Raw genomic sequence first — 72,089 nt, 5'->3', positions numbered from 1 at the left:
TACACTGTATATCACTCCCAGTGATGGTGGCTCCTCAGAACAGTGTTTTGGATGTGGATTGCAAACAACAGAACCACTGTAAGTGAAGACATTACATAAACTTGGAAGCAGTCCCTTCGGGAATTGCAAATATATCTTCTATCTCTTGACATTCCCAGTGGATTTATAATTCTTTTTAAAAAGTACCAACTTCTGTTTATATAATTTGGCAACAGCTGGTCTTTTAGGTCCAATCCTACTCTCACAAAAGCCTGTATGAACTACTCCATTGTCTTCCCTGAGAGCAAAATCAGCCCTTTGATTATAAATCGACATTTTGTTTAATCCTGCCTGCTTTTCATATGTGATTTAACAAACTTAAGTTCTCTTTGTTCTGTCTAAATCTGTTGCTGTACAAGTGATTTTGGTCCAAACTGTGTATTTCGTTCCTGTTGATTACGACTCTCCCTTCTTTTGTGTAGTCTGATCCTGAAATGTGCTGAGACCTAGCCTTCCCTGACTGATGGGAGTTAGCACCTTGTAGAATAAAGCTGATAATATCTAACAACTTTGCTTCATAATTGAAATGTTGAAAATGAAAAGGATATGGTTTAAGGTTTAAAATACATGTTTTTTGACACTAGATGGCACTATAGGACTGGGAAATAGCTTAACTAAGACGGAGGAAACATTGCTTCATTTTTCTTATGCTTCAAGTTAGCTTCTGCTTTATAGCAGAAAAGAGCCAAACTGCATAGAACTGTTGCTTTAAATGGTTTCACTTGGTAACTCTATCTTAGTAAGTTAGGTAGGAAAATGTTTCCCAAACACCAGTACCAAGGCCTTAGTTGACTTCTCAGACTGGTGTTTAAAATGTACCACAAAAATTATATCATAGTTTTATGTGTTGGGAGCTTAACAGAGTCATGTAAAAAAAAACTTTTATAAAATATCAAGGAAATGACTCACAAGTTCACATTTGTAAAAAGGATCTTTTGAAATGTTCTTTGTAAGCCTTAGTTTTAAAAAAAAAATAGGACTTGTTCAGCTTTAAAATGTAACATGTAAATTTTGTAATTTTTACTTCAAACTGTTCACACAACACACAATTCAGGGAATTAATACAGGACTTGATCACTGCCCTTCTTTAGAATAACATCAAACAAAAATGTGGGAATCTTTGTCCTTGGTCTTATTTTGCTTCATTATGTTTCAACCTTTGTATTTCATTTCTTGTGTTTTATTCTGTCTCTTTCACCTATACCTTAGAACATATCTTCCCATAATTATTTTTTATATTATGAAAGCTCTTTTTCCTATTTTATGTCCATTCTAGTATTTTCCGCCATTTAATCAGTCTTTTCAATGCTCCTGTTCTAACTCTCTATGCTTTTAGTTATTTTTTGTCTCTAATTCAATGCAGCATGACCTTACTTTTTTTCACCCTGATTTTCTTTTTATCTCTCATTTTCCATTCCTTCCTTGTGTGGAACCTCTTTACTATCTACACCTTTCTCTGGGTATACAGAACTCTACCATACTCTACCAACTCTACCATACCACCTCCTCCCCCTTGAATATTATCACTCCTACACTTTTTCTTACCTGTGCCTCACACTGCTGCTTTTCTTCTCTCTTTACTTGTTTTCCTGCCCCTATAATCTTACATTTTCCACTTTTCCCTTTTCCCATCCTTTGTCATTTAAATTTTCTACCTGTTGTTGAATTTTCCTTCATTATTTTCCTTCTCTTCCCTATTTAAATAGTATGTGGGTATAATGGATGCTTTCACCTTTCTTTCAGTAATGTAGGGACCTGGGAGAAAAGGGCCTGCACAAAGACCCCAGAGCTGATCAGAGAAGGTATAGCCAGGTCTCAGAAGCAGACTAGGATCTGGTACCTGAAGATTTACTCCCATTACAAGCAAAGGTATATTTTACTCTCAATAGCTCCATATGCCACATTTGGGTGTTCCTTAGCTTATGGTTGCCCATAGAGCTCTTAGACTTATTTTTCATACTGAAAATTAATTTTGAGTTTAGTCCCTTCTTTCAAGGGCTTGTTTTAAAATTATTTCTCTGTGTGTGTTTTTTCCCCTCCGTCTTTGTTAATTTAAACGTTTCATTTAATAGTTTCAATGGATTCTTTTCAGACTACAGGTTAAGTATTTACTGCTGGTATTTATTAGTTTTAATTATAGTGGTTGATTGGTCCTCGAAGTCATGCATGTGGCATTGTGTCTGCTTACTGATTGGATGGAACATCTAAAATAAGAAAGTAATCAATAAAAATAATGAATAGTTCAATAGCATATTCATCTTTTACAAATACTCATTCATGCTGTAATTTTGGGGATTCAGTCTCATTTACATCATTCATGGAGATTGTATACATGGGGAAAAGCTCTGATTTATAACAAGCTGTAACTTGCACTGTTATTCATAGAAATATTTATAAGTTGATAAAGGTCTGTTGCATTTGTGGGTTTGGGGGTGTGTGTGCACATGCACATGTCTGTTTAAACAAGACAGAAATGTTAGCATAGTGGATCATACTGGTGCTTTTTCTTGTCCAGTAATCTGTCTCTGACAGCAGCTCCTGCTTCAGAGGAAGAAACATGCAATTCCCCCCCTCACCCCTCCATGGGATAACTTCTCCACCCAAGCTCAAATAAAGTTTTTTGGGGGTTTTCGGGGGGGGGGGGGGAGTTGTGCATTAAAGCTTGAGGATTTCACTGAGATTGGTGTTCAGTTGATATTTTGAATCTCTACCACACTCTTGAGCTCCTCCATTCATCCACCTCTAGTCCTAGACTTTCTATGAAGTCTAGTAACCCCATTACTGTGCATCATTTTCTGGAATCAAGTGTGTTCTGGACCACTATAGCAACACCCCCTTTTAACAGACTGTGAACAGTATGTAACTGAGCTGAAAGTAAAGTGAAATTAATATTGCTTTTAAATGCTTCTGATTTGTTGAGTGCTGTAGGCAGGAAGCCCCAAAGGCAAAGCCACCACTGAAATAAAAATTACCATAGTTTATTCTAAATATACAAAGTGTATATTTGGATATTATCAAAAACATAGTTTTCCATATTTTGGATACAGAAAACACAAACAGGAGGGTGGCAGGTTGATCACAGTGCGCTCTCTCTCTTTTTTGCTCAGCAGACAGCTAATCACCAGTAATTAAAGGTGTATTTGGGGGAGCGGAATCTATTTCATCTTCATTTGTTTCTTATTGGTGAAATAATATGGTCTGGTTCAATCAGATAAATGAGAGAAAAACAAGATTGAGTAATTCAGTTGCTTACCCATGATGTAGCACATTGGTTTTATGGCAGCTTAGAACGTTCTTGCAATAAAAGTATCAGGTAACATCTGAAAGCAATTTATGAGAACATGCAGTGAGACCTATTCTTTAACTGAGTAGTATTCCTTTGTATCTTCAATTTACGAAACTGCTTTTTATTTCCTTCAGTCTTTCTCTCTCCCCTCCCCTCCCCTCCCCCCTTCCTTTTCCCCCCTGCAGCTGGTAATAGTTTATGGAGCATGTTGCTGTGTTAATACCTTGTTAAGGCTGTTTCAGCTGCTGGGTCTTCAAGAGGTCAGTGTCAGGACTGTTTTACTGTGAACCCTTGATGTGCAGGGTAAAGCTGCGGACAGGTAGAACTTCCACCCTCTCACACTGCAGGGAGCCTTACTGCTCCAGGCACCCCCTCCCATAATGCAGTGCTGCTGGCAGTATAAGCAATAAAAAATAATATGTTTCTGGTCAAAAGTAATTAGGGCAACTTAAAGAAGCATTTGTATTAATGGACTAGACATAACATCACTGGCATTACTTGGTATGTCTTAATTCAGTTGGGTAAGGCTGCAGGTGTTAAAGAGCTGTTGAATGTTGTTGTCTGTACATTTCTGACAGGTAGCAAAATCATTCTTCAGCTTATAAAGTAGAAATGAAAATAGAAGCATAAGTTTAAAAATATGAAATGTTAATATTGTCATATTTGTGGGATTACATCATGGGTGTCTGAGTTGGCCAGGTTTCTAGAACTCAGTCGATGGCATTTGGGATAAGCCAAAGATTGGATTTGAAAAAGGAGTATTAAGGTTTAATTTCTCAGTTCAAGGTAATATTTTATACTTTCTAATAGAAGAATGTCCAAAAAATATACATTACTCAGCTTCCCAAGTGTAAGATAGGAAAACATATTTTATGTAAATAGAATCCAGTTTTCATTCCTGTCATTTCCAACACAAAATTAAAAAAGGTAACTAAATTAAAAAAAAAGAGAGACAAGTAGAAATATAGTATTTTTCCTTCTTTCTTTTTCTGGTTAATTTCAACATAAGGGAGAGTGGTCAATTTTTGCACTCAGTTGGTTGTGAGGTTAATCAGAGGCCAGGAGTGTTTATGTTTCTGTAATACCAGCTTAACTCACTAGCTTCTGCTACATTTTTTAAAAGGTCTGTTTCTTTTATACTACATAAGTCAAGAAAAAATATCAAGACTAATTATTTGTTAATAAGAAAGTCATATAATGAGAACCAAATGCAACGTTTGTCATGTACCATGTATCTCTGCATATCTGAAAATGTAGGAATGCAACTATTATTCAAAATTAAGAAGCAAAATATTTTTGAAATAATTGCTGCCAGATGTGTTATGGATTGTGATGGAAGTCAAGATTCCACTGTTAGAAAAATGTGTTGAAAATAGCAAAATGTCTATTTTTTTTAGATTTGTTTTATAATCAATTTTGTAAGGGTTGGCTTGTTTTTAAGGGTTGCTTATCTTGTTTGATCTTTTAAAACAGTAAGAGTAAATATGAATGGGTTGCATTTCTTTTACCACCTTCCTTCCAAAGAACTCAAAATGCTTTGGGAACATTAATGAATTAAGTTTCCCAGTACACATATGGTAGGTATTATCTCTATATTTTACAGATTGGGAAATGGGAAATCACAGAGGTTAAACAACTCAACCAATGTCAGAAGCAGACCTGGGAATAGAACCCAAATATCTTTATATTTTATAAGATCATGCTTCCCTTCCATTTCTCCCACCTGCATTTATTTATTTATTGAACGTATTTTATTTAACAAAGTAATATGCCCAATGCCACACATGGCATCTAGTCATGAGACAAAAAACAACTATTAGTGCCCACAATGAGAAGCAATAGTAACTGCTCTTCAGTAATCACTTTAATCAACATACAAGGAAAAATAAATGAAATCAGAAAAATACAACAATAGCTTAGACCCTCCAAAAAAAGGTGTGACTTAAAGGCAAGCATGGCTGTATCCTCTAAGTGCTAGCAGACTGGGGCACACATGCCATGTAATCAAAATTTATTTGGGTTCTAGGGATGGGGAAATAAAATACTGAAATAAATTTGCAGAACAGCACAAATACCAACCATGATAGGGAATATCAGTCAGAAAGCATTTCACTGCTGGATATTTGAACATGCACGGGCCAAAGCAGGACTAAAGGAGGATTTTCAGATCTTGTGTACCTTTAGAGGCTAAGAGAAGAAAATTCTTATTACTGATATTCCAGACAAATAAGGCCTCCCTATAAATTAACCACTCCCTTTATAAAATGCTAAATTGATATCTTGTATTTTGACATAAAAAAGGAGTATGAGGGTAGAGAGCATGCTAGATTCTTTGTTTCTGTTGCTAGTTTCACTGCTAGGGACTGAAGAAAGGGAAATGAGAACAATGGATAATATGTGCATCTCAGTAGTACATGTACAGTAGCCTTTGAGTCTATGGGCTATGGTAAATGTAAATACTTTACTTTTCTGAAGGCCAACTCAATGTGATATTACAGAGTTAGCTGATAAGCTTAGTTTTCACTAATTTTGACATGCGGTACCATTCTTTCTTGTTTTAAGAGTAAGAGCATTATGCAGTGCTGTAGGTGAACTATCTGGTATTTATATTTGCATTAGTGATTACTAGGGATCCTAGTTTTCCGAGCGAAACCCCCCAACATTCTCTGATAAAAAAAACCATAAAAATGCACATTTTTCTTTGACAAGCACTCCACAACTTTGATTTGCCAAGGCAAATCTCTGATCACCACTGATTGGCTGAAGAGGGCTGCCATTCATGCAGCCCCACTCTTCACTGCTGATTGGCAGAGAGGAGCAGGGCCACACAATAGGCAGCCCTCTCAGCCAGAGATGGAGTGGGGAGGGGGCGGTTGCTATCTTGACTGCTTCCCTGTGTGCTGACTTCTCCCCCCCAGCAGACTGCCACAGTGACGATGAAAACTGCTGGCTCCCACTGGGGAGCCAGCATTTCATTTTCAGGAAGATTTTTTTTTCTGGTGACTAAAGGTTCTTTCAAAAATGCAAATTTTGTATTTTTCCATGGCAAACGGATTTCTAGGATCCCTGGTGATTACTGCTGCTGTAATAAGTAAACCAAGCATTTTATCTGATTCGTGTGTGCCTGCAATTAGAGAAGTATTTGTTTTTAATAATTGCCTTCTACCTCTTCTCTCTGCTTCTAAAGTGGCTTTTGAGTTTCTCAAAGGATTCTATGCAGACGCAAGAGTGCATTATTTGGCTCAGCTGTCAGCAATAGCACTTCCCATAATAGTAGCCTAATCATTATTGCTTCTAGTAATTCTTTGTCTTCTGTTATTCTATCATTATTACTTCTAATAATTCATTTGTCTTCTGTTATCCTCCTTCAGATGCCTCTACACTTTAGTTCTTCTATAGTTCAATAAGGATAAATGCAGAGTGCTTCATGTGGGGAAAAGTAACCAGCAACATGAATATAGGTTAGGAGATGTCCTGGGCCAGCACGATGGCTGAAAGGGACCTTGGGGTTATGAACATGAGCCACCAGTGTGACACTGTAGTCAACAGAGCTAATAGCATACTGGGATGCATTAGCTGATGTGTTGTGAGCAGGGCTAAGAAAGTGATACTTCCTCTCTACTTTGCATTGGTGAGACCTCACCTGGAGTATTGTGTCCAGTTCTGGGTGCTCCATGTCAAAAAAGACATGGAGAATCTTGAAAGGGTCCAGAGAAGGGCAACAAGAATGATTAAGGGCCTGGAGGACAAATCTTATGAGGAAAGACTAAAGGATCTAAAACTGCTCAGCCTGGGGAAGAGGAGACTGAGGGGGGACTTCGTGGCCATCTATAAGTATGTGAGGGGTGAATATCAGGAGCTGGGAGAAAAACTATTTACTAGGGCACCCTAGTAAAAAAACTTTACTAGGGGAGGACAAGGAACAATGGCCATAAACCTGTTAGAGGATGGTTTCAGGTTGGGTGTAAGGAAAGACTTCTTTATGGTAAGGGTGACCAGAATCTGGAATAGACTTCCCAAAGAGGTGGTGTAGTTTTCAATCTTGGAAGTCTTCAAGAGGAGACTGGATGGACACCTTGCTGGGATCATTTGATCTCAGCAGTATTCCTGCCCAGAACTGGGGTGTTGGACTTGATGATCTTTTGAGATCTCTTCTAGCTCTTATTTTCTATGATTCTATTGCTTCTACAATTGCTTGGACTTGCCTTCAATGGAGTTATGCCATTAAGACATTTGCCTTCTTGTCTATTATGCATATGGTATTGATTTTGGAACTGCTGAGTGGAACGACACTGGTGAGGGGATGGGGAAGAGTAAGAAGTGCACTTGTTAGATTCAAATGTATTTTCTCCAATGGAGACTCAAGAAGTTAAGTTAGGGAAGCAGCAACTAGAACCATTACATGGAAAGGGTGATGGAAAGAAGAAAATTAACCCAACAGGTAGTTTACCAAACATTAGACAAAATACGTGGTAATCATCCCTTGCTGCAACTCTTTTATTCAATTACTGATAAGAACAGGGCTATAAATAACAATTGGAAAGTTTATGAAATCAAAGCACACGGATTTGAAGCAGTTGCAGGTACACAAAGACAGAGTTTTAGTATTGATTTACCAACTCTTTAGGACACAGCGTACTTTTCAAGAGTTATTTGAAAGAGTTATTTTGTCTTACTGAATTAATTGTGCATGTCAGGTCCATTGGTTAAGATGGTAGACCTTGTGGTAAATGATTGCTTATAGAAACTTAGGTATGTATGTAAGAACAGAAATAGCCAACCCCAACTTGTAATTCTGTTTTTAACTGTAGTCTGGCAATGGGGGCTGGGGTGGCATGGGTACTATGGCACACAGGTGACAGCTCAGAAATCTCAAGTTTGAGGCCATAGCAGAAATGCTCACAGTGCAGACCTGTGATTTTAATGAAGCTGCAAACTCTGCTAAATACCTTGTCATAAGGATGTAAAAAAGGAAGGAGGTCTGGCAACTAAATAATTCCCCACCCAGGCAAAGTGTCTTTTTTCTAATTCACTTTCATGACTAATAAATAGGAGCTGCTTAATTTATTTTTCTGGCACTTAAGTTCATATCAGGCCTGGTAGTGAAACAAATAAGGTGATGCATCACCTAATCTCAACCAGAAGACAAAACCTTCTCACTACCCAGATTCTTTGATTATCAAGGGCTTATCCAGTAATAAGTTTTGCTTTGAAACTAGCAAGGGCATGTCGGGGTCAGGGCATGAGCATACACAAAAGGTACGGATCAGTGGTTAGAGCACAGGATTAGGGAATCAGACCCTTGCTTACTGTTGTGACTTTTGACAAGACAGTAACAAAAATCTCTCTGTGCCTTGGTTGTCCCATTTGTATGATAAGAAGAATAGAACATGTTGACTAAGTTGAGCCAGGACTTGGAAGGCCTGTTCTACAGGAAATTCCAAAAAAATAGAAAGAAAAAATAAATTTTGAAATACAACAAAAATGGTCATTTGAAATTTTCTGTAGAAGAGGAATTATGAATCTGTGTTTACAAAAGGTCAACAATGACATTTCATTATGATATGTTTGACAGGTTTCCAAGACTTCTTGGGCAGCCTGGAGCCTCAGCAGCTTGCCAGGTAGAGAGTTGGGCAGATTGGGGAAACAGGGAGCCCAAGGTTTCTAGGCTGGTGAGGAGCCAAAAGCCTGGAAACCTAGGCTCCCAGGAGGGCTACTGAGGAGGCAGATGGGCAAGGTGGCAGGCAACCAGGACTGGTTTGCCTCGAATTCAGCCAGAATTGATATGTTCCTATAGAACATTTTGATTTTGACATACAGACATTTTAGAACATGCCTAATCACCTCTATTATAGACATTTGTAAAATGCTTTGATATTATTGAATAAAAAGTGTTAGGAAAAGGTGAAGTATCCTTATGACTCGTGAGGTAAACTTTGCTGTCCAATTACACTGTTCTAAGGCAACTTCAATTCATTTTTAATTTCTTTGTAATCTTAAAATGATTTACACTTTCCCTGTCATTCCTTTTAAAGCGTGAACTGGCTGTGTTCACTAGTCCCAGGTTCTTATTTGGATGTTACGTTACTGCTATTTTCTTATTTTGCCAGTTGGTAGCAGACAGAATATTGGGTATTGCATCCAAGGATTTGAAAGCTTCTCTTTTGATCTGCTTTATTTAAACTACACAATCTGAATCAGTGTTGCCATCTGGATAGAAATGTGGTCTTGTGAAGGAGCTGGAATCATTTTTATAAATGAAAACAAAAATGGTCATTTCTTGAGAATGGAAGTTAAAAATATCCAGGATTCCCAATGTGCTTGCCAGTTAGTTCCCCCTGTTCAACCCTGACTTGAGCAATTCCAATGGCTTCCTGGCCAAGTTTGCCTGGTGATGCTTTATGCCCTTCTAGAGTGATGCATGCAGAAAAAATCAGTTAGACCTATGAAAATCTGGACTAGAGCAGATAAGGTAATACTGTATAATTCTAGATCTCTAAAAACCAAGAAATATTCAGCTGTAAGGGGTGCTCAAGTTTCATTCTGCCCTCTTTAAGTGATGCACATACACACCCAAAATACACATACTAGCAGTTACAAGTTCTGCAAAACACTTGGAGAACAGAGCACATAAGCCCTGTAGAAAAAGAGTCTTTTCCTTGAGACAGCAAAACTTGGTTTCAGGTCAGGAGCAGTGAGCTGAAACTATCAGAGGCAAGGATTTTTGGGGAGTGATATTTTTTATTGGACCAACTGAATGGCTAGGATAAAGTTAGACACACTTTTGAATGCAAGTTACTTCATGTTTGAGGAGGAAAGCAAGCACAATGATTGTTAGGTATACTGGGCAGAGCTGTGAAATTGGAGAGGGGAGAAATTCCTAGGAGTAGCAGAGAAAACCTTAGCAGAAGGAAAGAAACTTGATTACTGGGAGATTAAAACCTTTAAAAAAGGAGGAGAGTCATTATCAACTGTAGTGTGTAGGAAGAATTTCAGGAATTGGGTTAGATTGTAGTGTGTCATAAACTCATTATCAGTGTTCTGGCATTGGTTTTCTGATGTCCAGCTAGCTTATGAATTTTAGTTCCTAAGCTTGCCTTTTAACTGTGTTTGGTAGATTTCCTTTGAGCTGGAGGACAGTGAGGTCCGAAAGGGTTGCTTTGTGAACAATATGCTCCTACTGATATGTGGGTGTCCTTTATATTTTTCCTGTGAGAGTTCATTCTGGTATGTAGTTATGGTTTTGCACACCAAAAAAGCTGTAATCTGTAGCCAGGTCCTTAGATACCAACACATTTGCTCAGAGGAGAACATTCATGATGTCCTCCTGGCAGCCTAAAATCTGCCTTTATGCAACAAGGACACTCCAGCAGAGAAATAGATTGAATCTTTGGAAGTGCTGTCCAAATAACCTTCAGTAACCTGCTAAAATACAAAAAGAAACCCCCTGGTGACCGCACACCTGTGATGGTTCATCTACTACTCCACACTGGAACTAATTAGAAGAATCATCAAACAACTATAGCTGATACCTGACAAAAATCAGATCTTGAGAGAAGTATTCCAAGCATCTCCACTCCAAACAACGCCCTAGCCTTGCTCAGCTCATCATCAGAAGCAAACTCCTTCCTTCTAAGGCATCAAACGAGAGACAGTTTTCCTTAACAATATATTTTAAACCTGACCACGTATCTCCATTGTTACTAGAATCAATACCCGCCACAATGAACCCATTAAATGCATATATGGGATCCATAGCTTTTCTGAAGATGAAGAACTGGATGCCTTTAAGTCGGCAGGCCCGGATGGGCTCCATCCAAGGGTGCTGAAGGCACTGGCCGACATCATTGCAGAGCCACTGGCGGGAATATTCGAACGCTCGTGGCGCACGGGCCAAGTCCCGGAGGACTGGAAAAGGGCTAACGTGGTCCCCATTTTCAAAAAGGGGAGGAAGGAGGACCCAGGCAACTATAGGCCGGTCAGTCTCACCTCCATCCTTGGTAAAGTCTTTGAAAAAATCATCAAGGCTCACATTTGTGAGAGCCCGGCAGGGCAAATTATGCTGAGGGGAAACCAGCATGGGTTTGTGGCGGGCAGATCATGCCTGACCAACCTAGTCTCTTTCTATGACCAGGTTACGAAACGCCTGGACACAGGAGGAGGGGTGGATGTCGTATACTTAGACTTCAGGAAGGCCTTCGATACGGTATCCCACCCCATACTGGTGAACAAGTTAAGAGGCTGTGATGTGGATGACTGCACAGTCCGGTGGGTGGCGAATTGGCTAGAGGGTTGCACCCAAAGAGTCGTGGTAGATGGGTCGGTCTCGACCTGGAAGGGTGTGGGCAGTGGGGTCCCGCAGGGTTCGGTCCTTGGACCGATACTCTTTAATGTCTTCATCAGCGACTTGGACGAGGGAGTGAAATGTACTCTGTCCAAGTTTGCAGATGACACAAAGCTATGGGGAGAAGTGGACACGCCGGAGGGCAGGGAACAGCTGCAGGCAGACCTGGATAGGTTGCACAAGTGGGCAGAAAACAACAGGATGCAGTTCAACAAGGAGAAATGCAAAGTGCTGCACCTAGGGAGGAAAAATGTCCAGCACACCTACAGCCTAGGGAATGACCTGCTGGGTGGCACAGAGGTGGAAAGGGATCTTGGAGTCCTAGTGGACTCCAAGTTGAACATGAGCCGGCAGTGTGACGAAGCCATCAGAAAAGCCAATGGCACTTTATCGTGCATCAGCAGATGCATGACGAATAGGTCCAGGGAGGTGATACTTCCCCTCTATAGGGCGTTGGTCAGACCGCAGTTGGAGTACTGCGTGCAATTCTGGGCGCCACACTTCAAGAAGGATGCGGATAACCTGGAGAGGGTCCAGAGAAGGGAAACTCGTATGGTCAAAGGCCTGCAGACCAAGCCCTACGAGGAGAGACTAGAGAAACTGGACCTTTTCAGCCTCCGCAAGAGAAGGTTGAGAGGCGACCTTGTGGCTGCCTGTAAGTTCATCACGGGGGCACAGAAGGGAATTGGTGAGGATTTATTCACCAAGGCGCCCCCGGGGGTTACAAGAAACAATGGCCACAAGCTAGCAGAGAGCAGATTTAGACTGGACATTAGGAAGAACTTCTTTACAGTTCGAGTGGCCAAGGTCTGGAACGGGGTCCCAAGGGAGGTGGTACTCTCCCCTACCCTGTGGGTCTTCAAGAGGAGGTTAGACGAGTATCTAGCTGGGGTGATCTAGACCCAGCACTCTTTCCTGCTTATGCAGGGGGTCGGACTTGATGATCTATTGAGGTCCCTTCCGATCCTAACATCTATGAATCTATGTGATATATCTGATCCAATGCACCCAATGCCTTCCTGGTAACTGCACTGATGAAACTAAACAGCAACTATGCAACAAAAAGTACACATACAGAACAAATATAAAGGAAAGAGAGATACATACGTCAGCAGAAGCACATTTTTCACAAAGCCACCACTTCCCTTCTGACCATGCTATCCTTGGGAAAGGAAAGCTAACTGAATACCTTTAAAGATGAGCTTGGGAAGAAAAATGCATAACTTAGCTGGACATTAGGAACCAAGGCCAGAACACTGACAATGATTTTTATGATACTATAATCAATTTGATTACTGAAATTCTTTCTACACACTACAGTTTATAATGGCCCTCCTGCCTTTTGATAGGTCTTGATCTCCCAGTAATCAAACTTCTTTTCTTTTTTTTTGTAACCTTGGGAATTTCTCCCCCTCTAATTTCACAGCTCTACCACCTGTTATTAACAATTGCTGTGCTTGCTTTCCTCCTCAGACCTAAAGAAGAATGCCATGCATTCAAAAAGATCATCTAATCTTATCCCAACCATCTGGTTGGTCCAACAAAAAATATTTTCCCCCAAATCCTTGTTTTGATATGAGCATATTTATTTCCCCAAGGTACTTGAACCCTGTGTTCATATCACAGCAACAATTCTTCCAACCTGCTTCAATTAATCTGTTAACCAATGAATTCACATAATGAATGCATATGGAATTTATACATATAAACATTGCAATTCAAATTTGTGGGATTTCTGGGATACAAGACAAATAATGGCACATTTTCTTTGATGGTCTTCATGTCTGGCTTATTACATCACTATCATTTTCTCATTCGTTCCCACTGGCTAGCGTCAGCTTTAGGTGGCAGAGTTAAGGTTGGGATGAGCAATCCTGCAGATTTCCTGGTTTTTACAAGTTTGCTTACAGTTTAGATCAGTTTTTTGAAAGAACACAAGGCACCACTGGGCAACCTTATCTAGCTGTTGACAGAACACCCTAATAGAAAAAGCTTACTCCATTCTGTGGATGAGACCCTGTTTTTCTGAATGGGTAAGACTAATGCATCAAGACATCTCAACAACAGGAGGGTTTCTACTTTTCAGTTTATCTACTGCTTGCGTTTTGCTACTAAATGTTTAAGCAGTTCAAAATCAACAGGTGTTTGATCCCCCAGAATGTTGTGATTCATGTACTGTTGGAGGTGCTGATTCAGATAAATGCAGTGTCCTAAGCTGTTTTTGTATATGCCATAGAACTTTTCAGAAGATTTGGATTGCTAGCTTCATTGTTCTGGTTAAATACCTGCAAAGATGCAATGACCTGCTTACCTAAATTCCCTCTTCAGCTTTAAATGAATCTGCACTCCATACTTTCTAATCTACATTGTTTTGTAGAATTGTTATATGCTATATTTCTACATGTACATGTAATTCTTATCTATTTGAAACAAATGTCCAGACGGCTTAAAATGCAAGGTCCTAAAACCTTTGAATAGATGAAGTTTTGATTAGGAACCAAAATTATCAGACTGTTCTGCTTGGACAGGAAAGGCAATGAAGTAAAATGGATATATATACTTGATCTAAGAATCCATGTAAGCACAGGTGTATATATATGTATATGTGGCTTATATTACAAGCTAAGCAAAGAGTATGTTAAATAAAAGATTCAATATCTTATCTGTTATATGTGTTGCAGATATTATAGGGAGAGGTATTAAACCAAACCAATCAGTTTATTTATTTAAAAGAGTTTAATGGCCAGAAGTCAGTCTGATCCTTACTACAAGTAATGAAGAAGGGTTACAAGGGTAGATTGTTGTTGTTTTTATTTATTTTATTTTATTTATTTTTAATTAATTAATTAATGTATTTATTTTATTTGTTTATTTATATTTATGATTTTATTTTATTTTTGTTTTTTTTTGTTTTTATGTTTTATTTATGGTTTTATTTATTTATTTATTTATTTTTGTTTTGCATTCTGTAAAATGCTCCAGAGTTGCTCCCAGGTGCAATGTCTACATGTGTGCCCAGGACCACAGCACCTTGAGTCAGGACAGAGCATCCCTTGGCTGGCAAGAGGCCTGGGAGGGGTCAGCCCTGGGCTCCAGGTAGTGGCATTGGGTGGCAGAGGGGCTGGCTGGCTGGGGCAAGAGGGTGCTAAAGTGTGTGGGTAGGTGGCAGGCAGCTCCCACGCTTTAGCACCCTCATGCCCTAGCCAGCCCCTGTCAGTGTCTATATAGCATTTCAGCGCATGTAATTACTCCACTGTAGGATAGTACTATCCCTGACAGTATGGTCTTATGACAGAGTTAGTTAATTGATTGCTCCCTAATACCAGCACAAATGTAGACAGTGATACTTTACTGCAGAACTAACTAATCAACTGTGCAGTAAAGTGCATTGTCGCAGGGCACCTTAGTGCCTGCTCCTAAGAGAGGAGAAACTGCCAGGGAGAGAGAGCCCTGGCCTGACATAACAACCCCAGCCGAGGCTTGCTCAGGTAATGAGCGCAGCTGCGGGTTGCCAGAGCAACCAAGCGGAGCCAGCTGCCTGTAGGGGGCAGGGCCTGGCCCTTATAAAGCTCGGGGCTGAGGCTAGGCTGGCAGTTCTCTGCCAGCAGCCGGAGAGGCAGGAGCTCTCTCGGCCGAAATATGGGAAGGGGCCTAAGTTGCAAGTAGAGCTCATGATAGCCCTGGAGGCTTGAGCTATGATAATGAGTTATGGCCATGCGGCTTGTGGTTATGTTACAGCCTAGGGGCTTGTGGTTTTGCTTTGTGTTTGTGTTATTACACCCGGAGGCTTGGGTGAGGCTGTAGGGGTTGGAGGAGGCCTCAACTATAGGGACCCCAGAGAGTGTGGGGTGCCCTAGCGCCAAGAGGGCGCATTATCTACATAGCGCCAGGGAAGGCGCAGCTCGCACGCCAGTGTATGAGCAACTGGCGGCGAGGAGCGCGGCCAGTAGGTCGCGGGCGCAACCCGTAGGTTGCAGACGGGGACCTAGACCCTGGATTGCGTGTGGGGGAACATAGACCCCGAAGGCGCAGCTCGCACGCCACTGCGCGAGCAGCTGGCGGCGAGGAGCACGGCCAGTGGGTCACGGGCGCAACCCGTAGGTTGTGGACGGGGACCGAGACCCCAGATTGCGTGTGGGGGGAACATAGCCCCCGGCCCCAGGAAAGGGGCGATATTACTGAGTAGCCCAGTGTGGGCACAGCGAGCCCCAGAGAAGGGGGGAGCGCCATACTGAGTAGCCCTAGAGAGCGGGGCCATACTGAGTAGCCCAGTGTGGGCGCAGCGAGCCCCCAGAGAGGGGGAACGGCCTTGTACGTTATTGAGTAGCCCAGTGTGGGTGCGGTGAGCCCCGGAGAGGGGGAACGCCATTGTGTTTTATTGAGTAGCCCAGTGGAGGCACGGCGAGCCCCCAGAGAGGGGGAATGCCCTTGTACGTTATTGAGTAGCCCAGTGTGGGCGCGGCGAGCCCCAGAAAGGGGGAATGCCATTGTGCTTTGTTGAGTAGCCCAGTGTGGGCGCACGGGCATAGCGAGCCCGGCCGCAGGCTAGTGCGGTAATACCCCTCAGACCAAGGCAGGGCGCTGTGGTTGCCCCTGAGAAGACAGGGAGTAGCAGCGCAGGGAGCCAGAGTCAGGGAGGGTGTCCGTGCGGTTGGCCCATAGGACCGGAGGCCCGCTGGAGAGCCCCAGAGCGGAACCACACCGGCAGGGGAGGCCCAGAGTGGGCTAGACGGGAGTCCCAGCAAGAGGCTGGGCACGAGAGAGGGAGCCCAGAGTGGGCCACATGAGAGAGGAGGCCCGGGAAGTGGGCGTATAGACCAAACAACGTCCATTACATCTGCGAGGCTTGGGGCGTGGTATCAGGGGAGGTAGGAGCCACGCATAGCCCATAAGGCTAGGGCGCTTGGGTAGCTCCCATTATACGGGGAGACCCACGAGGGGTCCAGGAGCTGACAGGCCCGAGGAAACACAAGGCAGCCTCCCTATTACATATATTCCATCAAGACGTGGCGGGCGAGAATGGAGGGTGCCCTCGGGCCGGAGTAGCGCGGTGAGAGGGCCTCAAGGAGATCACGGCCCTCCGCGAGGACCCCGCCGTTACATGCATGTGTAGATGTACCCAGTGGCTGTGTCCAGACAAATGTGGCCATGTGGTATCTGGTACCACAAACACATCTGTGGCACCACAAACCTCACGTTTAGATATTTACAAAAAGAAACCCGTAAAGAAAGCAGAGCCACTCAGGCTAAGTACAGAAGGTCAAAGAGCCAGAGACTAAATCAATTCAGTCTTTGCAGGTTAGTCTAAACTGCAGATATTAAATTGAGAAACAACTGGCCACACATTCACTTTGGATTCAGGAAATGCAGCCACATGCCTACAGTGACACAGGCCAGAAGCTGAGGGGCTCTAGAGCACAGCTCTCTGACAGCCATCATGGCTGTGTATTCATTTCCGCTTTCTGCTGCCCCTGAGGTCTCTGGGATTTGCAGTCCAGAGTCACAGAAGTAGGACTCTGCAGAGTTGCTCGCATCACTTCCTCTTTCTGCTTCCAGGTGTCTCTTGGATTTGTAGTCCACAGCACAGCCAGCGGTAACTTTAGCAGGGCAGGACAGCTCTGTAGTCAGGGGAAGTGGGGTTTAACCTGCATCCCTGGCCCCAGACCCTTGCTGGGGTTTGCTCGGGGGGGGGGGGGGGGGACAGTGCCTGCCTCCCCTCCTCCCCCTCCGCCTCTTTACTCCAGCCTTTCTCTGCTGGAGCAGACAGCATAGTCAGCCCAGGGTAGAAAGCATGCTGGGGGACTCTGATTTAACTTAAATCAGGAAGGGGTCTGGGACAGAAGTTTCATAAACTGGTTTGACCCAAATCAGTAAAGTCTGATACTACATTCACCCAGGTTTATCTTAAACCAGTGTCAGCCATTTTGAAACTGGTTTGTGTGCACTGAGCTTCTGTTCTGTTACAGGTTTAAACCAGTTTCTGATTACTTAAACCGGTATATGTGTAACTTCTGTCCCTAGCCTCAATGCCTGCCTGACTTTAGGTTTCAAAACAAACAAATAAAAGAATCTAACCCAAGGTAACAAGGGAAAAAAACAACCTGGGATCAGACACCTAATGATCTTAATACAAACAAAGACGGGGAAGGGATGCAGATCGTGAAAGGTAAAGAGCACATCAGAGAACTTTGAAAAAGGTAGCAAAAGAGGACCTGGGGAATTAAAGACCTGTCAGCCTCATTTGAATACTTGGGAAATTACTAGAGAAAATTGTAGAGCATTGTATTTGTAAATATGTGAATGGTAATGGGATAATCATTAGCAGAAAATGTAGATTTGTTGAGAACAAATCCTTGCCAAAATAACTTGAGTTCCTTTTTCAGACAGGGGAACTGTGTTGGTTTGGTGGCAAAGGGGAATGCAGCGGACATAATATTTCTGGCTTTTTACATAATCTCACATGGCATTCTAACAAGTAAAAATGAGAAAAGTGGGATGGATGGAGTCATAGCTAAGTGGTTCTAATGGTCCAAGCTGGTTAAATAACTTCAAGCAAAGAGTGACTGCAGTGGATAGCATGCAACTGGAAGCAGGTCTCAGGTAAAGTTTTATAGGTATCTGTTCTATGTCTGATGCTGTTTGATATTTTTATTAGTGACTTATACCTCAATTTTCTTTTGCTTTTGGAGGATATGGTGAGTACTTTCTTTTGGGAACCCTCAAACTGCCATCTATGTAAAGTCATTTTGATGATACTTTAGCAAAGTCATCTCATAGAGCACTCATATTTGGAACTGATGCTTAAGCTATTTTTATCTATAAAGAAATTTGGATGCATTCGCTAACCAGTTATTTTTCAAAGAACACTTCTTTTCCTCCTTTCTAGCTATCCATGATTTTTTTGGACCAGGACACTAAAGTAACACTCCATGTTTGATCCAGTCTGTGTTTTATGTAATACTAGGGACTTTGATTTTGCAGTATTCTTTGGGTTTGATCAGCTTTCTAGGCATTCTTGCTGGTAGCCTTATGGTTATTTTAATCCTATTCAAGGCAGCTGGAACCCTGACTTAGCTGGCATCAAGGGTCTTTGGAACCGACTTACCCAGAAATGCCCCCAAATTAGATAAAGGTACAAGGTATATAGTTTTTCTGGTATTGACTTACATGCTGTAGTTAATTTTTACGAACCTTTCTTTAGTCAAGTAAAATTGTTATCCTCCAGAGCATTTAAATAAGAATTAAAATGTCCAAACAGCTTGGCCATTTGCATTAAACTCAATTACTCTCCTGTAGAGGTGGAAGCAACTGTTACTATTTGAAATTCTCATAGTTTAAAGGCAGTACAGAATTAATTCATCAATACATCATTCGAAAATATAAACAATAAAACTTGCAGGCTGGAGCACAAGGCTTGAACATGTGATACAGTATAATGTGTTCAAACATGTACTCTGCAATGTTGTAGTATAACTGTAGAAGAACTCATGATCTTGGAACGCAGAATGGCAATGCACAAAGAAGTAAAATGGCAGAGGGTTTCATCTGCATCCGATCCTCTACTTTGATTATCTTTACTGTTCCTTGTGTTTATTTCTCATATGGCACTCTGGTAACTGCATTTTACATTTGTGTAAAAAAAACAGCAAAGGCACACAAATGTGTTCTCTTTTTTCCATATGGTTACAGATAATGTTGTTTGGAAATAATTCTTGGGGAGAATTTTTATGGAACATACTTTGGTTTTGGCTTAGCCTGATCTTTCTGATAAAGACTTTCATCATTTAAGTTTTGCTGCAGAAAATGCTTGGCTGAAGAACTGGCCAGTATTATCCTGAATCTCTTTATGTTGGAACTTGCAATGGAACACAGCAACTTTAGTGGATGGTGGTTACTACATGTAGGCTACATCTACATGTGCAATTAATGTGACTGAATATACTCTGGCTTAATTTGAGCCATAGTAAACTAAATCCAACGTCACTGTCTACATGTGTATTTAAGCACAGTAATTTATTATGCTGCTGGATACAACTTGTATCTGATGGGACTCTCTGGCAGTGCAGTAAATTAATCTACCACACCCTAGTTGCCACACACCTGTAGATGGTGACACTTTACTTCACAGTAAATTAGTCTGCTGTGCAGTAGTGTCTTGTGTAAATGTGCCCATACAGTAACAGTCACAAAACCTTCTTTTCTGGCATACAAACCACAAAGGAATTATCCTCATGGTATAGAAGGTACTAAACATCCAAAATGTTGGAGTGACTAACGTATCAATGGTCTGGCAAAACTAACCATGAATGTATTCAGTGTTGGGTGTCACTGGATATCCAGAGGCTACAGGATCCTACCATTTTACATGTTAACACACCATGGGGTTCACTGACTAGGAAGTGAATCACAAAATATGAAAAAAACATTAATTGTAAAATACCTACCATTCACTTACTTTAAAAATGACCTAAACAGGGCCAAGGGTGCCTAATAAAGAGAGCTTCCTTCTTCAGAGAAACTGATTTTTGCCACAGAAGAGATTACGTGATTCCTTCAAGGTTTGAATTATGATAACTCAGTGTCAGACAAAATGCCTTAAGTTATTTTTAATGCTAGGAAGAATTCCATAGGAAAAGCATAAAATTTAAAAATGGAAGAGATGTCCTTCTGTTATCAAGATAAGAATGTTCCTGAAAAGCTTATATTATGTGCTTATTAGCATAGGGTTCACAGATAGCTTTCCTAGCAGTTCCCTTTGTATACATTCATAGCTAACTTCCATAAGTTTATGGAAAGAAAACCCTTTTTCTGCATACTTAACTTATAGTGGTCAGATTTATTAGAGAACGATGCACATAAACCCCGGATGTAAACCAGCTGGGATATTTTCTGTAAGCGTAGCTACTTCACAGGGTTGGTTTTTTTTTGTTTTTTCTTAATTGAGGCCTAGTGCCTTCAGCTTATAAGCATGTTGCTTTCTAGATCTTACCATTAATTCACTCAAAAATTATAAAATCTAATGCAGCGATGTGTGGGTTTTTTCAGATTCTTAGATGAGTGGGTCAGTCAGGATATATCCATACCAGCTGAAGTTGTGATCTAGGTATAATTGCCATATTTACTCAAATCCAAGGCAAGTTTAAAAAAACAAAAAAAACCAAAAACGCTTCTTGTCTTGGATTTGAGTACAAGGTAGTGTGAGTGCAGGCAGCCGCTCTGGTTTTGACTGTTGGGGCTGGTGTTGCAGCTGCTGTCAGGCTCCCTCCTCCTCCCCCACAGCCTCTGCTTTACCACCTGCCACCCCTGAAACCTTGGGCCTCCTTCCATCTCCACTGCCTCTTTTCCCCATCTCCTTCTACCCCGCAGCCTCTGTCTTCACCTGCCCCAAGCCCTCAGTGCTGACCTGCGCTCCAGCTCTAGGCCTGTTCCAGTCTGGGGCATGAAACTTATATTGGATCAAACCCCTACCCAGTCTGATAGCAATGGTGGTGGCACCTTGGGTTTGGCCCCGGAGCTGCGGCCACTTCTAGGGGGATCGTATTGCAAGTGATTCGCTACCTTCCCTTTTGTCAGCACTGCCTTATTCAGATCTACAGTTGGTGTAAATCGCCATTGACTTCAGATAACTCCAAAAAAAAAAAGTGATTCCCTGCCTGAGTGCTTATAATCCCATATGACAAGGACAGTTTAGGGACATTGAAGGAACATAGCATTTAAGGATGGAGGCAGCATTGTAGAAATGGAATGAGGAAAAAAGCTATGTCAATACTGGAAATTGCTATAAGATTATGAGGTGGCATTGGAGGCTATCAGCTATCAAACCTGGCTACAAAAACATTTATTTTGAATACTGGTAACGGTTTTGATTTAATTAGACTTTAGTTCATAGGCACAGGACTTACAGGAAAGGGAAAAAGCATGATGGATGAGGTCAAGTAGGGGTCACAATGAAAGAAGGCGTAAAGGCAGGCAGAAGAGGAATTGTAGATGATTGTAAGAGACAAAAGGCAGTGACCAGAGAGGTCATGGGGGCTTTAAAGGGGTAGAAGGTATTATGAAAGTGGTAAGGGATACTGTGCTCTGAAAGGTGCTGCCTTTTAGAGGAAACAAGAATGACATTCTGATCACAAGCAGCAATATCATTCAGTCCTCTGTGGCAATTTCTGCCAGAACCAAAGTGGCTTCCTTGGTCTGATGGCCTAACTGTTAACTGGGTAATTGCATTCTGCCTAGCTATATTCCCTTTTGATTTCAATTAAATATAACATTTAATCTTATAGTTTCATAGAGGTTAAGGCCAAAAAGGACCATTAGATCATCTACTCTGACCTCCTATATATCACAGGCCATTAAATTTCACCCAGTTATTCCTAGACTGAGCTCAGTAACTTAACTTAGACTAAAGCATTTCAGTTCAGAAGGACTACTAGAGCATGAGAGAAGCTGAGATGCCACCAGTGCTTAAGGCCTCTTAAGACAGGGACATTTTAGGTTGGTTATGCACCTGCTCTAACCGATTCCTATAAAACAACCCATTTTCTATGCGGCAGCAGCAGATGGAAAACTTGTGAGGTCCTTGTCAGTCTTACCTGAGAAAATTATTTTTGATGTAATACCTGGCAATAATAACGTATTCCCATGTGAGTAAGACACACCAGCCAAACATTTATATAGCATTTCAAGCATTAGCATCTAGAGCTGTGGTCATTTTTTTCATGCTTCAGAGGAAAGCGAACAAGCAAAAGACCCAAGCATTTTATGAGCAAGTTGAGGAAATGAACAAGGGGTTTTCAATTCCAGCAGACCCCTAGATAAGAAAAGTGGTCATAACCCTTCTAGATTGATCACCTGCACACATGGACTATAACTTTTTTTCAGAAGTTGGTTTAAAATAATATCTTTTAGAAATAAATCTAATCTTCACTTGGATTCCAAGTAATGACAAGTCTCACGGTAAGCTGTTCCAATGTTTTATTAGGATGCTGCTAGGAAATTGCATGTTATATCAAGGTGAAATTTGGCTAACTACTACTTTCAGCTCTTGGATCTTATTATCCCTTTTTCATCAAGTCTGAATACCTCCCCCCACACACACCTTTGAATATCTTTTCCATTTGTAAGTACCTATCAACAAAATCACCGTTAACCTTCTTGTCAAACAACTGAATAGATTGAGCGCATTAAGTCTTATATCATAAGACTTGTTTTCTAGGCCCTGGATCATTTTTGTAGTTCTTTGAACTCTCTGCAGTAGTCCCACATCCTTCTTGAAGTGTGAACACCAGAAGTGGATGATAACAGCAGTGTTGTAGTGGTAGTCTCACCAGTGGTACTTAAGAGGTGATACCACTTTTTTACACTTGCTTGATATTTCCTATTTAAACATTCAAGGATCATTTTAGCAGGTCTTCAGTTTTTGCCATGGCCTTGCCATGAGAGTTGATGTTAAGGCAGTTATCTATAATAACTCTGAAGCCCTCCTCTGAGTCATAATTTTCCAAGATAGTTTCCCATCCTTTAGAGATGTATTATTTGTTCTGAGAATATTATGTTGTATTTGGCAGTTTTTTAAAATGCATTTTGTTGGCTTGTAATCACATAACCATGCACTTCAGATCAGTTTGCACTGTTGCTCTCTCCTTCTCATTATTTATTACCCCACCAATCTTTGTATCATATACAAAATTTGCCAGCAAAGACTTTATATTACTCTCTAGATTACTAAAAAAAATTGAACAGTACTGGATTGAAAAACAAGCCTGGGTGTATCCCATTGGAAATGGCTTCAGTTATTGGTGTGTCCATGTTAAATTTGTTTTGAGATCTGTCAGTGGGACAGGTTTTTAAACCATTGAATATTTGTCCTATTGGGTCCATATAATTCAAGGTTTTAAATCAAAATGCCATGTAATACTAAATGCTTAGAGAAATCTAAGTCTGCAGCATCAAACACACCCATATTTAGCAAGCACACCCATAATCTTGTCAAAAAAGACAACAGCTTTCTGTCTTGCATTATTACACACCATTATTGTGCATGATTCAGACAGACCCTGTATTCCATCCTCAAGCTGGCTATATTTTATATAGTCACATAAAAGCTGTCTCTATACTATGCACATTTCTAAAATATTGTTTTTATTTATTTGGCTTTGTAAACAGTCTTTTAAAAAGTATCTGTTCATGTTACTGACTACATTGGCTGCTTTTTAAAAAATACAAATCCTATAATAAAGAAAGATCCAGTCACCAAACCTTATCAAAATGTGTAACTTAATTAGTCAAATGCTTACAACAACAAACTGAAACCACTCTATTTTCTGGCCCTCAGAAGTTCTTCCAAAAAAAAGTTCATTCTGAAGCTCTGTTTGGAAGATGGATTTTGTAGTGTGTCCTGAAAATGGTAGTGTAATAAAGGAGGGTGACTGGGATGCCAGCCCTGCTCATCAACACTAGTGGGAGTGGGGGAGAGAAAGAGAGAGGATGAAGAGCTAAAAATTAACAGAAGTTGTTCTGTTGGCTTGATTGTTATCACTGCTGCCAGCATTGATACTACCCCGTGCACTGCTGCTGCCCAGGGCGTTCAAGCATTCGGCTACATCCTTGCTTGAAAGTCAACACACTAGGCTACTTTAGTTCAGGGAAGGTGAGTTCCAAAGTTGAGGGCCTCAATCATATCCCACTTTTAAAATCGTGAGTACTCTAGCTTGAAGGCTTCCACTAATTTCAGTTGAAGCAGGGTCCCAGAAATAGTGGTAGTCCTGGGTCTTTTATGCTTAAGACTTTGAAGTTAGGGTTAGAACAGACTCGCTCACTGAGGATTACCTGTACACACATACTAACTGGTTTGCTTTGCATTTTACTCCAAAGAAATCCGATTACCACCCTATATACAGTGCTTGGCAAATTAGTTCAAATTTTAGCCCATTAGATTTTTAGTTCTGGAGATCCCACAAAAGTAGTCCCAAATAAGCTGCTGATGAATTTTTCTATTTCTCTTGATATCCCCAAAGTAGAATATTATTTCCACTCTGGGCACATCTACACGAGACACTACGTTGCTGTAATGACCAGCTACAGTGACATAGCTCATTGCTACGGTGACATAGCATCAGCAGGCATGAACTGTGATGCTGCTGCTACTGAGCAGTAGGGTTGGAAACGACCCGTGCGGCGCCTGGACTGTGCACTACCAGTGGTTACTGAGCAGTCATTTAGTACTAGCAAGTTGTTACTGCGCAGGTGTAGATGTGCCCACTGAGTACACAAAGCTTTTGTTATATGTACGAAGTTTATTTTATGAATGTATTTAGAGGGTTTACTTCTACTGTTTTTGCATAGTCTGAGGAGCTCGTGTATAGGAAGCCCTTATCCACATATTTATCTGGTGCATTTTTCACACTGATGTTCCTTGGTGAGATTATCTCTTGAGGATTTGAAGTAATACTCATTCAACCAAAGCCGTGGCAGAGATGGTGTAACTAGTGTCAGGTCAGCTCTGTCTCTTCAGATTTGCAAGGCAGGCACTTCAAGTTCACTGCATACTTACAAAACATTAACAAGGTTTTGTGCTGGGATTCCAAACTCAGTCTGGATGTCTTGTAAGAGCTCCTTGAGTGCCCAGTTTCTCCTTTCTGGCTTTTGTCAATATCTGGCAGCTGGGTATGTTTACATCTACAACTTCTGTAATATAAATATTATATTACATTTAGCTTTCAAATGTTCTGTATTGTGTTATTTGCTCTAAAAACAAACCTCTGCTCCAACCTCCTCTTTTTTTGTTGTTTTAAAGACGTTTTCCTTTCATGTGCAGATGTTGTTTTTCACTTTGTATCTTTTATGATAGTGACATTTTCTCAGCTCTAGAGTCCAGAAGTGTAGGGTTTATTCAGCATGTTTATATTTCTGAGAAAGGAGAATTATATGTAATTGGAGATTTGCAAAATTGATTTCTACTCTGTGTTTACAGTTTCTCTCCCATCTCCTTTTAAGAGCTGAGTTCCTCTATGATGCTAAGCCAGTTTGGAGGAAGAGAAACCGACAGCTGGAGGCTTTATATCTAGTATAAAGTATATGTAGTACTTTCTCCAATGCACTCTATCAGTAGTATTATAGAGACATTTAAGTCTTGTCTTGAAGCAGTGAAGATGAAAGGGAGACAGGATAACACCATCCCTATTAGCATTACCACATTCATGTTAAGTGACTTAGGAAGTAAGGGGTTTTATACAATAGCAATAGTGACTTCTCTGCAGCCATTGAATGATATTGCTAATTGTACCCAGGAGTTAAATATTTTTTCTCAGTTATCACAGGGTTCACACATTAGCAGTTACATATATGCTAAGTTTTAAAATGTTGTTAATTGCATGACTAATTTGGTCCCTAAAATCCCCTTGGCAGTGGGGCCATTTATGTAAAAACTCAGGACATATCTGTACTGCCTGTTACTTCACTGTTCCACAGTACTGCTGCTGGATGAACCAGAACTGGCACATCCATTGATTTCTACCAGCTGTTTTCTGCCAATTCTAGTTCCTGACAGGTAGCAAGCTGTGTAGTTGGCAGCAAAGAATCTCAAACAGTTCAAATGTGCCCTAGGGAGGGCAACTGCTTACCCTCAGCCCATCAAAGAAGCACAGTTATATTTTTCAAGATACATAGACATTTGCCACATCTGTCTCAATATTATTGGTATTCAGAACTGAAGAAAGGCTGAGCTATAAACATGTGGCTTTTACTAGAAAGGCAAGAACAAGTTGCTTGTAGAACACAGCTAATACATATGTGCTGGTGAACAATTTCATAAATGAGACTTCTTTGTGGGCTGTGTGAAGTTAATCTGTATTTTTTCAAGATCTAAAAGAAAAAGTTGCCCATTCCTATGTCAAGACCTTTTATTATACCTTATACCCGTATTTGTTCATTATTCATATGTTGTTGCTAAACTCAGTGGGACTTAGTGCAGATGGGTCAGATCCAGTGAGTTGCAGAGCTAACTTAGTTCTCATTGACTGTAGTGCAAATTTTGCCTGGCAGGACTGACCCTAGGAATGCAGGAGATTCAGACATAGCGCATTAAAATTGAAGGTCTTGGTTGTAGGAAACGTTCTGCACCTTCATTTCCACTTGTCAATAGAAGAATGGCTCATAAATTAGTTGCTGATAAATGCAGTGTCAGAAACAATCCAACCAACCAACCAACCAAGCAAATGTCCTGAATAATTTGGTATATGAATGTGTTAGTGCTGTATTGACTGTAGCACTTGAGCTGTAGATGATTCCTATCTCCTCTGTTAAAAGGAGAGAGATACGGGGGATGGTGGTTTAGAGCTCTCAGAACCTTTATCAAGTAATGAGAATAATTGACAATAATGAGCATGAACTTGTTTTTTTCTTTAGCCCCAGAACATAATAAAAGTCTAGTACACTTCAATAGAAATACCAAAACAGGCTTCTATCCAATAAGACTGTACTGGATCCAGTAGCTCAACATCTAGTATTACTTGGAAGAAAGACATTAAGCAACCTGCTTGTTGGCTTCATTTAAAACTCTTCATGTTCTGAGGCCCAGCCTTTGTAAGTAATGTGGATATTTTTTTCCCTTGAAGGATAAGCACAGGGTGCAGATGCTCACTTTGTAACTGATTTGGAGTGACAGGGGTTTAGTGTAGCCCTCCAGTTACTGACCTGGAGCATTCATGATTCTGTGCCTTAAGCAAGAAGGAATAAATTATTCTGCTACCTTCTGCTGTCATTTTAAATCTGTAAAGGAATTGTGCAGCATAAAAACTTGAAGACTGCTATTCTATTGTTAACATATGATTTAAAAAAAAAAAAGAGCTGTCAAAGATTAAAACAAGCAGTTGCCCAGTGCAAGTGTTATTATTTTTTCAATCAGAAACCAATAAAACATTTTATAACAGGATTCTAAAGTGTATTTGTTAATTACAGTGATCATATAGTCTTTCAAATGCTAATGGTCTGACTCAGATTTCACTTTGTTTAGTACTGTTAGAAGTTATGATTAAAGAATGGTATAGCTTTATAGTTGTTTTACTGCCATCTGTGTGCACCAGGCAATAACTATGTACAGATGGTTGTGATTCAGAGACAGGTTGCCACATGCAAAAAAAAAGTATGTTTCAGTTATTTTAATAAGATTTATTGCAGCAGTCACAGTTAAATGCTTGAACCTTAATGATAATTGCTACTAATCCTTCAAGAAAAATGATTAGAGTTTAATAAACCTCAAGGAGCAGGTTTTGCCATAAACTTCAGAAACATATCATCACAAAGGTATGTTTTATGTTTTTTTCCTCCCCTGTCTAATAATTTATTCCAGTGTTCATGGGTCTTGCAGTGTTTTGTATGCAATTGCAAGATATCATCTTGCAGCATTCTATTTCCTTCCAATATATTTTATACTGGTAGAAGTATGAAAAACAGTCTGATATTAAAAAGCCATTAAAATAGATAAAATAAGTTTGGACAAATTTAGAGTTAAAACAAATGTGTATCTTTCAAACCTTTCAAATCCGTTTTAGTAGTGATGGGCCCAGCTCAAAACCCAGATGCCAACCTCCGGCTGAGAACTAATGGAAAAAGTGTGATTTTCAGTTCTGTTGTGGAACATAACTCTGAATTTTGTAGTGGATTCATATAGTTAGCAGTCTGTTCCAATATTCAGTAATACAGGTCAGGGAAGAGACCCTGTACACATTATAAGATCCTCACAGACAGTGTTTTGTTGTCTGAGACCTAGAGAAACAGATACATCTATACATCTTGCTCATGTCCAGTTAAAAATTCACTTTGTAACTGATCTTTGTCTTTTTCATATGCCAGTATGAACCTTTCATCCAAACACCCAAGACCTGGAAATGATTTGAACCTCTATCCAGCTTTTTTATTTTAGCTGAGGCCTCTCTTTACTATTTTGTATAATTAGTTGGATTATCAGTTAAATGCACATATAAATTATTGTATATCTACATCTACTTTATGGAAACTAATATCAGATGGGCATAACTAACCATCTGGTTGGTTGCACCTTGATAAAGTTACTATGTCAAGATGATCCATCAACCAGGTTTTCTTTAACCTTGTGAGTGGCATCTAGTGATGATCTAGGATGGTATTAGAAAGATATCATGCTCTAGCTGAGCTAGATTCTGATAGTTTGGAAGCTGATGAGTAATTATGGATCCAACATGCCCTACATTTGGGATACAATATATGGGTTCAGACTTCATAATGGGCACTCTTTTGAACTAGCTGTTAGACTGAGAGCTACTTAATGAACACTTTTATTGCTTATCGCCCTGAACACTCAAACTGAATGGTAACAAGTTCTTCATTTGGCATCACGTGTAGCATTATCAGGTTTGTAATCTTTAGATTAATAGTTCAGTCTAATATTAAACTTGATGTCAAGGAGAAGTACAATTAGTAGAAATTGTCACTTTTCTTCCTCCTACTACTTCTGTATGCCCTTTTTCATTTTTGTAAGAATACATTTGTTTTCCAGGTTACTTTCGGGCCCAAAAAGGCAAAAGGGCAGCAGCAATTACTTTTCTCTAACATTTCTGTATTTTGTGAAATACTTTTTTAAGAGTGGGATTGAACAGAACACTTGAAGGCAGGGAAGTGTTATTTGGTTTTGTCTGCATGCATTATTGCTCTGCATGCAACAGAAGTTACATTTAAAGAGATGGCTTCAGCATCTAATTGCAACTCCAACCACTGCTGAAACAGCATTAAAAGCTACCTTCAATTTTAGATCTGGCATTTTAGATCTTCTCCTCAGCCCTGCCCCCCTGTGAGTGCCCAACTGTTAGTGGGGTTAGGGGAGGTGAGGGGAGTGGAGACCCCCATCCTGGCCCTGGCTCCTCCAGACCTGAGTCAGCCTAACTGGAGGGGTACATGGTGGCATCTTCCCTTCCATCCCCACTGCCTGACTCAGTTGGCCAGTGTGGCTCCTCAACCCAACCCCCCGCCCCCCCCCCCCCCGACTGGCTGTCAGCAGTGGTGGTGATGGGGACACTGAAGCCCCTGCTGCGCAGACCCAGCTCCCCCAGACCCAAGCCAGCACAGCTGGGCGTGCCCCCATGGTAGGAGCCTGTGCTGTCCCCACAGCTGCTGCTGATGGTGGGACAGCAGGGCTGGGAGGTGTGCTGGCTAGCTGGGCTGGGCAGCATTGGGAGAAGCCTGGGCTGGGCAGCATTGGGGTGCAGCCCCCCCCCCCCACTCAGGCTTGGCTCTGGGGGGCCTGGGGCATGGGCCTCTGTTCCCCCCCTCCCTTCTTGCAGCCGCTGACAACTGGCCACTGGCAGGGGGTGGAGCTGGGGAGAGGGGCCACACTGGCCAATCGGGGTGGCTGGCTGCTTGGCCAGGCTTGGCATTCCCCAGCAGCCTGCTGGGCAGCATGAGGGAGCACCTCAGCCAGTGCAGGCAGTCTGTATGCCCCGCTCTGAAACTTCGACTCGTTCCACCTCTGGCTTTTTGAACATCTGTTCTTAGCCCAAATGTGACTTCCTATAAGAACTAGCCATGACTATTTAAAGGTGAGGAAAGCTGGCACTGTAAAGTCATAGAAATGCTGGCATCCCCCAGTATATCTGACACTTATGTTTACAGGAAAATTATGAACAGAAAAGTTTAAGTGGCATTAAAAATAGGTATTGCGGGGCTCCAAGAAGGAACCTTGGCCATTTCTGTCATAGCCTTACCTGCTGTGCATCTTTCTTTATATACAATAGACTATGAATATGAGCGAGCATCTGTTACTGTATTCATTTCCACTAGCCAAGATTTCCATAGTCTGCTGCCATGGTACTTGCATATGACATTTTGAATTCATGAAGTGCAAAAGCTTGACATTTTGAATTAGAAATTAATTTAACAAACATATCTGTAGAAAATGTTTGGATCCTCAATATTTGTCAAATGATATCTTGAGAAGTTAAAAAAAATTGAAAAGTTAACTTGTAAAAGTTTTATGTGAAGTTCATGAAAAAATACTCATCACTTGAGAGGCACGTGGTCTGGGAGATAGGACAGTAATTTGTTGAATGGTTCTATGCAAGTTACTGCATATTATTTTGTTGCTGTTTTCTTTCCCTCTGCTTTTTCTGAGTTCTCCCTTTAAAATGACTTTAAGCATTTATGCTGGGATAATGATTACTAGGTCTATGTCCAGTGTCCAGACTGGCGGTGTTCCTGTCACCATAGCTAAGAAAGTTTTGCCTCTTGTTCTGTGAATATAAATGTTCATATCAAATTTCATCAGATACTACCTGAAAAGTGGTGACCCTACATTTGTAGATTTGCCTTATTTCAGAGGGGAGAGGAAAGATGGGTGATGTTTTAAATTTAAAATGTTGAATTTTTATTTGAAGTTAAAAAGGAATAAAGATTAGTCATATATGAAAACCTTGTCTTATTAGGTTCTGATTTTGCAAATGGATTTAGGTGCTCAAGAACACCATCTAGAAGCCCACTGATGGCCAAAGAGCATTATGTGGACTTCTACAACAGGTCCAATTGTAGGATCACTGTCATACCCTTATCAAGTACCTAGGTTTTTCTTGAATTGTTCTGCAAATTAGCTGTTAGGACCCAGTCCCAAACCCCTGACCTGGAGACCTCAGAGACCAAAAACCAGCTCACTCCTCCACCAAGCTACAAATTATGGGTGAAGGCGGAACAGCAGAAAGGAAGCTCCACAGTGAAAAGGCCTCCTACTGCTGGTCCCTGATTGGTCAGGGCTCCCAGCTAGGGATTGGTCCTGTCAGCCTTTATATAAAGCCTGTGCAGGATACAAGAAGCTATATGAACAACAAGGCTCCTGCTGCTCTCAGACTGCCCTGCTGTCCCAGTGCTCCCATCTTCCAATTGCAGACCTGACATCGCTTTGCTAACCCTGCCCAGACTTTGACCTCTGCCTCTGCCTTGTAACTTGGATTTGTTTGAAACTCTGATCTTCAGGTGCCTGACCTGGCTTGCTCCCCAGCTTTGCTTTGCCTGTTGTTTTGGCCTTGTCTCAGACTCTAACCTTCTTGACCCAGCTATCCCTAGAACTTTGGTTCTTGGCTCATGCTAGCCAGACAGACTGCCCAGGCCTTGGTGTGTGACACTGTCCTGGTGCTTTCAGTTAATTGGCTCCCTTCCTTTCTTATGGGTATTTTTGATAGATGTGTAAAATAACCAATCTGGGTGGCTTGAATAAAGGGGAAGAGGTCACTAAGCACCCAAGGAAGGATGAAGGGACAGAAGGTAAGGAAGATGGAGGAATGAGAGAAAGGTAGCTTTTCAGTTTTCCTTACATTCCATTAAGAGACTTCAATGTGGTGTTTCTGCCACTTTTCCGTGGTACTTAACTCTTAGGAATCCTCACAAGATTTCAGTATGAGATGTTCCAGCAATAAATAGGTAGTCTTTTGCTTTTTCAGTTCTGCTGAAAACATAAGAGAAATAATGCCCCCCCCAGGGCACTCTGCCTAGAGTGCCCACAACTCTTTCTCTAATATAATGGGCACAAGGATTGAAAGTACAAGCTGTGCTATGTACGCTATCTGCGTGGCTCTTCCTCTTCTGGTTTGGGGGCTTTATAGTGGAGTTCAGAACAAGAGTCTGATATTTTGATGCATAATATTTAGTAAATATCCCTAAGCACTAATCCTTCAATGGATTCAACTTTCTTACCATTAGTGGATCCTTTTGTCAGTGGTGGATTGTTCTCTTATATCATGATATGATAATTTATACCCATGAAACACTGGCATCACTTTCTATTCCAAACATGCAGTGAATTAATTTGTTCATGTTTATTAATTTAAAATTCTGTTTGCTATGAACAGTAATATCACTTAGCTACAGTCATTTTCCACCTCATTTGGTATCATACTAATTTTAACTGCATTTTATTTGCTAGTCTATCAACTAATGCTCAGTGATTGGAGCACATCAAAAAGCTGAGCTGAGATGAACACAAATGCTTGGGATGTCTGTCTGAGCCTACTGAGATCTTCTAATTTTGTTCACCTTCTCTTCATGAACCCGATAACCACTTCTGCAACAGCTCTGGCATTCCTTGTTACATTTCACAGCCTTCTCTACAACTTCGGGGGAGGACTGATATATCTCCAGTGACATTTGTGCCTTTTCTCACTACCCGCATTTCATGTATCATGGGTCTATTTGCTAAAAACCACTTGAGTCTTACATGTTTCTCACTGGCCAGCCCATGAGGAAGAAAGTATAATCTGGATGCCTCCTGAAGTCTGTGACATGATGATTATTTGTCATTATAGTTAAAGAATAAAAAAAGGACATGAAAACTATGTGGCAAAGAAAAAACCATAGATTGCAATGCAAGGAAGAAATACCTGCTGGGTAGGTGGATGTGTTAATAGGTAAGATACATATATCAAATTGTAAAATTTAGAGGGATAGTTGTAGTAGGGTTGGACTGTTCCAACTGTGACTGTCAAGGTAATGTTGAGAGGCAAGGTTTTTGGTAATACCTTTTATTGGACCAAATGCTGCTCTGGTTGTTCAGGACATACAGGACACATCTACATGAGATGTTTACTGCACAGTAGGCTAATTAGCTGTGCAGTAAACATTGTGTGTCTACAGGTGCACCACTGTAAGGCTTAAGTAAACTACTTTACTCTGCAGCAGGATAAAATACCAGTGCAATCCTGCCGTGGAGTTTTTTACTCTGCAGCAATGCACGTGTAGATGCTGCCCCACCTGGTTGGAGCACGAGGATGCTTCAGCGTGGAGGCTGCCTGCTGGCTAACCATGTGCTGAGGCACCTTTGTGCCCCAGCCAGCAACCCCACAGCACACTGAGCTGGGGGGCAGCCCCAGGCTGTCAGGCTGACTCCTGGGGCTCCCTGCCAGCTAGTGCTGCTCTGACCTGTGGTTCTGGGTACATGTGTAGACAGCATGCCCGGAGCAATAAATTTGGGAGCAATAAGCTCCCAAGTTTATTGCTTCACACTAATCGCATGTAGCTGTACCCACAGATACTCAAAAAAGCGCAAATGAATGTAATGTCTGTGATCAACTCGTTCCAATTAATTTTTTCCTTCTATGGCCCTTCTGTCCAGCCCCATATCCATTCTAACACTATGTCCACAGGCAAGTTGAAGATAAAATTCTAGTATTCAGATTTGGTGTAATCCATTGTTGAGCCACCAAGTCATCATCTTCACTATCAATTAGATTCACAAATTTTGGGAGGGGCTAATTTGGAATTCTTATGACACAGGAAGGCTGTGATGCAATTCTATTCCTCCTGCCTTCCATGGCATATCTTTTTTTTTTCTTTTTTTAATGAAATCCTTCTTTGTTTTCCTCTCTCTTTGTGATGCCTAGGTCATCTACTGCCTTGATTACTTCATCCTACCTAGCTCTTATGTGCCGATTGCCCCCTTCATTCTTTTCAAAGCAGAAGTGTGAAAAAGATCTTCCTTGGTTTTTGATCTGCTCATGTGACACCCTCTTCCAATCTGTACACTGGCTTCCCACTTCATTTTAAAAGCTCTGGACACCTCCACCTGACATGCATATCAAATCCTATGGTTTACATCTTCCCTAATGGATCTTCCAGTGTTGCCATGTTTCCTTCTTCCACCCTGCAATCTTAAAGCTTCTTCACTGTCACCAGCTGTATATATCCCAACCTCCCAGTCCTGTTTGTCATGTCCTTTTCACCCGTTTTAGTATCTTTACAGAGGACACGTTCTCCACACAAAACACACTAGACAATGTTAGTCAAAAAGCTTTCCCTACTACAGCATACCATAAAAAAGGAAAGTGTGAGTAAAGAATCAAGGTGAAAGAGTGAGAGAGATGTAACATATTTTATGAAGTCGAACTGTCAGTAAGTGCATAGATGGTTCACAGAAGGTCCAGATACTGTATAAATGTAAAAAATGTTGTAGCAGTCTTCTATTCCTGCCCTATGTTGTCTTATTAGTGTGTGATGTCTAAAATTAGATCATAAACTCCTTGGGGCAGTGATGGCATCTTTTATTTGTTTTATAAAGCTCCTTGCAAACTGTATAAATAATTATAATATAAACATGTATTAAAGACATTTTTAAATTCATCCACTGGGATCATGAATAATGTAAAGCTTTATTTCAACTCCTAATCTTGGAGTGGCTATAAAATCTGATCTGTTAAAAGCTGTTTTTCTTACCTTTAAAACCATCTGTAAAACTCCATGTGCTATAACAGTTTTCATTTAAATTGGACTAAAATATTTCTTTTTATTGTTTAATAATAGGGATTTTAGCAGTTTTTTATGTCACATATCATATTTAACAAATTCTCCACTTCAGAAAGGTGACAGGTAGCCTCGAAATACTAAGCAAAAATAGCTTTTTATCACTTGATCACCACTATTCACTTTAAAAAGTACATTGACATGAATGTTGTGTCTTTATGCATTTCTGCCTTTTCCCTCCATAGAGTGTTATGTTAATTGTTTTAATTTCTTTTGGAAACAAATAGTTCTTAGAATTCATTAGCTCTAGAGATAGGAAGGAGATGAATTTAGGGTTGGATCTAACATAGTGTGTAGCAACAGTATTCTGAAGAGCATAAGGGAATGAACTTTTGATACTCTCTTTTAAAGAACTGGAGGAAGAGAGAGAATAAGAAATACCATCTTCTCAGTTTTCTGTGTTGGGGTATGAGCAGGCAGCACCTTCCCCCCCTCCCCCCATTAATGTGGTAAAGAAAAGGCTAGATATATGAAACAGGTTCTCATATCTTCCAACACAACACCTGGTAGAAGGGTTTCATGGTACGTTTAATCCAAAACCTTTGTGTTAGGCTAGGGCTGCCCAACTGGCAAACTCACTGACTGCATATTAAGACCTGGTCCCAAACTTCCAACCTAGGGGCTCAGGGGCCAACCACCAGCTCATGAAGGAAGGCAGAACAGCAAGGAAAGGGGCTATACTGGGAAAAGGTGTCCTAGTACTGGTCCCTAATTGGCTTCGGGCTCCCGATCCCTGATTGGATTCTCCAACCCATAAGGCTTCCCATTTCCTTTGACCTCTGCCTCTGCTTCACATCTCAGATTGTTGGAACTGAGCTCTCACAGGTATGTGACCTAGCTCACTTCCTGACATTGATCTACCTAGAATTTCAGCCTTGATTCAGATTCTGACTCTCTCTTGTGGACCTCAGCTACCCCTCAGACCCTTGGCTATCAGCTGGTGCTTAGAACTACTCAGATTGCCTGTGCCTTGGTACATGACACTGAGCTATATGCAGCCCACAAAGAGTTAATTTGTGTCCCCAAGCTCCCACCCCAGCTACTACTGCCCCTCCTCCCCCACTGCTCTGTTGGCAGGAACCACCAAGGGTCTCTGGGCTTCCCTACTCTCCTTTGGCTTTCACTTCCTGCCAATGCCCCAGTGGGGCCTGTGGTAATGCAGCACAGTGCAGCAGGGACTGGGGAGCTAAGGGTGAGGCTGGGATGCCCATGTCACATGGCACAGTGGAGCATGGGTTATCTGCCCAGTGCAATGTTGTGGTGGAGGGCTGGAGATGGGGCATGGTTCCTGCCTGGTGTGCAGCCCGTATCTCATCTTGGTGCAGCCCACAGGACATGCAGCCCCAGCTGCTTAGAAGTTGGACAGCCCTGTGTTAGGCCATTATTTGGTTGCTTTTCACCACTATGTGAAAAATGTGTACCTCACCACTGTGTGTATTAACATTCAAACCAAAATTATATTAAGATGTCAGGATTTATGTAGTTTCTGTGCATCACATACAACTACAAACTGAATATTGTGTACATGGAAAACTATAAATAGGCTCAGGTATAGAAAGACTCATCAATTGATATCAACTTGGATGGAGTTTTGAATCAACAAGAGAAGCAGGCATGATGTCCAGGGTGCTTTTTCACAGTAAACTTTTTGTAAAGCTCTGACTAACTCTTTCTTGAAGGAAACACCAGTAGACATCTTCCTTAACAGAAATTCTGTAGTTTGGCAATGAAGCCAGCAGCTTTACTGGTTAAACAACTGTTTTTTTGCCACTGCTGTCCCCGAGTCTCCAGGGCTTGTGGGGAGAGAGGAGGATGCAGAGAAGAGCCTGAGGTCAGGGCTTTTCTTCCCTATCTGGCCAGCACTGAGCTTTCCACCGGTGCTGAGCCTGTCTGGGCAGGCAGTCACTGCCCAACTTCAATTGGTCAATTGCCAGGGTGGGGAGGGACAAAGAATCAGCATCATATACAACCCCAGCACCTAGTTAGTTAGCTAGCCCAGTGTGCAAAAGTCCTTCTTTTTCCCCCAGCCCTCCACTCTTTGGCTTATGCTGGTTGAGTGAGTTGGAGGTCGATTGACAAAAAGTCTGTGCTTGCTAGCTGGAATATGCTCTGCAGGCTGTTTGCACAAGGTCACAGCCCTGGGGGCTGAGAAAGTTGCATTCCCAGGGGTGGGAAAGGGAGTTGGCTTGGTGTCACCCCCTGAGCAGTACAGTTTAGGGATGGAAAGTTTGTCTACACAGAACAGGGGGATGGGGAAGGGGGCACTGCATCTTGGAATACTGGAGGACTTCAACATGGTCAGCCCATCTGTGGAGAGTGGTCACACATTAATGGAACATGAGCTGGGTAACATGGATCACAGAAAATCCTGCCCTGGAGTGGTGTAACTTTGAGATGCATAACAAGTGCTTAAAACTATTTTCAGGTGTTAATGTGTGGACAATCCTGGTGTTAAGAGCTCCAAGAGCTGCCCAAAGTTACTGTGCAACAAGGCCCTTAAATTCCAATTTACAGCAAATACCTTTTATTTCTCCTAAGTCTGCACAATCACCTGACCCATACTTAAAAATGGGACTCGTAGCAGGTACAGAAAAAGAAGCACTAGAAAATCCCAGTTTATAAAATAGCCAAAGAGACCTGACTATTATGAAAATGGGTTATACAGACTTTCTAGACAGGTTAACATTATATTGTACCAAAGCTTCTGACTCTTGGCATCTCAGTAGGCTGTCCTCATGTTTTAAAATCTCATTCATTCTCTGCCACCAGAGCTTTTACACTTTATTTAATCACTTCCAAAATGGAAGAATAAAGCATAAAGAAAAGCCAGTGGGCATTTATAGATGTGTTCCAGGAGGTGGGGGGTTGGGGGCTGGTGCTTTAATTAGACCAGCTTTGAGAGCCACTCTGATTAAAGTGCCTGGAGTGTCATGTGTATCAGCATTCCCACATTGAAAAATGGCAGCAGGGGCGCTTTAAATAAAGCTCATTGAATGAGCTTTATTTAAAGTGCCCCTGCCACCATTTTTCAGCATGGGGGTGCTGATGCACATGATGCTGGAGTCTGCTGGAGCACAGTAATTACCATGCTCCAGCAGACTTAATCGAGTCTGCTCCAATGCATTATAATTATGCATTGGACAGCCCAGTTGGATCAACCTTTCTGCATATCTATAGGCACCCCATGATACTAGTGTAAAGTCAGAATAAAATACTCCTGAATCAAAATGGTAGCATTTTATACCCACTATGTACTCATACAAATGACTGCTTGTAGTAGAGAACAATAGAGAAGAAGGATAAGGGCATATTAAAGAAATCAAGAGGCTGTATGCAGCAGATGGGTGTCTTGCTGTACAGTGCTGGATTACTCATGGGTGGTACGTTCTCTATTGTACCTTTGCTACCAGCATATGATAAAGTAGGCAATGCAAGTGAGGAGAGGGCGGGAGGGGGGGAGGGGGAGCAGGAGATTAGCAATTATTATCTTTTTTTTGAGAAGCAATATGGTATAGCTATCCTAGCAGAAATTCTAACAGACACTATTAAGATTCCTCAGTTGTTCTCTGATTTTTGTTTCTGCCAGAGGCAAATGCTCCTAGGGGGCAGAAACACAGTAGAGGCAGAGTTGTGTTGCAAAAACCTGGTTGCCCACTGGAACCAGTTAAAATCGGCTCTGCCAGTGATTCGTTGCCTACACTGCAGTCACAGAAGCAATTGCACTGTTGAATAAGAGATACCTGAGCTAACTTTAAATTAGCCAGTTTGGGTACCAGTAGTAGTCCAACCGAGGCAGCAGAGAATTCAGTGAGGGCTAATTTACCCTGCTGAGACCGCCTTCTGTTACTTTAGTGTAGACATATCCATTATATGTCTGTGTGCCAGCCACTTCACTCTGTATGACATTATAATTGAGATAATAATTACTTCACAGAGGTGATAGCAGCATCATCTGGTAGTTTGTACAGTGTGTTGAAAATCTAAAATGCAATATCTTCTTGTGACTGAACGCAGTGGATGCTATACCTAGCTTTTATAGCCTTTATAAGCTATAAAAAGGCTATAGCATTTGTAGTCCCCCTCCCCCCCGCCTTGATTCTAGTATAGAAAAACCTAGTTTTGATTCTCACTTGTGTTTCCCATCCTATAGAGGCCTAGTCTTACATTACACCATTTTGTCAGCAAAATTCCATGCTCACAGATTCCTTGTAGCTCCAGAAGCTTTCTTTAATGAGCCATTTCTGACTCTTGTAGTTATCTCTCCTGAAGAAGAGTTGTACAGTTTGAAACTAGCATAATAGTGTTCTCTTGTTGTTGCCTGGATTACCTTTTTCCTTTTCTTATGGGTAAACATTTCAAAGGTGCCTAAGTCTTTTAGGAGCCAAAGTCCCTTTTGACTTTTATTTGAGAATTTTCTCCTAAAAGCTTTTGGGAATCCCATATTTGTTTTCAAAATACTCTTCCTGCCATTGTTTTCAGAGGCCACCTAAACTGGATGAATTTCTCTATCTCCAATCTGACAAAAAATTAAAAATAGTGAAAACAACAAAGCCAGGGAAATTATATGTGCTATCAAATGCAGGGTGGTTGGCAGACTTGATATCGGGTAGCAGATCTTGCTGGACTGGCCATACACAGCTATTCAGTTCAAATACATTAAAGGGTATTGTTTTGGACCACTTGACCTTTTCTTTATGCAGATATTCTTGCAAGAGTGCAGTGGCAAATTGAATTTGCCTTGACACTCCTGCTCCATTCTGGGCTGATGACACAAAATCCATACTATGCCCATTAATGTCAAACCTACACTTACTTGTTGCTGCAGGTTTTATTGTTATTGCTGTTTCCTCAGCCTTTTTTGTATCCCTAAGAATGTGTGCTCTTTTTGACTCATACGATATATTTGTACTTTGGTACAAGTAAACAGGTGAAGGGGGAAATGGTGGAAAAACAGCCTGTGGCAGTATGTTCGTCAGAACAGCCCTTAATGACCTGTATCTGCACCTCTGTAACCTGCAAGCATGGATCAGTCAGGGCTATAAACACACTTGTCCCTGTCACACAGTTCACAAATTTATAGAATTGGTGTATACCTTACTATATGCCCAATGACAGGGTTCTTGAAGGAGTTTCTTTCAGTTTTGGATATAACACTAACTGTAAAAGAAATTCTTTAGAAAAGATTTGTGGGCCTATCCTCTCAATGAGTATCCACTGAACCTGGAATATCTAATGGGCAGAAATGTCATTTTCTGGAGAGGTAACCTTCTGAAGAAATGATGAAGTAATATGAACATAATGTTCTAGACACAAAACATTCAATCTATTTCAGAATAATTTGATTCAATATTGAATTCATATTGCATACCTCTACATATGTATTGTGTGTGAATATATAATACAATATATGCCCTTTATATAAAGTTTATGAAGAGTTAAGTGAATATGTTTTAGTAGCTGATTAATTGTTGAGAGAGTCCAGCAGGTTAATATATTACTTATAACTTTCTACTGCATACTGCTCATATTTGGTTTTAACATCTATTAGTCGCATATTAATCTTTCATTAACTGTTCATAATGTACTGAATATAAAGGGTATAAGTGTTAATGTAGCTCATTTTAAGTCAGGAAGGGAAGGAAGAAGGGGCAAAGATGAGCAGTGGGGAGATGTAAGTAAGTAATCTTAGGACATATAAAATCAGAAAATGTCACCTTTTTCCACTCATACATGGGCTGGAGCAATGTTGTCTTACATCTACATCTCTTACAGTATATGACAGACTGCACAGGAACAACTGAAATCGTAACAGCTCTGTGCAAAATAGTCTCAATAGGTGCTTTATTACCATATTTGTATGGCACAACTGCCTTTTGTGTATAACTATGAGCATGCTTTTCTGCTTTTACAGGCTTTTTCAGGAATACATGGGTAGTCAGATAGTGCTGAGTACAGTAAGCTAAATAAGCAGTCATAGGTTCATAGGAAAGTAGGGTTGGAAGGGACCTCAGAAGGTCATATAGTGCAGCCCTTTGTTAAAGGCAGAATCATCCCTGACTAAATCATCCCAGCCAGGTGTCTGTCTGACCTGTTCTTGAAAACTTCCAACGATGGAGATTCCACAACCTCTCTAGGTAGCCTGTTTCAATGCTTGACCATCTTCATAGTTAGAAAGTTCCTTCTAATCTCCACCCTAAATTTCCCCTGTTGAAGCTTGAGGTCCTTGCCCCTAGTTCTGTCCCCTATGGCCACAGAGAAAAACCCTCTCCATCCTCTCTACAGTCACTATTCAAGTATTTGAAGACTGTTATCAATCCCCACTCAGTCTTCTCCAGGCTAAATAGTCCTGGAGTGTTCCAGGTGAGGTTTCATCAGTGCTGAATAGAGCAGAAGAATCCCCTCCCTTAATTTGCAAATTATACTCTTTTTAATACAACCTAGTGTTCTGTTGGCTTTCTTCACAACAAGAGAACACTCTTGGCTCATATTCAGCTTATGGTCCACTGTAACCACCAGGTCCCTCTCTGTGGCACTGCGGCCTAGCCAGTCATTCCCCAGTTTGTATCTGTGCATGCAATTATTCCTTCTGAAGTGCAGGGCTTTGCACTTGTCCTTGTTGAATCTCATTTGGTTGATTGTGAACCACTTTTCCAGTCTATTCATGTCAGTCCTGATCTTAGCCCTAACTTCCAGAGGATCTGCAACTCCACTGAACTTGGTATTGCCCACAAATTTTCAAAGCACGCACTTAATCACATCATCCAAATAGTTAATGAAGATGTTAAAAAATACCAGACCCAGGAGAGATCCCTGGGGAACCCCACTTGATACCTCTTGCCAACTAGATATCAAACCATTGATGACAACTTGTTAAGCGAGATGATTTAACCAGTTATATTGGACCCACCTTACTGTACTTTTATTTAGTTTCTGTTTCCTGACCTTGTCACTGAGGGTGTCATAGGGGACAATGTCAAAAGTGTTGCTAAAGTTGAGATCCATCGCATCAACTGCTCTTCCTCTATCCATAGAGCCTTTCACCTTATCGCAGAAAGAAATCAGATTGGTCAGGTATCATCATGACTTGCTCTTGGTGAATCAATGCTGGCTGTTCTTGATCACCATATTCTCCTCTAGGTGGTTCACAATAGATTCCTTGAGGACCTACTATATGTTCTTTCCAGGCTGACTGATCTGTAATTCTCTGGATCTTCCTTTTTTCCTTTCTTAAAGATAAGCAATATATTTGCCATTTTTCAATCATCTTGGAGCTCATCCAACCTCTACAAGTTCTTAAAGAGAATAGCCAGAGGCTCTGAAATTTCCAAAGCCAATTCCTTCAGTACCCTAAGAACATAAGAAGATAAAGTGCTATACTGGGTTATCTAGCTTAGTGCCATTTACCATTTGTTGGTTTAGAGATGCCAGAGGAAATCGCCAACCATTCTGTTCAATAGCCATTCATAGATCTATCATCCATTAATTTATCTACCCCCATTTTAAACCTGGATATGTTATCTGCCTCCACACATCCTGTGGCAATGAATTCCACATGTTAACCATGTGTTGCATAAAAAAGCACTTTCTCTTTAAACCTGCCACCTACTAATTTCAGCAGGCACGCTCTAGTTATAGTATTCTGTGACTTGGTGAATAACAGTTCCCTGTTCACTTTGTCCATACATTTCAAGATTTTTATAAACCTCTGTCATATCCCCCCTTCAGATTTCTTTCCAAACTGAGTCTTTCTTGGCATGGCAACTGCTCCAGGCCCCGGATAATTTTTGTTGTTCTTCTCTGTATCTTTTCTAGGATGCATCCCATTTGGCCCTGGTGATTTGAAAGCATCTAGTTTCTTTAAATAATCCCTAACCTGTTCTTCTATTACTCCAGGCAGTTTGTCTTTTTCTCTATATTTGCTGCCAACTGGACTTATCCTCTGGTAGCTGTCCTATTTGTGAAGACTGAAGTAAAAAAAAAATTAAATACTTCAGCCATCTCTGCATTGTCCATAACTAGATTGCCTTTCACATTCTGTAAGGGACCTATGGTTTCTCTTGTCTTCCTCTTACCAGTTGGGGAAGTGCTTACATGTGAGAGGTAAATCCTAGTGTATTTGCTGAGGAATCAGTTAAGTTAGCTGGAAGATGATATGGATAGGCCCAGAAACATTTGTGAGCAGGAGGCTTTCATTAACTCAGTGCACAAAGAGACCTCCAGTGTCATGGAAGAGGGGAATTCAGAGAAGGCGGACCACAATCTATGCAAAACCAGACCAGCACCTGGGTAGAAGTCTTGGGGATCATTGGCTATGCCTGGGCAGAGCTCGCGCAAGTACAGGCAGAGGACGAGCTGGTAGTGGTAGGGACTATGGCACTGCAATGTTTTCCAGCCATTAGGGTTGTGCTAAATGGCACTGTTCCATTATGACTTCAGTTTTGAGGTCTGGACAGAACAGTGTTTTGTGTATCATTTCATTTCAAGTCAAAACAGCCTCCCTGTTTTGCTTTGTCGAAACAGTGAGGCTGTTTTGACCCTGTTTCAACATTTCACCTGGCGATGGGGCTGGGGAAAGGAACTCAGCTCAGCTGGGCTGAGTTCTGAACCACAGTCAGGGGTGAGAAGTCAGTCCAGCTGAGCTGCCTTCCCACCCCCCACACTAGATCACGCCAGGGGCAGGGAATTAGCCCAGCTGGACAGACTTCCCATCCCCAGCGCTATAGTTGAAATGTTTCGACTTTCAAAACATTTGACTAGCCTCGTTTTGTTTCAAGGCTATTTTAACGCCCCTTCTTTCGCTTCAATTTTGCTGTTTTAACCTTGAAATGAGTCAAAACAGTGTCAAAACAAAATGGCCAGAGAAATTTCATGCAGCCCTACCAGCCATCCTGTTGATTCTCCTGTTAGCTCTTCCTGCTGCTGCTGCTGCTACATCCTGGAAAAAGTTCCTCTTCCTCCATCTGCTTTCACTCAGCAAGTTTACAGTGGAGCAAAGATGATAAAGATAGTGTCCCAACAAACTCCCCATTGAACTCCTTTCTCAAACTCCCCTGTTGGTTGGTTCTGTGCCTCTGGCTCCTGTGTTGCTGTGAGATGGCAAGCCCTAGCCTTTTTGCTTAGGCAAGCCCCACCTCCTTGGTCAGCCACAATCAGCTACAATCATCTCACTCCTTCAAAAGAGTCTGTAAAAAGGCTCCTAAATTAAAGCTACTGAAATGAACTAGGTAGGCCTTCCCACTCACTGGCACTCACAAACCCTCCCCCTGGCAACCATGGCTTCCTGCTCCTTTCCCAAGAAGTCCCAGTAACACTCCCATCCTTGTTCACATTATGTAGTCCTTTCTCTTTATCAGAAGTGATAAATCCAATGGATAGAAGGGATGCAAATAAGAACCACTTGGCAGTCTTGTTATGTGCCATCTACAACACATTAAACAGAGTGAAGTTTTCCTTTTTTTCCAGAGCTACATTTGCCAAGTGTTACTTGATTATGAATACAGAATTATCCATTAATAGATGACATTCTGTAAGCCACTTGATTGTGGGAAAAATACTTAGGTATCAGCCTTGCCTTTTTCCTCTACCCCAAATGTGCACAACTATGCCCTGAACTCAGCATAATCCCTGAGCTTTTGCATGCTGGTGCTCAGGCAGGGCCACACAGGGAAGAACATGACTTTTGGTTTTGAACTGGTATTAATCAGGTACCTTCCCTTCCCTGGACAAGTGCAATAGAGATAGAAGCTTCTGGTACAGGCCGGGTACTATCCCTAGCTACAGTGGAATAGCTGTGTTGATTTAGAGCCTATTGGTAGGATTCCATTCCCCCAACTCAGACCTTTTCAGAGCCTTGGATGTTGCTGTGTTTTATATGATTCTGGTTCCATGATTTCCAGGTGGAAAAGGATTCTGATGTGTTGTTTGCCATCTAACAATTAGATATTCTCCACTTGGACTTTAAAATTAGATATCCTCACTCCACTGGGGAAGAAGATCTTCTCAGCCAGAATGGCTGACCTGCTCAACCAGGCTTTAAACTAAGCTCGCAGGGGGATTGGCAGACAACCACCAGAGCAAGCTCACCGAGCATCAACCACAAAATCAACAGCTTAGGATGCTCAAGTGAACCCACTCCTACCCTAGCCTAGGTGCAGAGCTTCTCCATGAATACAAGGTAGCCTAGGGCCCCCAATGACATAGTTATGTGCCTGTATGTGAATGCCAGGAATTTGGGGAATAAACAGGAGGAACTGGTCCTTCTGCTAAACAAAAATTACTACAATCTCATAGGGCTAACAGAGACCTGGTGGGTATCCTCTTATGACTGGACTATGGGTATAAATGGCTACATCCTGTATAGGACAGATCATACTGAATAAAGGGGTGGGGATGTAGCTCTCTATGTGAAGGAGAGCTACACATCCCTACAAGCTGAGATTGGCACCCAAGGAGGATGACTGGAGACCTTTTGGGTTAGAATACAAGGGGAATGTGGTGAAGAGGATACAAAGGTAAGAGTCTACTACAGACCTCTAAACCAGGAACAAGAGCTTGACCAAGAATTCACCAGAGAACTGGCCGAGGCTTCACGCTTTCAGTGTATGGTTGTCGTGGGAGACTTCAACTACCCAGACATCTCATGGGAAGAGCACTTGGCCAAATCCTATTGGTCTCAAAGTTTCCTTACATGTGTGGATGAGCTCTACCTGTCTGAAGAAGTTTATGGGCTGACAAGAGGTAAGGTGTTGCTGGATCTGGTACTGGCCAAAGAGGATGATCTAATTGAGGGGAAGCTGGGTGACAATGACCATGAGTTGATCACTTTCACTATCCATTGCAAAGCTGGGAAGTCAGCCAGCAATGCAGTAGTCCTCAACTTTAAGAAGGCTGACTTTCATAAGCTCAGGAGTCTTGTACTTGAGGCTCTGAGAGGCCATGATCTCACAGGGAGCAGAGTTCATTATGAGTAGTTGCTCCTTAAAGAAGTTACCCTACAAGAGGAGTCCATCCCAACCTGTAAGAAAGGTGGCAAAGGGGCTCGACAACCCCCTTGGCTCAACAGGGAACTCTTGGACCTCCTACCTCTAAAAAGAGAGGCTCATAAAGGATGGAAGACAGGAAACACCACTAAGGAGGAGTATTCTGCACTGTTCCACACCTGCAGGGAGTGCACTAGGAAACCCAAGGCTGCAGCCGAACTTCAAGAGGCTACACAAATCAAGGACAGTAAAAAGTCTTCCTTCAGATATGGGTGGAGTCAAAAGAAAAAGGCAACATTGAACCCCGCTGAACCAGCTGGGATAGATGACTACTGACACTCAGGAAAAAGCCATTCTGCTTAATGATTACTTTGTGTTGGTTTTTCACCAGCCCAAAGGGACCACCCTGCCTAACATGATGTGGGATGACCAGGGTGAGGGTGAATATATGTCCACCATTGGTGTGGATATAGTGAGGGAGCATCTTGAGAGGCTGGACCCCCACAAATTAGCTGACCCTAATAGATTGCATTCAAGAGTGCTAAAGGAACTGGCAAATATATTCAAGAACTCGTGACACTCGGGCGAAGTACCTGAAGACTGGAAGAGGGCCAATGTGGTGACCATCTTCAAGAAAGGGAGGAAAGAAGACACAGGAAACTACAGGCCAATCAGTTTGACCTCAATCCCTGGAAAGATTTTTGGAAAAAAAATATCAAAGAAACCATTCTTGACAGGCTAACAGAAGGCAACATTGTGAGGGATAACCAGCATGGGTTTGTTGTGGGTAGGTCTTGCCTTACCAGCCCCATTTCCTTCTATGACCAGGTGATGTATTACTTGGACAAAAGGTAAGAGGTTGATATCATATATTTGGACTTTAAAAAAGCCTTTAACCTGTTGTTCCACGATGTCCTCATGGGAAAAGTGGGCAACTGTGGCCTCGACTACTTCACAGTCTGATGACTGGAGAACTGGCTCTGAGGTCAGACCCAGAGGGTGGTAGCTGATGGAACTGAATCAACATGGCAGTCGGTGACCAGTGGTGTCCCCCAAGGCTCCATTCTCAGATCTGTACTCTTTAATGCCTTCATAAATTATCTGGACAATGGCATCAGAAGCAGACTGGCTAAGTTCACAGACAACACCAAAATTTGGGGAAGAGTGTCCACACCTGAGGATAGGCTGGTGATCCAGGCTGACCTCAATACACTTGGAAGGTGGGCAGATGAGAACCTGATGGCATTTAATAAGGAGAAATACAAGGTGCTCCACCTTGGGAACAGGAACCTGCATCATGCTTATAGGCTTGGCAATGCTGCACTCAGTAGCACCATGACTGAAGGAGACTAGGGGGTCATGATTAAGCACAAGCATGACACATGAGCCAGCAATGTGATACTGCAGCTGGCAAAGCGAACAACACTCTGGCTTGCATCTACCAATGCATCTCGAGCAACACTCAAAATGTCATCTTCCCACTGTACTCAGCCTTGGTGAGGCCACAGCTGGAGTACTGCATTGAATTCTGGGCTCCACTATTTAGGAAGGATGTGGAGAAGCTTGAAAGAGTCCAGAGGAGAGCCATGCACATGATCAGAGGGCAGGAGAACAGGCCTTACGAAGAGATGCTGTGAGCCATGGGACTCTTCAGCCTAGAGAAGTGGAGACTCAGGGGTGACTTGGTGGCAGCCTATAAGTACATAAGGGGTGTGCATCAGGATCTGGGGGAATGCCTGTTCACCAGAGCACTCCAGGATGACAAGGTCCAATGGTCACAAACTCCTCCAAGACCATTTCAGGCTACACATAAAGAAAAACTTGTTTACTGTCCAAGTCCCCAAGGCCTGGAACAGACTCTCCCCCAGAGGTGGTGCAAGCACCTACTCTGGACCCTTTTAAGAAACATTTGGATGCTTATCTTGCTGGGATCCTTTGACCCCAGCTGACTTCCTGCCCCTTGGGCAGGGAGCTGGACCCAATGATCTTATGAGGTCCCTTCCAGCCCTACTGTCTATGAAATCTATGAAATAAATCCAAACAATCTCTGTTTTCTGGGGGGCACCCCACCCCTTAGCTCCTGTGTTTGAATAGGCTTGAATGCCATCTGCTAACCTTTGCTCCCTTTTTCATTCTGTATACAGTCAGATAGAATTATCTTGTTTTACACTTGCTAAATTGATTTGGTTGATTGCCTTACTTGTATACAAAATAGCATTACTGTGAGAGCAGAGAAGTGAATTCTGAAATGTCATCCTTGGGAACAATTATTTCTTCTCATTTTCCACATTTAAATGCATGCTCTCCCTATCCCTCGCTCGCTCGCTTGCTCTGAGGCTCCATTTTCTAAATGTTTACTATGGGGAAATGAAGTTTGTTTCCTGCTTATTTCTGGGAACTTGGTGTCGGCTTCAGTTTTAAGGGACTGTGATCTCCTCCTTTATTTTTCCATATTACACTACATAATGACATTGTGAACAATGACACTTGATAACATAACTTCATCTGTCTGCAGAATAGCCTCTTCGAAAAAGAATACCCTAAGTAGAAACAATAGCTACTGCAGATTGACAGGGTCATTTTTACCTCAACTAAGGTTCTTTTCCCCACATAATAGAGGATGATTTATTTTAGTGGTCTCTATTTCAGGTGGGATCAGTTACCCTCTGGTGCAGCATATTGGGTGAATTTTTTGTTACTCTGGTCTTTCTGTATTTGAACATTTTCCTTACAATATATTTGGATGAGGTAGTTTGGACTTATAATTGTGTATGCCACCCTGAGACTGCTAGGTATAACTTCCCTTTCTTTCTCATTTTTCTACCTCTGGTATCCCATTAGCCTGTAGGATGATAATCTTACATGCCTACAGTAAAGCTAGAGTCCTGACTTCTACTTCCTTCCTATAGTTCTGTCATTACCTATATTGGGCCAGAGATAAATTTAAGTGAAACTAGGGGACTAGCCAGGTTGCACACTGTAGTGTTAGTGCACTAGCCTTTCACCTCTGAGACCCAATTTCAAATACAGGTCACATTAAAAATCATTTTGCTCTTTCCCTACTCCCCATTTGTGCACAAAATCAATATCCTTGCAGACCTTGATACTCACTGTAGAGTCTGACACAATTCTCAACCTTTACTCAAGAGAGGCACAGGAGTGGAGTAACAGAGATGGTTTTACAGGTCAGAAATGAAGTATATTAGCAGAGTTTTGCAGGGAATCTTTCACTGAGGCTGTCTCTGGCTAGAACTATAACATCTTTCACATTTATGAACCCTAAATTCACTCACTAACTTAAAAATTGTGTAGTTGGAACAAGAGGATTTCAAGTACCAAAATATTCATTGTGCCTGTACAGGAAGTCTGGAAGGCCATTAGTTTGTACAGGGTTTTTTTGATGAGGGGGAGGGGATTGGTGTGGGGTTTTTTTTTAATATATAACAGGTAGTTTTTGCTTTTAGATCAAGAAGAAGAGTGAAGAATAAAAATGTCTAGGGTAGTTGTTTTGTTTTTTTCAGGAATCATTAAATAAACAACTACACGATGACAGGGCCTATACATAAGTCATGAAGTAACAGTATAGCTGCATGAAACATAACTTCTCCTGTAGCTTAGTAGATACACTGTTGCTCACTAAGTATAATTCTGAACATTAGTAGAAATCTTGTAGGGGAAAGGAGCTTTGACTGGAAACTATCAATAACTTTGCCTTTTGAGATTTATTCTTTTTAATCATAGTTGTTGCAAGTAGTTGCAGAGAACTAAAGCTTGTGATAGTGCCAGGGGAAAATGAGATCTGTTTAAAAGATGGATTTGGCAAGAAGAAAGTATGTTCATAGATGTTAATGGTTTATAGATGTAATAAACATAAACACAACAATGATAGACCCACTTTTTTGACTTCCCAGAGGAATTTGGGATTTATTTTTGCTTATGTAATAATTTGCTTGTGCCCTTCAAGAGCCCTAAGTGCCTTGTCTAGCAAGCGCGATAGGGTGCTAGAGGAAACCCTGTCAAACCTTACAACTAATTTTGTTCAGTTCTCAGCCCACTAGCTACTGCATGGTATCCTTCCCTCATTTTTATAGGATGTGCCTATTGCCACCCTGCGTGTGTGTGTAAAATAATAATAAAAATGCCTCTCTCATTTTTAGGCTTGTTCAAAGGAGGCCAGCTTGCTTCCTCCCAAACCTACCTTCCCTAATTGTACGTACTATTGTAATAATTGCTGACTCATGCTAGAATGTTCAGCTTGCTCAAAAATATCATTTGGGTTGATCGCCCAAAACAGACTTTATTACTTCAGTTACTGAAATAATGCAAAGTAAAACCATGTCATCTTGGAATTGTTGAGCCACTTACACATTAAAAGCTCCATTTTTTGAATGACCTACAATGTTCTCAATTCATCACACTTAATTTTATTCCTCACTTGATTGTAAGTTTAATTTACAGTTATAAGAATCTATATTAGCCAATTTGCACTGAGAGGAAGAAATCTGGTTAACTAGTTACAAATTCATGACTTTTACCCTATAAATTAATGTTCTTTCTTCTTTTAGACAGTGTTCATTCTTCTTTTTGCATGTTCCAATTCCTTGATTCACTTGCCAGTGGGCACATTTTGTCCATGCTTCGTAGCCAATGAGTAATAACTAGAAAAAAATCTCTCTACAAACCAGCAGAAGTTTTTTATTGACATATGAACTCCAGCTCCAACAAACATACTAACAAATAGATTCCCACATCAGGAACTAGAGGTGCCCTGTGTGTGGATATAAGATATCAAGGGACATTTCAGTCCATCTATCTGTCTTTAAGCTTTTTGTTTATTTTGGCTTCTTCTATATGAAGAAGGGTTAGGTGAACATGTTAGCCAAGTCTGTACTATAGGGGTACAGTGATAAGCATAATGCTGAGAAACTCAAGTTTCTAGGAGGCTTAAAAAATTTAATAAACTGGGGTTAAAACCCATACATCTAGGTCTGGAAGTGTAAGCTTCTGCTACTTGAGCTAAAAGACCAATTCCATTAGCTCAATGCATATAGCAAGTTCATAAATATAGCTGGTCAAAGCCTGGAATCTCCTTCAGGGAAATGTTGATAAGTTAACATTTGTTTTTATTCTGTATTGGAAAATATTTGTAAAATACAGGAAAATATGTTGTACCCTCATATTCAATAACTGTAATTAAAAAAGAATTAGAGCCCACATTTTGCCAGCAGAGAGAGAGACATTTGTCATCCCATTTCATGAGATGCTGAGTTTTTTTTAGTGATGGGCAATGCTATAAGGTTTGTAAACATACCATAGAGTTTCACTGTTACAGGTGTACACTGTTCTCTTGAACACAACTATATTAGAAACTGAGAGTGATGAAAAATGTCAATGGGAAGGAAGTCAATATGCACAGTTAGCTCCCAGAAGGAGCAGGAAAATGAATTCTGTACACTGAGAACCTATTAAGAAAAATTGTGCAAATCAGTTTATTCTTCCTTAATAGTAAACCAATGGGTTAAAGATATGACTAACTGGAGTAAGGATACTGATACGTTTCCAGTACTGAGTAGGCAGCACATAAAAAATGGTTGTTCATTGCAGTAATTTTCATTTTCTGCTAGGCTGTTTAAAACAGGTCTAAAAAATTACTTTTAGAGTTAAGATTCTTTAGAACAAAAATGTATTTTGTTATACCTTTGTACAGATTCTGTGGATAAATAACCATATTGGCAGGCACGGTATTATACAGTACCACGTTTAAACTAGGTAGCTATATTATTAGTATTAGTACTTTCTGAAATTGCATGCCTTTTTAAAATAAAATGGATTATACTATTACTTGTCCTCTTTTAGCAGATGTATTTAATGTTTTAGTTATGAAATATTTGATGGAAAAACTCACTGGGGAGATTCTTGGCACTTGAAATCAAGTTCACTTGGAAGGTGGAGAAGGAATTTTAATAATTGCAGCAAAGGTAATTTGATACATTCTTAGCAATAAGTATGCCTATGACAGCATGTTCATTGCCACAAATCAGACTAAGGGCTCTATTCATGAATGAATCATGTCCCATTTACTCCACCCCTTCCTCACTCTCCCATTTTTTTATGTAGTGAAAATTTAATGGAAATATCAAGTGGTGGGTCTTTTCTAGGTAACATGCTTGAACATAGCTCTCAGCCCTCAATGACTTTAATTAGTGATTCTCAATCAGGGTTTTGTGGCACCCTGGGGTGCCTTGATCCTTTCAAGTATGCCTTGTGGTGCAATAGGGTGCTATCACTGTTAGGTGTGGAAATATGATTCACAAGATAAAGTCAGAGGCTGCATCCAGATGCAGCTGCAAATAATAGCAGCACAATGTTTTGCCATTGTGCACGCCCCTGCACATGTACTTTGTGGAGGGACAAATTGTCCTGCTTCAGGCAAACTGCCCATGCCCAGCTCCTCCCAGCTCCCAGAGTGCTGTAGGAGCTGGGACACAACTGAAGGAATAGAGGACTAATTCTCCCTGGAGGACTAATTCTCCATGTCTTTGAATGCACGCTTCTGTCGTGTGTACCATGCCATGTTTTTTCCCAGCATGTTTTTTTGCTACCGGGAATTCCAGCACAGGACACATTTTAACATTCCCCACATGTGGTTTGTGGCACCACAAAGAGGTTTGGGGTGCCACAAAATGCACACCTCTGCTTGTCTGGACACATCTAGAGATTTCCAATAGGAATCCAAAGTGTTAAAACCATTCAGACCTGTTGTGGGCTTTCTGAGTTCTTTGCAACAGAAGAATTGCTCTATTTTTCTGTAGTCAAAAAGACAAATGAAAACTAAGAGCTGGCATTTTCCAAGGGGTGTCTTGAATCTGATGAGGGGTGCCATGGGTCTAAAAAGGTTGAGCACTACTGCCTTAAATGTTTGACAGTGCATTTATTAAAGGTGAGAGATGTTAGGAGAGCTGTTGGGCACAAGTAGCCAAAAAGGGGGATGGAAACTTGAAGTGAGGATGATGTGGAAATCTGTTCTGAAATGGATATGAAGTTACAACCTCAGGTTCAAGATCTTTCATTTTCTGGTGTCAATTTATTTTGATAGATAATGGGTTTTTCCTTGTTTACGAGGGAAGCTGGGCAAGGAGCTACAGAAGATGTAGAAGCAAAGCAATCCCAGTCTCTCTTCCCACATGATCCATCTCCTACCATAAGTGTTGTGTGAATTCTTTTAATTCTTAGTACTGCGTTATACAACAGAGCTGTCCAACAGGCAGCCTGTGAGGTGTTAAGTTGAGCTCCTCCCTGGTCTCCACTCCCCTAGTCACTCTCCCTGCCACAACAGCTGGAGTCTCTGGCCTTCCCCTTCCTCCACTGGCTGCTGCAGTGAGGCGAGTGGCATGGGGATCTTAGAGTGAGTATGGGACTACAAACATGGGTAGCAGGGAATGCGGCCATGTCTGGGGGATTGCACCCACATGATGCAACAGTGCAATGGGGTGTCCTGTGCCCTGATGAAGGGGTGTGGGTGCCAGTGAGGGTGTGGGAGGCATGGCACTTGCATGCCCACACTTTGCAAGAGGAGGGGAGGGGAATGCAGCAGAGAGTGGGGCTCCCAGTGCAGTGGTGGAGGGGGTGCTCACATGGGAACACTGGGCAGTGGGGGAGTGGGGGAGTCACAGTGTCCATGAAACCCAGTGGCTTGACTGGTGAGGCCTCCAGGACACGTGGACCCTAGGGATTTAGAAGTTAGACAGTCTGCCTATACAATATATAGACAATATAGTTTACACTCTTAGGAGAAAAATAAAATATATTAATTTGAAGTTTAGTTTCAACAGAGACAAAGGACAAAGTTAACATTACTTCCATTCATGTCTTCAGATTATCTGGGTTTCCAAAGTTAAGATATTTTCCCCTTCAGTGCTACTGTAATGTTCTTTTAAGCTATTTTTCTGCCTATTAAACTTGAATTCTGGACTAAAATCATTCTTTTTACTTGGCAGTTTTGTGATTGACCTTGAAAGCCCAAAAGAGGTAGATTTCATTTATCCCTAAATGGCTTCTTGGCTCTCCATGTGACTACTATCCTCCTATTTTCCTTACTGGACCTTTATTCCTCCATATTGCTTTCCTTTCCTGTTCCTTCCTGGACAGGATCCCCATCCTAGGGAGGTTTTTTACCTACCATTCACTTCCAGGTCATGATTACCTTATACAGCTCACGTTGCTTCATGCATATTTTAACTAAGCAGTGCCCATTTTGTAAATTGTCTGTCAGTATGATGTATGCATAGGTATGGACAGGAAAACAAATTCTAATGTCAAAATAATTCTGCACTGAACTCTTCTCTACATTACTCCATATCCTTGCCAGCACCATCAGAATAAAAACACTGCAGAATTTTTAAGCCATACTGTTTGGAGATTTGACAAATCAAGTCAGTTTCTAAAAGTCTGAATGGATATACAAGGCTATTCTGATGATTCTTGCTGGCAAACAGATCAAGTTGGCCTCATTAGCTTCAACTCAGGAGGATGGAAAGTCTAGTGTCCAATACAAATGACAGCCTATGAACTGAAGTGAGAGGCTTTAAAAGAGGAAGTCAGGCATACCACAGAAATAGCCTCTCAGCACAAAGCTCAGACTAAGTTTGAAATTCACACAAAATAATGAAAGCTCCAGGAAAGGGGTTCAGCTTTGAACACTACTCCAGCATGTGTGCACATGCAACTTCTATATCTCCATTCATAGTATGTTTTGTGATTAATATTTATATATTGGGTAAAGAACTAGCAAGGACATTTCAAGAGAAATTAGGATGCTGATGTATAGTCTCTTTTTGGTGGGGTAACCAGTATTTCCATTACTATATTCTGAAAATGACCTGCAGTATGGAAGAGACCATTTGATAATCAGTCTTAGAGCAAATGGTAAATAAATCCTAGCTGTTTAATCTCAGTTTGCATTTCAAGAAAATTATCAAAAGATAGTTAGAACCCAATCCCCACACAGTGAAGTTATCTTCCATCAGTGGGTGATATTCCTTTGCTACTTTTGTGACATCTTGTACACTGTATATTTATAAACCTGCACAGTGAATCTTGTGTGCATGCATACACACATTTTTCTTTAAAAAAACCTCCAAAAAATAAATTATGTTGTACCAGATCTTCATCTCTTATGAATTGCCACATTTCCATTAATTTCAATAGAATTGTAACAATTTACATCATCTGAGAATCTGTCACATCTTGATTTGGTTTCTTGCCAAACCAAAAAAGTGTGTGTGTGTGGGGGGGAATTATATTCATGTAAGGGTAAATTCAGCTGTCACTTGGGGGCTTTTATCTGTGGGGATATGTTTATATATCTAAATGTTACCTTGAAACAAAATCACCTTTATTTAAGCAGTGTGACTGATTAGGGGAATTTCACAGAGCTCTATGGGTGAGTCTGTGCACCAAAAGTCTGTTAGTAGAGAATTTTTATTGTAGTTATAAACCCCAGGAAAACTTGCCAATTAGCTGAAAAGCATTATATTTCTGCTATTGGAATGCCATGTCCATCTTATGGCTGCATTTTACACAGATATGATACCAAGATATTTTTATATGCTGTACTTTTACTACATACCCATGTTCTTCTTGATACTAAATTTGTGGTGAAAAGCCACTGAATTGTTATGTGGGTGTTCATAGTGCATTTTTATGTGCATTGATTAATTTTACATTCTTTATACCATAAATCAAGGTAATAAGGAGGATTTCCAAATGTGCCACTGCAAATATATCTTTCACATTGCCTTTGCTCTATTTATAACCTTGTTTTTTGTACATAAAGTGTTCTTATATACTGTAGAGTAGCTGATATGTAGTAATGGGTGTAGAGCTGTAAAAGTCTCTCTTGGCACTCTTAACATGGTCAGATTATTACTGTGTTCTCCAATTCAGCTAGATGTGTTCAAGGATCTTCTCTGGTCTGAAAGGTCAGCTGCTTTTAGTTGTGCACTGGTAGAATACTAATACTGTCCTTATTCAAATTACCTGCTACAGTACTTATTAAATTGATGGCCTTGTGCTCTAATTTAATACTGTCGTCGTTCACAGGCAGGTCGCAGCTGCACTCTGTGCTGAATTAGGTGGTGCTGAGGCAAAGTTCAAGCAGAAACCATGGTTTTGGGCTGCATTTTCCCACTAAATTAGCAGTCAGATGCAGTGTATAATTAATTAGCACAAACCAGGGAAAGCTTGTCATTTAATAAGCCTTTTTTATTTCCACATTACACAAACAGTGGGAATTGATCCATTAAGTGCCTAGCTATTAATGCTGTTTAATGTATGTCTGGTTGTTAAATTGAGATGTCTAGTTACATACATTCAGTATTTAAGAGCTCCTCACAGATTGTTCAGTGTTTGTTGAGATTTTAAGTCATGTTTCACAAATCAATAATGGCTTCATTAATGAATTTGAACATTGTTGGTTCAGATAAATGTATCTGAACTGCTAGGTTTAACATGGCTACACAAATGCTGTCTGTTATGTATTTCCATATATTGCACTAATCCAGGTAGTATGGATTTTATTTTGTTTTCCTAAACAGTAAATAATGTGTTTATGTTGTGTCACTTACACTACAGCTTTCTTTTTTTCACATAATCCTTGTTCATAATTGCTGAAGGCATTGTATAACTTTATCTTTTCTGTGTACTGCATGGTATTAAATGTGCAGAATAATACATTTCAACAACCACTTCAAGATGTCTGGAGGAGCACAGAGGATTACCTGTGTTGTCCTCAAGAAAAAGTCAAAGAGCAGGATTTTGAACATGATGATTGCATTCAAAATAGTGAATATACCTATAATATTTTTATAAATTATTATGATCCAGCAAATTAGATTTACTCACGTGAATTATGTTTAGAAGTGGCTCAGTGATTAATACGCTTGCATGGTCACTTTGTGGCAATTACTGTTCAGTGAGACTAAGGGAGGGATTAATACTTCCTCCCTAGCCCCTTACTTGACAAATATATTTCTAAACTGGATCATTGAATGAGCTACTTAAATCCAGTTCAGTATTCGCTACCCCAATATAGAGTTATCAGGACACTACATGTTTCACCAGAAAACATTTCTAAAAAAAAATTGAACCCGTCTCCTGAGTCTTTAGAATAATTAGTAAATTATGATTTATTTTATAGTTAAGGATTTATTTTCTAATTTATATTATGTACCACACATACATACTGCATCTCAATTTGAAACTGTAGTATAAGAAAGCTGGAAATGTTGGCCGTGTTTTCAGTGTTCTTTCCTTCAACTCCTTAGAATTCTTTAGAACACTAACTATCCATTCGACTGTTATCTAGGCACATCTGCAAGACGTACAAACAGGGAAAAATCAGGTCTGAATAAAAGAGATCTGTACATAAATAGGAGGTGAACTGGCTCCTCTAAAATAAATAGCCTAAACTAAACTTGAATGAAAGGCTCAGAACAAGAAACAAACTCCAGCTGTTTCATTTACCATCCCTCCATCAGGTAGGCATTCTTCCTTTCACTGCTTTCAATACACTTTCCCTGTGAGCCTGCCCACACCTTACTGTCTTTAGAGTACCCATACTACCTACTTTGGTTAATCTTACATTGGCCTCTCCACTCTCTGCTTCACCTGGTTCTTCTATTCAAATTTAAAATATTCCAGGGCTGCTTTATGTAGCTCAATTTGCATAAAGTCCATTGGTGGGTGCAGTGACCTTAAAACATCAGAATGGGTAATACCATATTTCAGGAGGAGAAAAAAGGGAAGAATTATAACAGAGAAAAGGGGGTAGAAGTATAATAGAGCTGTCATGTTATCAACTCAGATAAGTGTATGTGTGCTTTGTAGAAGAAATCAGTGGGAGTATGGCAAACTTATAGGTTGGTAGTTGACCATTAAACCTCCCTCTCTATCTTTGCAGTTGGGGTATTAGGTATTGGAAAGAGGAAAAGGGCAAAGCAGCTGTAATAAGAAACAATGAAGGAAGATTGTTTTCCTGAACTGATCCAAATCTGTTTAAAATTTAGACACTACTAATTCCTGTTTACTTAAGCCATTAAATTACTTCCTATTTAGGTTAGGTATTTTACCATGTATTTATATATGCATATTTTTTAAAAATGTGCATGTCTCGTTTGGATACCTTCAATGTTTGATTATTTAGTTAGATTTACTACTACATGATGATGTAAATTGAAAGGATGGATTAATGAAATAATACAACTCAGTATGATTGCCTTAAATATACTGAAGTGCTGTCTTGGACACCTTTGGCTTTACGTTCTGTTGAACAATATCAGGAAGAACATTTTCCTGTCCTGAAGCTGTGATGGCTAGAAGGTAATAGTCAGCCATTTTCCTGAGGGTGGACTGGAAAACAGATTTGCTTGCTCAGACATGTGTAGCTGAGAGTGTACATGGGGAATGGACCTGACTTTTCCCAGACTTAAACACCAACAAAAAAACCCCCCACCACCTGAAATTGGGCAGATATTAGGATATAGTCATCATCTGAATATTTTATGGCCTCTCAACTGAACACCACCTAAATTTTAAATGGCTCCCTGGACTTGTATCCACAATAAGTATCTCAAACTAGATCAGTAGACGAGACTGACATCTCAGTTGGTGCTGTATTGTTTGTCTGGCTACAAAACAAACAAGGCAGCAGTGCATTGATATACAGGGTGAAGGCTATATTCAAAACTAGAGACCTTTTTGACAAAAAGAAAGTATACAGATTTCTTATGTCCTGGTTTTAAGGCTTTTTTCAGTGTTTGTGATAAGATGTACTGTAGATTTGCATGTTCAAAAACATCCTTGACAACCATGGAAATTTTGTAGTCTGACAACTCCTCATCTTAGCTAAGGCAAACAAACAAGGCTCAGTTGACTGAAATTTAAGATCATATCTAATCCACAGAAGTAGTGGCAGCTTGTTTGCACTGCCATCCAAAAGCTACAGTATTGTCAAAAGACTTAACAACACTGAGGTAGCCTTGACTGAGCTGACCTCAAAGATGATGTGAGCAGTTGTGGGGTAGGGTATGAAAGGTTATGAAAAGATACTGTTTATAAACTCCTTTTGATTTACAGTCAACATCATGTTTGGTAGGAGGTAAAGCTTGAATTGTTCTAAAAAGGAAGTAAAAAATCTATGAAGACATTCTGTATTTTGATGGGGCCTATGAGTCCCAATTGTAGACAAGGGCTGCATTGTCCTAGGCAGTGTAGAAACACAGAACAAACAATATAAGGATTAAAGTAAGGGAAAACTCAACTGCCACCTGAAAGTCAGAGAGGAGCTGCACTTCCTTTCATTGGTTGGAAAAGCAACACTTACTCACAGCTGATGCTTCTCTTTGCTCAGTTCAGTGCAAACTCTAGTTCCCCTTTCAATTAGACATGTGGTGTCTGATGATAAGAGTAGAGAAATAGAGTACTGATACCTAATTCATGCAAAAGATAGAAATACAGATAGCAATGATCTCACTTGGAATGCTACGTGTCTAATGCCAGTGTGTTTGTAAACTTTCTTATCATTGTGGGACAGCTGGAGATTTCCCAGAACTAGATCAAATAAGCAAATATCTGAAATTGTACTATTGGGTTGATCACATGGACCAGGTATTAAAGGTATTATTTTAGAAAAGGGACCACAGTTCAGTGGTTCCAGCTCTTATAAACTGAAGGTAGAGCATTGCATCTTTGCATACAGCACGCTAGGTGCATCTCCACAAGATGCTAACTGCATAGTAGCTGAATACTACTGCAGAGAAGTGTATCACAGTACAACAGTGCTAATATACTACTGCACATTATTATTAGGCTACTGTACAGTAGCATCACTAAAAAGGCATTCAATGCTAGTGTGCAGTAACTCTGGTTACTGCACATTTATTTAGTACTTGTATAACCACTGTGCAGTAGTGTCTTGTGTAGATGCAACCACGAAGATCTAGATTCTAATTGAAGTCTTTGGGTGTTACTGGGCATATCTATACAAGATGCTATGGCACCGTGGCAACACAATACAGCGCTGTAGCGTCCGTTGGCAAAAACTGTGATGCCACCACTATATTGTCATAGCAACATGCTCCCTCATTATAGCACATTGCTACGGTGACATAGTGGCCAAAAATAACCGTGTGTGGTCGGCATGGTGCAGAACGGGATGTTACTATGCCTGTTGGAAATACTGAAAGACAGCGCAGTAAAAGGCGCCATATGGCTATGTGTAGATGCACCCACTGTTTAGGAAAAAATAATGATTTATTTTGCTTGAGCAAAAGGTGATGCTTCTTCTTTTACTGTTGCTTTTTCATGATAATGTTAACAGTCTCTTTATTTTTTGTCATAATATTAATATCAGAATATCTCTGTATAGCTATAGAAAGGAAGACATTAAAAATCAGACAAATATTCCATAGTGCCATATGGTAAAACAGATACCCCTACATGATCTAGGAAATCCTGCTTTTGTCCTTCTTCCCTCCACTCCCCCTGAACAACTGCACTTCGTGGATGTGGAATATCCTCAGTGCTATGTAACCCGTTCGGGGAAGGGGGTGGAATTCTACACTCTGAGAAGGCTTCTTCTTTCGGAGCAGGAAAGGAGAGTGTGTGACTGGATATGTCTAGTCAAGTGTAGACTGGACAAACCCAGCCTGGGAAAGTGAAAGTACTACAGGAGGTATGGCTTGAAGGGGTTTCTCTGGGAATGTCCTATATTACAGAGTTGTATACGAGGTCCAAGATATGGTCCCCAAATATGTAACCATTTGCTCAGTTTGGTTTTGATTTATGAAATGATACAGCAGGGAGTACAAAGCACTAGGCAGAATGTCATTTTACAAAAGTATATCACTCTCCAAATGTAGTTTGAAGAGTTTTTAAAAGCAACTGAGTTTTTCCAAGTGTTTAGGATGGTAAGGGAAAAGCTCTCTCCAAGTTTTTCTCTTCTTCTCTTCCACAGTAACTGGCTATATGAAAGGCTACTTGAAAGAAAGAAAATGATCTTGTATAGATTCGATTTTTATCAAAGGTTTTTTGGGCCTGGTGTACTCTTTTGGCTGCTCCTCTCACTCCATTGACTATAGTGTGAATGTCTGAAGCATAACAACAAGCATTCTCTGAAGATAGTTTTATTTATTTTTATTCTTCACTACTACATTGTTCACAACTTGCTCTAGTGAGTCCAAAAAGCCATACTTAATCTACACTTCTGCAGCTGGGTGCATAAAGCAAGCATCTTGTTGTTGGTCTTTCCAAGTCTCTCAGTGGGTTCACCGAGGACACCTGCCTTGTTTAGCACTATAGCATTAGTTGTTTTTTCTTCTAGGTCAGTGGCAGTCAGCCTTTAACAGCCAAAGAGCTATTTCAGATTGAATTTTGAAAAGATTTGAGGTGCACGTGCACCCATGTGAACATTTTCAGGAAGTAAAACCTGAGTGGATGAAATCTATTGCTCTGGTCAATGGAATCCCAAACATAAATGTGGGAGTACTTTGTTAAGGTTATGTCTTTTTAACATAGAAGCAAAATATTTCATCCCAATCTAGGGTGATAAATATGCCTTGAAAGTAGAAAAGCTCTGTAATGCCTAGATTTTCATTTCCTTCAAATTTAGGCTCCAGTCTAATCAGGTATTCTTGTAAGACAGTCTTGAGCCTCTGTAGAGTTCTATTAAGATCAGTGAAGTCCACAAAAATACTTATTAACTAAACAGGACCCCAATTCCCACAAGAGAGATTTAATTATGAATATATGGAATTGAATGAATACTTTCTTGTGAATTACTTGTCTGATTAATATTTTTTTAATTTTTGTAAAAAAATAAGACTATTTTCCTGTTCTTTGATCAGCCAAATAAATGGCTGAATAATAACAGATTATTTTGTAATGATTATCAAAATCTCCAAAAAAATTGTTTTATTCAGTTTTAATATTTAGAAAATGTTTTTATGTTCTATTTTCAGATTTCCTTTATACTCTGAAAATGTCACCGAGGTAAAAATCCATCCATAGTTCTGCCAACCTATAAATATATATATACAGTTAGATATAAAACAAATAAAAAGGAAAGAAATAACGGAGAAACAGAGACCGTAATCAATAAGAAACATTGTCATAAAGATTGTATTCATGAAGGATCTACTAACACATGCTTAATACCTTTCATTTGGGGAAAGAAAGATCCAAATTCAATTCATATCTTCTAGCACAAAAACCCACTCCTAACTCTGCTATGTAAGTCTCACTGATCTCTCACTCTGTCACAAAGCAAGTATTTTGCATAATTAGCTTGGGTAGCAAGCCATCGTTTTCAAGAGCCAATCAGTTTACTTCCCCCACTGAAATTAAAATGAACTCTTGAGTGCTCAGCACTCCTGATAATCAGGCCTTTTATTTTGATGCATAAATATGGATTTAAATACCTACCTTTGGCTTCTTATTTTTGAAACTCTTATCCTCCATTTTACTTATAAAGGGCCTACTAGACATTACAATTAATGTCGGCTGTGGTAAGACTCCTTTGGACTTTACTTAGTTTATTTACTATATTTGGTTTTCAAATAATTGAATTCTTCAACTGTTAGTTCAGAATTCCTTAATATAATGCAAGTATCAGTGGAACTGCATCTAAAAAAGTTTTAATCTTTATGGCTAGAGACAGAAGTTACACACAAACTGATACAAGTGATCGGAAATTGGTTCAAATCTCTAACACGACATAATTTAGTGCACATAAACTGCTTTTAAAATGGCCAAAACTATTTTAGGATAAACCTGGATGGATGGTAGCATCAGACTTAACTGATTTTGGTTAAATTGGTTTATTATTGGTTTATTATTCTGTCTCAGATCCCCTCTAGATTCAAGTTCACTTACAATTACCCAGCATCCCAGGATGCTTTGCACTTCCTCTGCAACACCCACCTTACACAGTGGGTGAACTAAACTTGGTTCAAGCTGTCTGCTTCAGACAAGTGGAGAGGCATGCTCTATATCCCCTTGGCTTCTGGCCTGGGCCACGGCAGGTATGTGGCTATATTTGTGGAATTAAAAGTGAATGCCTGTTCACTTGCTTATTGGTTCAATCTATACAGCTGAACCTAACCTGCAACAATTGAATTGATTCAGCCCTAGGCTTTTTGACTTTCTGTACTTAGCCTATACATCATTGTTGCACAAAGATCAAAGGTAAGACTTTTGGCTTAGTTCTGCAAATCTTAGTTTGCCTGGTCATCTGCCTCCTGGAGTATTTAAATATTTTTATCCCTTAGAGTCATCTTGGACTAATAGTGACACACAAATGTGAGATAATTGGCAGGAATTTGCAATTAAAATATACTTGACATTCACATTGGGCCTGCACCTGTTCACATTAATGTCAAATAGAGTTAGAATGGATTCTCTTTTTTTACACTCTCTTGCGCAACACTCAGTTGAAGAGCTTTAACTCACAGAATTTTCCATAACAATTGAGTTGTGTATGAAAAAAGGTAAGGATTAATAAAGATCATGCTTCAAGATGTATAGTGTCTGCTGATGGGAACGTTGCTTCTCCCTTACAAGAACTTTTCACCTTTCCAAAAACACATTGGACACTGACCACTGCTGAAGACAAGATTCTGGTATCAAGTGGATTGATTTGGTGTGTCAAATCTTAAATTATCCAAAAAGGATTTTTGGTAATATTAAGGAGAAAAAAAATCTTTGACTGGAATAACAATTTTTCTGTTTTATTGTCAAAGATTTTATTTTTCAACTTCTAGAATTTGATAATCAGCACTTGTGATTATTATTTGTTTCCTCGTCTGGACCTCTAAGGTCTAAAGGAAGGAATGTTAGTCATTGAAGACTAGCCTACCTTTCTACATAGGCTGTTACATGGATAGGGTTGTAGGGTAATAAGCTTCTGAATGTAATTTGAAAAAATGATACAGAAGTGAATTGATCAATGAATTGCAGGTACCATGTATTTGAGTTCAGTTCTGGGTAACTGTACATAAATTTGAAGTATTTGAAACTTCTTGAGTCTACAAAATTATGCTGAATATCTTATAAAAATACTATCTGATCATCACCAGAGTGCCCCAGCCATCATTTTTTACATGGCATTTGGTATCTCCACTAGCCATTGGAAAACAGACGTGAAAAAATGCAGACAATGCAGGCAGAAGTGCAGCTCCCAGCTGTAACTCATAATGATTTTTGCAAAGTACTCTGAGTTACAACGTTACCCCAGACCAAACAGAAGTTCACTTTTGGTTCCAGGGGGGGAGGGGAATCGAGCTGTGGCTGGGAGCCTGCAGCCAGGTTTCCATGGCTCCCTGCTAGTGCTTTCTGTTTTCAGAATGGGAGGCGGGGAAAGGCAGTGAGGGAGCTCATTCTTGGGGCTCCCCAGCTGGTGCTGAAGGGTGGACTGGGTGAATTGGAGCCCACCCCCCCACCTCAGAGGGGTTGCAATACACGCACTCCAACCTCTGGCGGGGCTGAAAACCCCCAGACTGAACTCCCTCTGCTCCCTTTCCCCCCTCCCATTCTGCAAACAGCAACAGGATGGGAGCTCTGCAAACACAAGTTATAAAAGATGCTACATTTTGTAACATCTTTATCTGATACCTCATACAATGAGGGGTCAGATTTTCACCCAAATGGCCATTTTTGAAGCTGTTTGCAACCAGGCACTTGTGTTTGGCCACAGCTATAAACTACTTTCTATGGCCAGATCAAGCAAAAATTGTGACTTGTGTGTGCACCCTACCTGTCATTCAAATATTTCAGAATTTCAGAAATTATTATTTCTAGATCCCTCATATTAACATCCATAATCTCTATATTAAATGGGGCCACCATTTTAATACAATATATTGATTATCGCAGTCATTTTATATAATACTATACTCACATATACTATGGAAAATATAGTGGGTATTCATTTAAAACAGTTCAGAAGGAGCTTTAAATATTTCTAATTAGAAGAGAAAGGGAAACAGAAAATTCACATAAAAGATTTTTGCATAGTAAGAGCCTAAAATAAGGAGTAATTAACTGTTCCAAATATCCTCCCACTTATAATAATAGGATGTCTTCAGTCACATTTGCAGAATTTATTTTATTTCACTAATTGATTGGTATATTCATCATTCAATGATATATTAGGTAGAGCTGGATTCTAAATGACTTTCCTCTGATAAGCCTTCCAATTAATTCTTCTCACACTGTTTTCCTGGTGACATCTGAACTTTTTTCATTATATAAAACACATCTTGAATAAGACATTGCTGAAAAATAATCAGGGATGCTAACATGTTAAAAATTAGACCCCTGACAAAGTCAAATGCATTCTGATTTAGACAATGACCTCACCTAATGTCATTTTCAGTGTATCACATTGAAGGAGAATATATAGCTTCTTCCCCCATGCACATCTGCCCTCAAGTTAGAAATGTTAAAAAAAAAAAATCAGTAGCAAATTGTAAACACGGTTAGCTATGCTGTCTCTCCCATTAAAGGCTGATTAGTACACACAGTACCTTTTATATTTTTTATTCTTTATTGCCTGACAGTTTTTTTCGATTTTTCTCTCTCCTAATAGTATTGCTTTATTTGGGCAAGTAGACATCAAAATAAGTTATTCTTTAAAATATATGTTAAGTGATGTACTGTATTACATTTGCTTGCAATTTACATTTTTCTTAATACAGCTGCTAGATTTCTTTTGCATAGCATTTCATAAAACAGAGAACGCTGATAATATCTGATTTAACTGACTTGCTAATACAAGAAGCAGATCATTTTAAATGGACCCTACATCTTTATAGGATGTTAGAAATGAAGACATTACTTCAAAATGTAGGTAATTATTGCCTCCTCTTTTATCAGTGCTATTTTCTGAGGTATTATCATAAGATAGCACTTCAGTATTAAGCAGGGCCTTAGAGTGGCAATAAATCAGTCCAACTGAGTCATCATTGTCCAAGGCATCTGAACTACTGAAATGTTGTGGATCCTACAGAGAGTGTGAAATCACTTGACCCTTGGCATTAACCTTTGCTGAATGAATAGACACTGCTTTCCACATCGTGGAACAAAAGCAGAATAGTATTGATTAAACACCACATTCACTTGATATTAAATACTGGCTGAACTCACTTCTTGCTTTCCAGTTCCAGTGGGAGAAACCCAGAGAGTTGCTGAGTCTCGGGAGAATGCATGTTTGTAATTCAGAGCGATGTTTTTGCTGCAAAGATTTTTTTTGTTGTTTTTTTCTACCCTCCTCTCCCCCACCCCTCATTGGATCAATAACTGGCAGCCATGATCAGCCATGAGTATGTATTGTCAATTCTGACCTGTGTACTTTATCACTTGAGGTGAGAGGTCACGGTGCTGTGACTAATAACGCAGTAGTTTTGAGCACGTATTGTTTCCTGCCTGTAATGGAAGGGCTTTTTTTTATTATTTCTTTTAACACTCTCTTTTATTATATCTCTTGTTTACCAACCCCCTTAGCTACTTACTTTGAACATCTGATTAATCTTCTGTATGGCATCATATTTACTAAAGCTCTTAGAGATTTACTAAATGGTTTTGCTCTTGGCAGGAATAAGAGTTCCCTGGAACAGGGCAGTATCAAGTTGGAATCGCGGGAATTCCCTCCCAATTTGTTGTGGAAGCAAACTGTTGCTTTGTTTGAAGAGATGGGTTAAGGAAACCAAAGAAATATTAGGAGAAGAATTAACAGACGAAATCCTTCAGTAATTTTTCTTGCATCATATTGAGACAGATTCAGCACAGTTGCACAGGTGTACATCCAGATTAAATCAAGGATCTACTCCTGTATACCCCAGGAAAAACTCCTCCGATGTAGAGGAACGTGAAATGTAAGAAGATAAATGGAAGAAGCTGCAGCAGCATCACTCTTAAGCAGACAGACAAACAACCCTGCTTGAAACTGGATCTCAGTTTCATTCAGAGCAAAAAAAGCTTTAAAAAGAAAGATTTTTGACTGAGAGAGAGTGTGTGTGTGTGTGTGTACATATCCCCTTCCAACATTATACACTGAAGACCCATTGTAATGCATGCACACATCCACACATGCATATCACTGCCAATTTTTTTGTGTGCATGTGTATATTAAAATGGGCCTTCAATGTATAATGATTCTTGGAAGGCTTACCACACATGTGCCCCCAAGGCTGGGATCCATCCGCTAGGAGTGCAAGAGGGGACTTGAATCTGCATCTCCTACCTGTCTGTAGAGTGATCTAGCCACCAGGTTATAAGGGGATCTAAGGCAGGGGTTGCTGTTGATTTTCTATATTAGAGACACTGGAATAGGCACTTTAACTAAGGTCTGCCACCTCAAGGTAATGTTTTAACCAAAAGGCTATTGAGTCTTTCTTAAGTTTTCCTATTCCAAAAACAGTGATACTTTTTGAAGGGAGGAAAGAAAGGAAGAAATTACAGTGACTCTACAATGTAAGGAGTAACTTTTCTGGGTATATATTTATCAATAGGGCTCTGGCGGGGTAAGAATATACCATGGTTGGTTGCTTATTCCATTGTATACCAGAGGGCAAAAGTCCACAGTTCTGAGTCACAAAAAAGCTGTCAGAAGAGCAGACTCCTAAAACCAACAAACCAAGAAGGCCCAGATTTGTTCAAAAGCAATCAGGGCTCATGGACAGGGGTGATATCTTTTATTCGGTCAACACGATTTTTGCAAAAAAACCAAAAAACCCAAAATCTTTAATTACAATTTAAAGAATTTTTTTTGCAAAAGTCTTGTTGGTCTGATAAAAGATAGGACCTCTGTCCACAAGCCCTGATTGCTTTTTCCTCTAGACCAATATGGCTACAACCTGGATATCAACTTTGTTCAAGGCACTGCCATTTTTTCTTACTCTGACATGGGGGCCAGATATTATTCAAAAGGAGTTAGGTAGGTAAAACCAAGTTCTTTAGGAGGGAGGAAAGAGTTTAAGAAGCAAGGGCATATTTTCTCAATTTTCTTCCTCAAAAAACTTGTGCATTGTTTGTAAAGTGCTGAAGATCAAGCAACATTAATGTTCTGGTGCTGTTTATTTTATTTTATTTTATTTACAGTAAGTTTGTCTTCCACTTATCCCCTTGCTACAGTTCTGTATCTGAAGGGGAATTTGGCTGTACTTCAACAATATTTTCATTCTTTTGAAAAATCCACTGCATACTGCTGCATTTGGCAAAGCAACAAATTGAAGTTGCTGCACTTGTAGATTAAGATAAATCTAGTGAGCTTTGTAGAATTTAAGTGGTTCTATATGATACCCAAAATGTACTTAAAGAAAACCTGAACAAGTGAAATCATTGGGTGCATCTACACATGTAATTAATGTGAAGAAATAAACTCTGGAGCACATTGAGCTAGGCACAGTGTTTACACATGTGCCTGGGATAACAGCATTTTAAGCCAGGGTGGAGCTGGCTCAAGCTAGCAGTGGGCTCTGAGGGCAAGCCCTGAACTCCAGGTGGTGGCATTGGGCAGCGGAGAGAATTGGATGGGCCAAGAGGGTACAGAACCAGCCGAGTTGTGTGACTAGGCGGCAACCAGGAATTTGGCCCTGACTTGGTCACTATCTACACTTGCATTTCAGCGTAGCAAACTACTCCACCATAGGCTAGTACTGTCCCTGACAATACTATCTACAGTGCAGTTAATTAGTTTACTATGCTTTAATACCACCGCATGTATAGACCGTGATAATTTACTGTGGAGCTAATTAGTGAACTCCACAGAAAAGTGCACGTGTAAATGCACCCATTGGCTGTGTCCAGATGTTCAAAAGTGTGTGCTTGCAGTGACAAAAATAGTAGCAGCACAAATTCGTGCCACTACTTTGCGCTACAGTGCATGCCCCTGCATGTGTACTTTGTGGGAGGACAGATTGTCCCACTTTGGGCAAACTGCCAGTACCTAGTTCCTCCCAGCTCCTAATGTGTTACAGGAGCTGGGCCACAACTGAAGGAGTGGAGATTCTGTGGTTTCTTTGCATGCTTGCTCCTGTTGCATGCACTGTGCTGTGTTTTTTCCCAGTGCTTTTTTTGCTACCAGGATTTGTTACCAAGTAAATTTTGGCCCTGTGCTACAAATTCGCAGCACAGGGCATGTTTTAACATTCCCCATGTGCAGTTTGTGGTGCCACAAAGAAGTTTGTGGCACCACAAGCTGCATGCCCCTACTCATCTGGGCTCATTCATTGAGTCTTAGCAAATCATTTTCTTCACTAATACCCTTTTGACATAAGGTATAATTAATTAATAAAGACTTTAGAACTTCAGGAATAATTGTCACTGTATCTAAGACAGCATTGTATGAAATAGTATGTTAAGTTGGAAAAAACAGATTGATGTGCTTCATTCCAGTGCTCAGAAGGAACAAATAGCACTTGATAAAGAGAAAAATGAGTGTGTATGTGCAAGTATAAAAATATATAAAATGAATGTAGCCACTGAATTTACATTCTTAATGATGTTGGCTCAGCTTTTTCATTTTTCATCAGTCATTTATTTAGCGGGCATGTCAAGCTATTATAGGCCCATTAGAGATTTTTGCAACTGAACAACAGTTCTGATAGAGATCATAGGTTTGTCCTACACAGTCTCATGTGCATGATTGCAAATTAACTAGTGTTCCTTGATGCACACATTATGAGATGTGGCATTGACTTTCGAATGAAGATCAATATTCTTTGATCTTTGAATCCTTTGTCTTGTTGCAAGTGGAAAGTTGCATAAGGAAAGCATTCTATCTGTAACAAGGAAGACAAAGGATTGGAAACAGTGGAAAATTGATCCATAATAAGTCAATTTTGCAAATGTAGGAAAAAGTTTAAGAAAAAGAAAATCAGAAATGTTTCAGTTAAGCTATTGAGTTTAAGAGGGCTGCCCTTCTAGAATGCACTCGAGATAGATCCCTATCATTTAATGTATTTTGATCTTTCTTGACTAGACTGTCTTACGTCTACTGAAGTGAGCTAAAGTAATTAATCCCTAGGGTTTTTCGTGCAAAAATAGAAGCGCCCCACTGTTTACATTTAGATTTACTATTAAATCTCCTTGAACATGAATTGACATTCTGTTCTTATATTACAAACAGCAACAAAGAGAGGGCTGACTACAAGGAGAAATTGCCAGTATGTATGGAAATGCTACTTACAATGCAAATTTATAAAGTTAGCTTCTTACTTCTTTTTTTTTGGTGCTGCAATCACAAGATTTGGTCCGATTTTAATGGCAAACTTACATCTATATCTGTGCACTGTTTTGATAATAGATTAAGCTTGCCACATTGCCTCTGACAATTTTTGGCATAACAAGGTCGTGTTGCTTCAAATCATAATGGGCCATTTTTGTCACCTTTTTAAATATCAAGTAGTATCTTAGAATGGCATAGATTCTATTACTTAGCTTGGGCACTATCTTACTCTGAGTAATACCATTGCTATAAGTGGGACTTGTTAAAAGATTGAGTTGAATATCCGCCATGCATATGGGCAGAAAGTATTGAGTTAAGTAGCATAAGTGGACCTATTGTTTTGGACAGCGTGTCCTCTTTCTATCCAAAATCTTGCACACCTGCTTTGTTATTGAGTAATACTTAGTTGTTGGATACAGGGCCCATTTTAAATTCAGTGGGAGTTACTAGCCTCCCTCCTCCCTTGCATCTTTCTCAACCAAAATAATGGGGATCAGACATAAACTTTTCCGATATATGTTGTATAAAGTAAGTAAAGCAACATTTCAGAAGTAGTTTGTCAAGCTCTCCCTTGAGAAGTTAGTTTCACAGGACTACTTGTATAGTAAAAAATACTCATTATGAGTAAGGTTGGCAGAACTAGGCCCAACATCTGTAAATTCCATGGGCTTGTCAGATAGGAGGTTTTTTGGTGAAAGTCCCTATCTGCTTTGCTAATAACTTTCTCAGTTGGAAATTAATGTGTCATTTAAAATGCTTTTGCTGAGAAGCCAATGCTTCATAATTTGATTATACCTTAAACAATGACAGAGCTTGTTTTGAAATTACTCATAATACTGTGGCAAAGCATGAAATTAATGTCACCATCTTTTGAAAATGTGAAATGGTAAAAAGTCATATTTTGGTTTGAAATATTTTCTTATGGCTCCTAATAGGGACAATTATTAATTTGTATCTTTTCAGGCTGAAAGATTGGATCAATGTGGCATGTGATTACTGTCAAATTCTCCTTTTTCTATGGAAATATATAAAGACTTGGCATAGGTTTCAAAGTAGTCACAAAGAAAGAGCATATATGAGGTCAGACAACTTCTTTAATATTTGTTTTACTTTCTAAATACTTCATTTTTGACTGCTTCTATCTCATTGTTCTATATACATTTAACAAAACCCCCCAACAGACAACTCCCCCCCCCAGCTAGCTCTAACCTCCTATTCATCGCTTTGGCATAAAAGAGAAACATTGGTTAGTTGGAATTTCATGATTGTATAAAGCATATCTATGTTTTCTGTTAAAATGTGAATACTAGCTGAATGGGGCAAAAGTGTGCATTTTTATTGCAATGATTTGAAGGCTATAAATTATTTTGAAAGTTTAATTTAAAATCCTTAGTATAACTTAGTATTTTTTTTTTAATTCTGCAACAGTCTCTGTATTGGGATCCAAATATTTTGGGATTATTCAATAGAAAGACATGGTCATTCCCTAAGCACAAACAAATTCACTCTTGTCCCCCCACTTTACACCCCCCTTTCGGAGTAGAACAGGTGGCTTTTCCCAGTGGTTTCTGTTTATACTGTTAAGCACTACCAGGCAGGGATTGTCTGTCATAGTTAACTAGTTAATAGTATGCCTCAAAGTCATTAATCATAATAATAATAATAACAAATGTCAGATTTATACCACATTCTTTTTATGACCAATTTTGTCAAGGAAACTGTTGCTTTGTGTTATTAAAATCTAGAGTAAAAATTAGGGGATCAGCATTTGGGTCAATGATTATGCAGGTGCAATGTCTAGAAATCCTCAAATAATAATAATAATAATAATAAGAATACCAAAGAAGGCATCTATTA

This window comes from Alligator mississippiensis, chromosome 3 (assembly GCF_030867095.1).
Source record: "Alligator mississippiensis isolate rAllMis1 chromosome 3, rAllMis1, whole genome shotgun sequence".
Taxonomy (NCBI): domain Eukaryota; kingdom Metazoa; phylum Chordata; order Crocodylia; family Alligatoridae; genus Alligator; species Alligator mississippiensis.
The sequence above is the reverse complement of the archived record's forward strand: the minus strand, read 5'-3'. Positions refer to the sequence as shown.